At 34.3% G+C, this 55,113-nt stretch overlaps 1 protein-coding gene and 1 pseudogene across 1 annotated transcript in view; one reads left to right on the forward strand and one right to left on the reverse strand.

Annotated features, from left to right (window-relative positions):
• The window catches only part of LOC144253088 (HORMA domain-containing protein 2-like), a 17,833-nt gene extending 10,324 nt beyond the window's left edge, over positions 1-7,509 (reverse strand). Inside the window, exons 1-3 of the mRNA XM_077795003.1 lie at positions 7,495-7,509; positions 6,810-6,836; positions 1,704-1,771 (exon numbers count right to left, since the gene is read on the reverse strand). Of these exons, the coding sequence (XP_077651129.1) occupies positions 1,704-1,771; positions 6,810-6,836; positions 7,495-7,509 (110 nt within the window). The remainder of the gene's footprint in view (positions 1-1,703; positions 1,772-6,809; positions 6,837-7,494) is intronic.
• An 11,763-nt stretch (positions 7,510-19,272) lies between these two features.
• On the forward strand, positions 19,273-25,800 carry LOC144253089 (leucine-rich repeat-containing G-protein coupled receptor 4-like; annotated as a pseudogene).
• The last annotated feature ends 29,313 nt before the right edge of the window (positions 25,801-55,113 follow it).

Consider the following 55,113-nt stretch of genomic DNA (forward strand, 5'->3'; position numbering starts at 1 on the left):
TAAACCCTAATGCAATGTGTCATCTTTTCAAAGAAGTCTTCTCCTATAATCCCCACAGACTCTGCACAGACTTAGGAGAACTGTTTGTCGCTCACTAAGCAGCAAGTGACTGTATCTTTCATCAATATCTTTCATTCAGTGAATATGAATGAACAAGTTGGACTAAATTACCTTCCAATTCTAAACATTTTTCTCTCTGAAATTTTCTTCTCCAATTAGTCTCATATTTGAGTAGTTTTGGGGGAAGAGCTATGATTATTAGTATAATTGCACAGTGTTGAAAAATAATCCTAAGTAATTGAACTATTGAGTTTTCCCCTAACTGATCTTTAGAGGCAGTGTAAATTTATAAAGCAAACCTTTATTAAGCTTTTCTATCAATTTCAAACAACTTAGCTTTGTCTGCCAGAATTTAACCAATTTAAACACGGTAACCTGAGTGAAGGGCTACAGCCAGGTGGCCCAGGGGATCCTCCAGGATTCATCAGTAAAATCATTCAAAACTCTGATGTAAACAAATACTACTTTTTGGCTTCTAGGAAATTCTAATATGTATTATTTTCTTGCCTCCCTAATATCTGCAAGATTTGGCCATTTTTTATTTTACTGCTTACCTCTTGGCATATGTGTCTTTATAACCAAAGAGATTAATCTGGTTGCCAGGGATACTTATATTTGAGTTTTAGAGAGTAAAAACAACAGCTTTATGTGAGAAAATATGTGTAAATGTGAATATAATCTGTAAAGTGCTATACAAACGTTAGCTAGTGATAATTAAAATTTTAACTCTCATTTTTGGAACTTTGTTCTCACATTTGAATATTGCCTAAAAGTTTTATAAATGATAGAATAATTAAGGAAGTGAGTATTAGAGAGAAATCATCAAGCCCCAGAGAGCTAATAATAGAGAAAAGGGAGAATTCTGCCACATTTCTCTTAAATTCATTCCTGTCAGAGATATCCACCTCTCTTACTTGGAGCACTCTACTACCTGGGGCTTTTCACTATCATTTTCATCTTCCACTTCGATTGTATCAGTAAATCTTTAGCTCTATCTACCTCCTGGATAATCTGAAGCCAAAAAACTACTGAAAGAAGAATAAATATTTCTCCTCAACAAACATCTTCATCTGCATTGGGCCCTTCTGAACTACTATTTAATCCACTAGTGTGCTATTTAATGCACTAAATGTGTTTAAAACTTGGAGTTTTAGATTTGCTAGGACAATAAGGTGTTTTCCAGTCTTTTACATACAGAGAAGCACATAGAAAATGCTATTTGTCCATCATGGTGGGGTAGGCAGATGACAAAAGTTATGCAGGTAGGCAAACAGTCCAGGGTTTTTTATCTAACCCTGGCCCCAACTGACTATATAGAATGTGTAAAAGATCAATATCTCAATATAGCAGTTGAGAAACATTGGGTTAGTAGCTAGACAGGGCCTTATGGAGTTCTTCAATCAACATTTTGCAGACAGCCTTGTTAATATAATGGTGATGCTTATCATGTCCTCTACTCTCATCAATTAAATCCATGGATTTCAGAAATTTAATTATTATAGTTCATTTTTATAATAGTGAAGTTTTATGGGAGTTATGGAAAAATGATAAAAAAAGTATAAAACTTTTTTCTGGCTTATAAAAATTTATGTTTATCTCACTTCTATATACTTTATCAGGTTCATTAAATAATTAGATTCTACCTGTCAAAATCCATAGTGGCTCCTTCTTTTGTATATTTGAATTTGAACTGGTATATCTCAGTCACTTTCTAGAAAAACCAAAGGTTATAAAGAAATTAATTTAAAAAAGAAATCCAGAATTTTACCTGATAATAAGGCACATTTTCATTGTATACCTACCATGCTTCCTATATACCTGTTTATTCCACAGTATTATATTATTTAGGAGTAATATTTCCAGATATTAAGATACTTTTTCTCCAAAAGTGAGTTAGATGATAAATGCTTCCATTATAATTGAAGTTGGAAAAACTAAGGCACAGTCAAGTATCTCACCCATTAGGTTCTGACAGGGGAATCAGTTGAGAAACTATTCTTCACATAATACGTATTTTAGTGAATGTCTGTTTTGTATCAAGCATTGGAGTCACAGTGATGAACAATATTTTGGTCCCTGTTGTTCTTGAATTTACAGTCTGCTCAGGAGATAATCAATAAATAATTTCACATAGTACAATTGCTGTGAACAATATGAAGCAGATGCTGTGATGGAAAGAAGATGAAGGGAGAAAAGTGCTGATTTGGCTTGAAAGGGCCAAGGAAAGCAACCCCAAAGAGGTGATATTTGAGTTGAACCTCAAGATTGAGGATATTACTGCTATCTGCTCTTCTGTTAAGAAAGCTAGAAATACCAAGGGACAGATTTCAGAACACACAGAAGTGCCCCTCATTCATCTGGTTGAATATTTAATCCTTGATAATGTGGGGATGAAAATGTTAGATTGATCAGAAAAAGTCTCAGTGCTTCTATTACTTTTCTCTACTCTGAAGTTTAGTCTTCTGGTTCTGCAGATCTTACTCCTTAATATACACCTTAATCACAGGTGACCATGTACTGGGAAAACTTTCTCATGTTGGTTAAACTCTAAAGTGAGAGATTTATCATGGAGTTAATTTCAATACAAGTATTTTTTTCTAACTAGACAACCTACTAGAGAAATGAAAGTTCAGAAGGCTGCTTATGGCAACATTAGGAGAGATGGGTGAGATTAGAAGCATCTACAGCTGCCTAACAGCAACAGGTTCACTCTGGACAGGCTAGATACACACAGTATCTTCTCTTAACCAATGCTGGATGTAATTGCCCTGTCAAACAATGCCTACAGCCTGCCTGCCCATGTTTCTGAGTCAACTATAGCTATTTAACGTTGTGAGCTTTTATTTTTTAAATGAAAGAAATCTTTCAGTAGCTGATAATTTTACTTGCATTTTATTATTTGATCACTGAACCAATAAGTTTTACATTTATAATTGTTTTATAGAAGATGCTAATTCTTTTAACTTGAAACTAATTTATCAAAGAAGGTATATTATAACTCACAAAATGTTCTCCCACTTTTCAGGCTGTATTGCCTGACAAAGGTGATATTTAAATTGATCATCAATTGTTTCTATCAATCATGCTGATCACATTCATATAGACCAAAGCAACAGCAACACATGAAGCCTCTTCTCCCTCCACTTTCCAATCCATTGGTAAGACTTTTCAGGACTATCTTCAAAGTGAATTGCAAGACCATCTAATATTCATTCTTTATTCTATAGCCCAAAAGATCATGCAATACCGTTGTGTAAACCCCTCTAACTAATGGCATCCCATTGCCCTGACAACATTTAATTTATGAATTATTTTGGTCAATAAGACATTACTCATCTGTCCCCTACCTATTTCTCCTGCACTTTCCCTCCCATTCACTAAGTGATAGGATCATGGCACCTTTTTTTTTTTCATAAACATCCAAGATTCCTTCCCATCTTAGGGCCTTTGTATAGTTATGCTCTGGGACATGCTATCTCCGGTTAATGATAATATTTGGCCACTGCCCAAAATGCTGTAGCCATGAAGTAGATTTCAGTAGCCCTCCCTACTCTGAAGTACATATTATTATTCTCATTACTGAAGAAGCTGGTTAAGTGGTAGAGCTGAGATTTGACTCTAGTACCTGTAATGTTAATTAGCATATTATTCTACCTGTTATATTCCATTACCTCTCATAGACCTGCAAAGGCTGACTCCTTCTGGTCATTCATTCTCAGCTAAAATAGTGGTCTGGCAGAAAGGCTTTCTATGAACTGCCAATCTAAAAAATCGATTCAATTCTTCCTTTTCCATCTCTACCTCAGCATTCTTTAGTAAACTACATTTAAAATCTTTTTTTCATACACAGTATTATGACTATCTGAAAGTTTTTGCTAAATTTTGCTTACTTATTCATTATTTATCCCCCACATAAGAATGTAAAGCTTCAAGAGGGCAGGGACCTTATTTATTCCATTTACTTTCATGTTTTTGTAGCTTGAATAATGCTAAGCACATAAAATGAGCCTAATTCATATATAATATGTATATATCCTCTCTCTCTCTCTCTCTCTCTCTCTCTCTCTCTCTCTCACACACACACACACACACACACACACACACACAACAAACACACACACACATTTGGCACTTAATCATTGAGTCACATCCCCAGCCTTTTTTACATTTTTTTTTATTTTGAGACAGGGTCTTGGTAAGTTCCTGATGCTGGCTTTTAATTTGTGATCCTTCTGCCTTAACCACCCAAGCTGCTGGGATCACAGGTATGTTCCACCATGTCCAGCCCCAATTTATGTTTGCTGAGTGAATAAATATTTAGCCCAGAGTTCATGCTCAGTTAGGGTTTCATCTTATAAACATTTTATAAAAAAACAAAATTTCTGAGAGCATAATGTGGTTAGAAACAGGGACCACCTATAGTTCAGTTCCTGAAGGAGACTATTATAATTGGACATTGACTACCTCTAATAAGCACAGAGGAATAGATAATAATATCATAATATCTGTATTCTTACAATATTCATATATACTAATTCTTTATGTCATAAATTAAAACTTTATTTAACATATTTACATACAGCTTACATATCTTATTAATACCCACCATACTTTTTGTAGTATGTGTCTATGAAAAGCTATCATTCTTTACTATTTCAGCTGCCTTTGTCAATTTCTCTTTCAAAAGACAGAGCAAGCAGAACAAAACTTAATGTGCAGAAATGCCAGAACTTTGTGCAGTACCCCAAACTTTGTTGGCCTTTGAACTAGGGAAGCACAATTTGTCTTAAGTCAAAGTCTTTCACTGTTGTATCATAACATACTTGTCATAAGAGTCCTGCAAATTTAAATTGATGTGTAAAGTATATTTTTGCTGCTTTAGTTAAATATTAACATTGTTATTGTTTCTGATATTTTGTCTAGGGAAGGATATATTTCTAGGGATATGACTCAAATGTTTGGCACAATATAAGATAAATGCCAAAGACTGTGTAAGTGAGAATGTTGTTTTGTGAGTACATAAAAGAATATGATCACGGAACTAAACAGTAGTATCAGTGACATAATGCTAAACAGCAAGTAAAACAATGTAATCTTGTGGAGGAATGCTTTTAGGCACTATGAATATTGTTATGCTATAGTAGTAGTTATACTATAATTATTGCTGACTCTGTTATTCTTTTGAGTTTTTTTTAATATCCTCAAGGAACCATCAAATCTTTTAGTAATCAGAAGGGTGCCTTGAACATCTAGTAGTTAGGGATCATCACTATAGGGAATAATTTACAAATATTCAAGATATTTTCTTGGGTCATAAGTGATAGCTTAGAACTCTCCATATAATAAGTTTTTGTTTTATATCCTCATTGTTGTATGTGCTAGCATTGAAACGTATTTAACCGTTTTTTTTTCCATTCTGTAAGATTTTTCTGTATTTAAGGGTAAGTTAGTCAGCATTTCACTACTCACCAAATTACGGATTTATCACTAGGAGTTTTACATTCATAAGAAAATATGATAAATGCTGTACCAAGAAAATAACCAATTAACAATTTATCAGAAAGTTGTAGTTTAGAAAACTTCTGTTTAAACCTAAGAAAAAAGGACAACAAGAGACAAAGGCAGATAGGGTTGTAGCTCAGTGGCAGAGAACTTTCTTAGCATGTGTGAGACACTGGGTTTCATACTTAGCACCACAAAAAAATAAATAAAATAAAGGCATTCTGTTCATCTACAACTTCAAAAAAAAAAAAAAGAAGGAAAGATAAAACTAGTTTGGACATTGAGAAATGGTGATCCATTTGTATTCAAAGTTTGCTTCCCCTTTGCTTACATAATTATTCATAATTTGCAGAGAGAATTTTAAGAGTTAAAAACAATTTTGTCTTGAATATGAGCAGTTAGACAAAATACATTGGCTAAGATAAGAAAAACTGAAAGCAAGGAAAAAGTAAAGAAAGCTAGGAAGTAGATGAAGAGAACAGAAAAAAAGGAGAGAACAGAGGGCTTCTCCTTCCAACTCACTACTACAGCCACAGAAGCCAAAGGGGCAAAAGTAACTATTACGTGTCTAGGACTATAATATTCACTATGGAAGATAGAAAACAAGACAATAACCTTGTTCTCAAGAATTCACTGTCTGCTTGGGAAAATAATCTGCATGAGTCAATTGAGAGTGTTAAATTGTGGGGTTCTTCTGGAAAATAAATTTACAGAAGAAGTTAGTTTAGACAATCTAGCCAAAGAGGCTTTTATGAAAGATTTGAATTTAAGTTGGCCTTGAGGGTAAGTAGCAATCACTAAGGAAAAGAAAGAAACAGATAGAGAAGTAAAGAGGTAAAAATTCTGAAACTCTGTAAAGGTCAAAATGGGAGAATTTTGTTGGCAAAAATAGTTTAGAATTATGCCATGACTGGTTTATTTTACTAAAAGACCATAAGCAATTTTAAGAATCAGTTAAAATAAATAAAATGTGTTTTTTATATATTTATATATCAAGAGAGTCTTTTAGTGTTAATATGTTATAGAAGAGGCCCAGTTCTACTCAATGCCTTTAAAAAAAATACCCCTAGGTAATATTTGAAAATCTCATACTAAAGTATTGGTCACATTTATAAGAAAAAATGTTGAAAGAGCTCACTCTTACTGTTCAAATAGTAGTGGAGCAACATAGTCTATAGTCTCAACTCAGGTAAACATACTTAAATACAATACACATATACTATCCACCTATACATTTGTCTTCTTACCTCAGGTTTCTTTGGATTTGTGTAAAGCTTTTAAAGGAAAAATAAACAGCATATAATTTCTGAAATTTACTAGATTACTCCTCACAGAATACATTTTTTACATAAAGAGGACAATTTGTACTCTATTGAGTACTGTATTGATACATATTTCAAGCTGGAGATAGGATAAGCTCTTGTTTTGTGAATATGGATCCATTACAATACTTTATGAACACTGACTATTAAGGAAATTCCATAAAAGTAATATAAGGTATTTATACCTACTGTTAATGAGCTACAATAAATTTTAAATAATTGGCATGTTTTAAATGTTTAAACAAATTATATATCTAAGAATCTTAATGGCATATTCTCATTTTTTTAAACTACATATGCCATGTGATAATCAGGAGTATATAAAACTTCAAAAGAGTCTATAAAATTTCAAAAACAAAAAACTTTGAGCCTGTAAAGTAACTTTAAAACTATAAAAATCCTGATAGCCAACAGATGAAGAAGATAGTATATCCCATATGTTTCCTCATGTCTATAATCTACAAAATATATAATAAATGTTTTAATAAAACTTCTGATGAACTATTTTTTAAAATTCCAAAATGTAATAATATGGATAAAAAAAGGAAGAGGGAGAATACAAAAGTCAAGGAAGTAGAGACAGAGGTTTAGTCTTTAAGTGTGTACTTACTCTAAGTACTGCCATATGTAGCTTCAAGAAAAAAAAAACTTTGTTAGAATATAATTATATCTATATCATTGTTATTTTCAACAAAAGCTAATTAAAATATTATTTTAGAGAAAGTAAAGGAAAGGATCCAAGGGGAGGTAAAAGGAGATGGAAAGGGGAAATATTGAGGAATGATATTGGCCAAGTTAATATTGTTGTGTTATATGTATGTATAACATACATTTATGTTCAACTATAATGCACAAATAAAAATATGGAAAAGATAGCATTTCAGTCATATTACAAATATTTAGGTAGAAAAAAATTATTCAAAATTCAGATAAAGGAGTACTAATTATTCATTCATTCAAATAGTACCTATTACATACCCACGACTGCTGGAAAGAAAAGGGATACAAAAAAAAAAATGGTAACAATCCTACTCTCAAGAAGTTACACTTGAATTTTGGAGGCAATAAATGCATAAATGCATCAAGAAATATGAAATAATTCCTTGTTTCTAAAAATTAAAGACACCCCAAGTATCTTTTTAAAAAAAAGGATCTCTTTTGAAACTTATCTCCTAGAATAAAAATCTAAGGCTGATGTCTATAAAACTCTTGCCTCTCTATATATACACACTACTATTAAGAGATTCTCTCTGATTTATAGAATAGAATATATAGACATAGATAGAAATAATCAAGCTTTTTTTTTTTTTTTTTTTTTTTTTTTTTTTTGTTAAGCCTAGAATTCAAATCGGAAAATTTTAGGAGTGCAAATAACTAAAACTTTAGTGACACCCTGTGGTTATTTTGGTTACTGCATATAATTGATTGGCATGTATTAGAATCTTTGTGTTGCTTGAAAATGGAAATTAGAGCAATGCTTTGGGAAGGCAGATAGGTATAATACAGGTCTTGCAGGTCATGTGAAGGACTCTGAGCTTTATTTTAAAAGCCCTGGATATTGTTTAGGTAAAAGAATTACATAATCAGATTCAGGTTTCTGAAAGAATGTAATGGGGACAGGGATTTGCAATGGTTGGGAACTGAGAATGGGAGTAAAGAGATAAATATATAATATTTTTTATAATAATTATATAAAAATTTACATAATTACATGAATAATTCAAGCACAGTATACATACAGCACAAGGAAAACAATGTAAAAAGCACCCAATATTTCATAATTGTAAATAATCATCTACTAGCACATATTCTAGGAATCTCTAGGTAATCCAACTTGACTTTACTTAAACTACTTTAAAAATCTTTTTTCCTACAAGCACAAAAATCACCTGAGAGAAGTTATAAAATATCAACAACTGAAAAATAATGTGAATACTATTTATCTAAGAGCTTAAGTCAATTTCTGAAACAATTTGCATCAGTTATACACATAACCATTTAGTATAACAAATGCATCAAACTAGTTAAGATATTTTTGTACATTACGTGTTATTTTAGTACATAGAATGTTAGATTTATCTTACTTAAGGAGTAACTCACTAGTACACTGTGACCCCCCCTGGAGAGGAGGAATCACATCTTCATCTCATTTGTATATCATCTCATTTGTATCCAGTGTCTAGGCACAATGTCTGGTACAGATTAAACAGTCAAGGATAAAGAGTGAAGGCATAAATGGTCAACATCTACATAGAGTATATTATGTGCCAGGCATTGTTCTAAATATTTCAGATCAGTGTTCCTCAAAGTATGTTCCTAGAGCAGCAGTGAGAGCATCACCTCAAATTTGTCTAAAATACAAATTCTCACATCAGAAATTTGGGGATGGGGCTTGGCAATCTGTGTTTTAACAAGCCCTCCAGATGATTCAGATATGAACTAAAGTTTGAGAACTATTGTTTTCAATTATTAACTCACTGAATTCTTAGTTCTTAGATAACCCTAAAAAGTAGGTTCTATTATTATTCCCATTATATATGTAGTACTAAGAGGCAGGTTACTAGACCAAAGTCACACAGGTATTAAGTGATAAAACTGGGATTCACTTAAGACTGTTTGATTCTGAAATTCTAGTTCTTAAATATATTGTATGGCCCTTTAATGATGAACACCCAGAAGATGTTGCTAAATGAATAGATGAAGGAGAATGCTCTTTAGTATGCCAGTGATGACCTCCTTTTTTAAACCTGTCCAAAAACTCAGGGTCTCAAAAGTTCAAAAGTCTTTCAAAATTTCCCCTTATGTCCTTATGGAGTACAACATTTCCTTTTCAATTCCTCATACTGCAGCTGATTAGTAGCTCTCCTTTGACATCTATCACTTTTTTTTCTTTTCAATATTGGACTGAACTTAGGGATGCTCTGCAACTGAGCTACATTACAAGCCCTTTTTTAATTTTGGGACAGGATCTTAATAAGTTGTTCAGGCTGGCCTTCCAACTTGTGATCTTCCTATCTCAGTCTCCCAAGTAGCTGGGATTACAGGCATGTACCATCACACCCAACTTGGCACTCATCATTTTCTTTTTTCTTTTCTTTTTTTAAAATTTTTAATTGTAGATTGACACAATATTTTTATTTATTTATTTTTATGTGGTGCTGAGGATTGAGCCCAGTGCCTCACATGTTAGGCAAGCACTCTACCACCAAGCCACAACCCCAGTCCCACCATGCATAATTTTCTGAGTCTTATAATTACTTATACTTGTTATACGGGTGATAGTCAAAAAATCGATATATATATATATATATCCATATTTTTAAATAAAAATATAAAACTGATATGAAAAAAAATCAATATTTGAAGTCCAATATGACACAAGAATTGACCAATCAGAAGGGATGCTGACTTAGTCTAGAGCTGGACTTGTAGACACAACTTTTGGACTACAGATGTTAATCCTTAGTTGCTGGATTTGAGAAAAGTCTAGACAGAAAAAAAATGGTGGGGCAACAGGAAGGAAGTTGGTGAAGGTTCACATGGGGCCTAGGAAAAGCAGAGATTTATCATAAAATACAGAGTACAACCAACATTTTCTCAGCAGGTAGAGCTGGGCCAGTATGTAACCATTGATCATTAGCCCTGCATATAAGTAGTGTTCATCTTCTACTGTGGCAATTTGGACCACATGAAAAAAAAAAAGAGTCAAAAATATTGCCAAGTACAGAAGTAGTTTACCCTTTCCCTGCTTTTAAATATTTTGAATTGATAACCATTATACCTTTCCTATTTAATTATTTTTAAATCTCCCAACATCTTTTAAATGCTTTTAGAACTTTAAGCAATTCTAAGGCAGTGGAACAACTTTTTTTTTCTCTCATAATGTTTATTACACTGAGGTACAAATGATAACAAACAAATCTTGATGTTTTTCTTAATACAAGTTTATTTTCTTTTGAAAACAAATCAGTATTTTAAAATAATCTTAAAGTATTATTGAAGAATACAACAAATTTCTAGAAAAAAAAATTTAAAGAAAGAAATGGTTTTAAGGAAATGATAATACTAAATCAAATCTAATGGGCAATTTCAGCTATTATAAAAATTTGTTCAATTTTTGAAATTTCAGTTACCATTTGATAATGTGCAGTGACCCAGGACATTTTTGTCTTCTCAAAAAATTTTTAAACTGAGATCTATAAAAATGGAAACAGTCTATTTTCATCTTCTGAGTACAGTACTGAGAATTTCCATGCTAGGATTTTTCCATTATTTTAGTTAAATAACTTATTTAATTTTATGGCCTATAAAACATTTTGAATCTCCAAATATCATTTTAAAAATAAATCCTATTTTGATAATTATATTAGTCCCAATTTGATGACAGTTTAGCAGTCTTTCATGTTTTCAACACAGAAAAACTAGATTGCAAAATTAATTTGTTACTTCTTCTTTTCAATTTTAAGTAATCATAGTATTGAGATTAACTCTATTTACTAATTTAAAACATACACCTCAATCTCATTTCTCTCCATCTCACTTAATAAAAAATGAAAAATATTTGCATGGATTATTCTCAAGATTCTTTTCTTCCCTAAATACTTGGGTTTCAGATGGAAATAATGTTTGGTAATAAAGCAAGTGTTTAGGGAAGAAAATAAATATCATATTAAAAGTGTCTTGATTAAGATCAGTCAAAAGTCAATCACTGATTTGTTATAATTTTGTATGAGTCAATTACCTTTTCATATTGTTTTCCTACCCTAAAATAGACATCATCTCTTCTTCAATTGAAGGATATGAAAATCATTCCAGGTTGGCATAACATTTAAAAATTATTAGAAAGAAAATGACATAGGAGAATTGAGCATTTTAATAATGTGGGTTACTTTAAGTACAAATGGTGAGAAGGAGACAAAATTTCTACTATAACTGTCAAAGGAATGGTTTTACCCCCATGTCTAGGATAGTGACTGACATATAGTAAGTGCTTAATTACCTAAAATATGTCCTTCACAATTCCATATTATAAATACGAGGAGAAACAGTAATGAGATGCTATATATAAACATTCACTACTACAGATTTATATACCATATTTTTTAAAAAAATATCATATAATACAAGTTATCATGATCACAATATCATGCTGATATTTTTACAGTACATCTGCATTTCACTGATGCTTCCATAGAGAATTGAATACTACTTAAAAATTCAATTGGGATGAGGCTAAGTTATGCCATAAAATATGAATGTGAGAGAGTTAAATTTAGATTTAAAAAATAACCTCTTAACAAGGAAACTTGTGGCTCTATTAATTTTCCAAATGACAGTTCCCATTTTAATAACAAACCAAAAAAGATTCAAATTCCAGCTTTTAAAAAAAAGACACTAATATTTTGAAAAACTGAAGAATCCCAGGTACATTTTTTTTAATATGAAGGAAAGAAAGGAGCCAGAAATAGCTTATGATACAAGGCAATCAGGTGATATGTTTAAGGGCACAAGAAACAAAAGGAGTGAAATTGGCAATTGAGAAAAAGACAGAACTAGTAAGAATAGTAATTTGTCTAAATATCCTTAATAATCAACAAATAGATTTGCCCTTTTCCCCCAGCATAGTTATATATGTTAATAGGGAAGAGAGTTTTTCACCTGATTCCTTTGAACTTTCTCAAAGAACAAATTCAAATAAAGTGAAGACTAAAGTGAATCTTTAGCATTCAGATTTTGTTCTGGCTATTATTTTACAGGTATAGCTTAGAAATACTACTACACTTGTCCATACAGATTTATTTTTTTCATTTGTGACTTGTCAGAAATTAATGTTTCTTTTAAGAAAAACCACTAAAATAGTGAAATTAAAATGGAAAATGGATTAGCAACTTAGTCTTGTAGACTCATGAGTTGCAATTAGTACATTGTGAGAAATGAATTTACTCCTGCTAAATTGAGAAAATGGCTATAACAACCAAAGCAACTATTTTAATTAAATTTTACCATCCAAATGGCTTTCTCCATAAGAACTCTCTGGGAACAGGCCCCTTAGGTATCTTATGCATGAGCTAGAAGTAGCAAAATGTTTCTTCACCGTTATCAGTGTCTCATGCTCATTAGTAATTTGGGATGGAAAAATTGTTTCCTAGAAAAAAAAATAACGTGAAAAAAATTAGTATTTTTAAATATATTCATCCCACCAACCATACTATTATCATAGCTAGGATAGAAAGTTATTTTATTTCAAGTTTGATACATTTAGAGGTAATAAAATGGAAAAAGGGCTTTATATTGCATTATATTATGTAGTCAGTGCTAGAGCACTTGCCTAACTTGGGAGGTTCAATCCCCAACATCTCAAAAGAGGGAAAAAGGAGCTGGGGCGTGGTCAGCAGAGGTGCACTTTTCTGGCACATGTGAGGCACTATGTTCGATTCTTGTTATTAGTAGGTTGCACATTTGTGTACTTTATTAGTCACTACAATTTATTTGTAAATCCAGAACCAACAATTTTTCATTTTTGCAATCATTTACAGATATGCATAGGGCAGCAACAAATTTGTCATCTGAAGCTCATGTTTCCATGTTTACAGTATGATAGCTGAAATAAATCCACTCTCTTTCTTCTCAGTTCAGCTATCATACTGTAAACATGTGTACTTTTCTTACTCTACTTAGTGTCGAATCATTTAACCCTTTTGGGCTTCCTTTTATGATTTTGCTATTTAAAATGGCCCCATGCATAAGGAAATGCTGATTGATTCCTACGTTCCTGTGATATCCCTTAGAGAAAAAAAATGCATTTGTTAGATAACTTTCTTTTAGGCATGAATAAGTGTGTGTGTGTGTGTGTGTGTGTGTGTGTATATATATATATATATATATATATATATATATATATTCACAGATAATTGTACACATTTGTAACAGCAAGGAAAAAGGTGTAGAAATAAGCAGGTGAAGTTCTTAACAGCATTTCACCAATTTTCCTTTAAGGTCCTGTTTCTGTCTGGGAGCTTGGGTTGCATTTATTCATGATGACTCCTTACTCTCTTCAAATTGGTGGCAATGCCTCGGTCTCTCCTAGTCTTTTATGACCATGACCCTTTAGAAAGTTGCTGGTCATATGTTTTGCACAAAGTCTCTCCTTTTGGGTTTGGTGTTTACTTATGACTGGGCAGAGTTATGGGTTTTATAGGGAGATGTCACAGAGGTGAAAGGTCATTATGGAATTATTTGGTGGGAAGAGGGACACATCAGCATGACTGGTTAGGAGTGATATTAATTTCAATTATTTGATTAATGTGATGCTTTTTGTATTTCTTACTATGAGCTTACTATTTCTTTCTTTGTAATTAATAAATATATTTTGGGAGATACCTTGAGAATATATTATTTCTCCCTCAATTTTTACTCACTTAGAGGATGTGGCTCAGTGCTAGAAAACTGGCCTGTCATGGGTGAGGCCCTGGGTTAAATTCCCAGTACTAGAGGGAAAAAAATAACTTTGCTTTTGCTCACTTAAATTTTGGCATTTATTCACAGATCTTACCAATAACAATTATTATTATGGTCTCCTAAAAGTTATTTTGTTTTTATTTTTCTCATCATTTCTTTATTTATGAACTGTAATTTTCTTTAAGGAAACAACTTGCTCTTTCTCTATTCTTTCATTTCCTATTTTTTACTATTCATATGGGCTATGGTTATATGTTTAATTCTATAATTTATAATCAAATACTACCATTATGTATTTGCTCAAACTGTTCTAACTTGGCTGTTGGGAACTCTTTCAGATTGTTTCCTGAATCCTTTCAATAAGTCCCTGTCAAATTGACCAAGTTATGCTGCATGCATTCCAAATATGTCACAATAAATCCTCCTGGTATATGTAATTATAATGTACCATTTTAAAAAAATCAATCCCCTATTCCTTATTAAGCATCTCTCTATTTTCTGCCACCACAAGGATTTCCAGGATTATTTTACATTTTCCCTGCTCCAGTTCTGGGATCAAGCATTTCTTAAAGAGCCCTGGTCTCTATTATTGGAGAATGGTATTTAGAAGCCAGATCTGGGTGGAGATCTGTCCTGCTCATTGCTATGGAAAAAAAAAGTTCTAAGTCCTCTTAGTGTTCAGAATTTGGAACTATGTTAAACCTATAAATGCATCCATACACATACATCTCTTTTTCTTTGTTTTCTTTTTCCTTTCTTCAAAAATCTTTAGTTCATATTTTTACTACTAATTTCAATTCATCACCACAGTGTTCATCCTAACGCCATCTTTTTTCTTTTCCTTTTTCTTTTTTTGTACTGAGGATTGAACTCAGGGGTACTCTACCACTGGGCTACAACCCCAACCCTTTTTATTTCATTTTGCAACAGGGTCTCAGTAAGTTGCTGAAACTGGTCACAGACTTTCCATCCTGCTGCCTCAGCTTCCTGAGTAATTGGAATCACAGGCCTGCACTACTGCACCCACCAAATGTCCTCTTTCCTTACTTGTAACTGTGGAATTTGTTTTTCCTTTTCTTTTTTTTAATTAAAAGGCTGGTGCTTACGTATTCCTAAATTGTGAAAAAATGTTCCTCGATTGTGCATGACACAAGAACACAAGATAGGTTGGTAGATATTGTTGTAAGAAGCTACATAAAAGAGAAGCCAACTGATTTAATGGTCCTTCTTCATGCAAAAAGAACTAATCACACTCTTTATGCTTTATTGGCAGTGGAGTGCAGAAGGGTAAGCCCAGGCTGTGGAATGTAAGCTTGTTGTTCCAGCCAAATGAGACAGATGATATGGGATTGAAAATTTATTTAAGCAGTTGTTTGTGAACATAGTTCTGAAAAAAAAAGTTATTTCTTGCTCCAGCCCTCTGGGGAAAATTTCCACTCTGAGGTCCTCTCATTTTGGCCACTGGCCTGCCTGGAGACAACCTGCCTCTTGGGCCACCTCTTTATCTCTTCATTGATTTCTGGTCTCTTCTTTTTTTTTTTTTTTTTTTTGAGAGAGAGAGAGAGAGAGAGAGAGAGAGAGAGAGAATTTTTAATATTTATTTTTAGTTCTCGGCGGACACAACATCATGTTGGTATGTGGTGCTGAGGATCGGATCTCAGCAAACACCACTCAATCAAATTGGGTCTTCAGAATATTTTTAATCAGAAAGCCAAATTTACATTTTTCTTTATTTTGTGGCTTGAGCTTTGGTTTCCCTCATAGGTTGCCTGTTCTGATGACATTTGGGGTGTGGGAAAATTAACTCTTTTCCTGTCCTTTTATAATAGCCCAGACTTGTTCAACAGGCAACCTCAACTGGAATGCCTCACCAAAACCCCAATTTGGCCTACTGTGCTTCAGATATCTGAAAAATGAGGAAGGAAGGGAAACAAGATTAGATCACTCTGAGGGCCGATGGAGTATTATTATTCCCAACTGAAATCCCCATTCTTTGAGTTCCTTCTAGTAAGAATGAAAATAAGCTTGGTGCAAGTATTATTCCTTTTAGAGTTATCAATGATTCCAGAAGTCCACAGGACTGTTTGACTGCCACCCTGACCCTCCTGCAGGGAGAGGTAGGGGTCACCTCCACAGTGGCCTGGGCTGACCATAAATGAATTGGAAACACCCATAGTGGGGAGAAGGTCAGTGAAAGTGGGAGCCTAAGGAGAACCTATGTTTTCTTAGCCATATCCAAAGAGCCTGAATGGAACTGTTTAGCAGCCACACACTTCCTGAGAATGCACTGGGCAGCTTCCTGGAGGTACCAGGGAGATAATTCATGATTGGGACACTGAACCATCACAAGAATGTGAAGAACTCATTTTTGAGGATTCTGAGAATACTATACATTCTAGGAAGGAATGTTTAGCACAGCCACTTAGACTTGGTGGGATGTATGAGTGATAATATTAATGACAATGTCTTTAGGGGCATGCTGAGTAGGGATAATACCAGTGGTTTAATAAGAAGATGCTCATAACAACCAATGTGGTTGGAATTTAGTTCATGTCTCCCTTATGAACAGGCAAGACACTTAAGTTTTCATCTTAATAAATTCTTACAACCGTGAGGCAGGTACTCCCATTAGTCCATTTTACATCTGACAACTGAGATTCACAAAGGTGGAGAATTGTACAGTGGTTGCAAAACTACAAGAAAACAAAGGCCTTTCATAAATATTTTACTGTGTGTTCTTGTTGGAAGGATCAGTCTTGTGGGTTGCAGCGATTTGATTTAGCCAAGGTAAGCATTCATGTGGCCATCGCTGGTGCTTTAGCACAGTGTCCCCAATGCTACTTACATGACTCAGAGAAAAGAAACTGAGACCCAACTGCAATCTAATGATAGAGGTGCTCAGTGAGCCAGTAAAGGAATGTGCTGATGGGGGCAGTCATAGCACCAGGGATTGGGCCACCCAACCCCGTATTCAATGACCTGGCTGAGGTTCAGAAACAAGGTGGTGAGAATTGAAGTAGGGCACGCCAGACAGACATGGCAGCAGGAGCCAAAGCACTGTGCAGTAAGTAGCATGGCAGAGAGAAAACTGGAAGAGAAGCAGGGGCCTTAAATGAATCAGCCAAGGCATTGGGCCCTAGATAGATAAAAGCCTGGATCTGGAGTCCAATTGAGCCATGTACTAACTATTTTGACCCTGCACCACATCTTTAGAGGTTTTCTAAGCTTTGTTTTACATAACTGGAAGCATAGTGATGGATAATAATCTACATGTTAAACTGACAGCTTGGGTACCTGCTCTGGATTCACAGAGTTGATGAATGGATTTGTCAAGAAGAATATCTAATATCTACTACATGTGATGAATGGATTTTCCAAGAAGCATATCTACTTTCTATTACATGTAAAGCTTTATTATTCATCAATTGCTTCTATATTCTTACTTACTTTTGCATATTTCCGGTAATTTACCCTCTTAGTAGTGTGATTTTTCTGGCTCTGGGCTTGTCCTCTCAGTCTAGGTAGCCCTCAAGTGTAGACACCATATTTTAATCTACCATCACAAGATGTAGCCATGCAGGAATCTCAGCCTTGCTAGACCATTAGAATCACTTGGGAGTACCAGAAAGCTGCACAGGTCTGTTCCCCATCCCAGATGTATTAAACTAGGACCTTCAGGACTTTGGCTTAAGCTTTTACTCTTGACCAGCTGGGCAGAAAAATGTTTGAATCAATGAGTAAACAATCATACTGTATGTACAGTTGTCCCTCAGTATCCTTGAGAGTCTGGTTTCAGAACCTCTCCTGGACTCCCAAATCCATGGATGTTCAACACTTTATACAAAGTGGCGTAATATTTGTATAACCTATAAATATTTTGGTACATTTTGAATCACCTCTAAATTACTTATAAACATAGTACAATGTAAATTCTATGAAAATAGTTGTTATAATGTATTGTTTAGGAAATAATGACAAGAAGAAATGTCTATACATGTTCAGTAAAAATGCAGTTTTTAAAATATTTTTAGTTACATATGGACACAATACCTTTATTTTATTTGTTTGTTTTATCTGTTTTTTTAAATGTGGGACTGAGGATCATACCCAGTGCATCACATATGCTAGGCAAGTGCTCTACCACTGAGCCACCACCCTATCCCATAAATTCAGTTTTTAAAAAATATTTTTACTTTCATTTTTGTAGTTGTCAATGAAGAGCATGCCTTTATTTTATTTGTTTATTTTTATGCAATGAAAGGATCCAATCCTGTGCCTCACACATGCTAGGCAAGCACTCTGCCACTGAGCTATAGCCCCAGCCATCAAAGCATTTTTTTAAAGAAAGTTTTTGATCCTCAACTGGTTGAACTATGGATATAGGAGGCTAGCTAAATCAGTCAGGATAGACTAGAACAAGCTATGATAGTTATTAACCCCCAAATATCAATGGCTTAAAATCAAAAAGATCTGTGTTTTGCTCACATTTTGCAACCATGATAGTTTGGTTGAGGGCTCTGCTCAATGGAGAAAACACCTTAAAGGGCATTATTGTTTGTCCTATCAGAGAGACATATTTTAGGCTTGTCTCTCACTAGCATTAAATGCTCCACCCAGACATGGCACAAACTCCTTCCATGCACACTCTTTGGTCAGGACTAGTCATGTGATCTGGAAGTGCAATCCTGCACGTTCCCAGAAGATGAAAAGCCAGAAGTCATTGGTGAGCAGTGCAAATCACTACCAGACTACAAAATTGGCACCATCAACTTTATTTCTCAGCAATACTTACAAGGTGTGTTCAAGGCCAAGTGTAAAATATGGAGTGGTATTTGAATTTTTTTTTTTTTTTGGTTTGGCTCAGGGCCCTATTTTGTTGTTGTTGTTGTTTTTGTTTTGCTTTTTTTAATTTAATGAGGCTAGATGGTATATGGCATTAAACTTGGTGGTTAAAAGCCTGAATGTCCAAACCTTAAGCTCTGCCATTTACCAGATGTGTGAGCTGGGCAAGTAAAAGACAATTTATACCCATCAAAGAGATAATCAAAGGATGTGAGAAGCCAAGGAAGGAGGTTCTTTGTTAAATTGAGTGCTTAGAACCAGACAGCATTTACCTGAGTAGGACTGATGGGGAGAGGGCTACTTTAGGAGGTTTCACAGGAATTGGGGTGGCTCCAGATGGCAGGGAGGACGCATGTTTATCCCCCATAAATTGCTGCCTTCCTGCCTGATCCAGTGTGAATGTTTGGGCTGAAGAATCAGAGAAGCCAACTGGAGTTGGTTTAACCACATGAATTAGCTAAGGAAAGGGGATGTACAGGCTTCCTGCAGATTCTCTCTCTCTCTCTCTCTCTCTCTCTCTCTCTCTATATATATATATATATATATATATATATATATATATATATATATTCATTTTGCAGTATGGGGATTGAACAAGGGTCTTGCATGTGCACTCTACCACTAAGCTACATCTCCAGCCCTTTTGAAAAGCATTTATATTGAGATATGGTCTCACTAAGTTGTATAGGCTAACTTTAAACTTGCCATCATCCTAGCCTTGTCTTCCAAGTAGCTGGGAATTCAGGCATGTGCCACCTCATCTTCCCGGGGCTCTCTCTTAAAGCAGATAAAGTTTCTTGTACCACTGTCTCTAGCAAGTTTCCCCAAAATATCCTGGGCTCTAATGGGCTTTGGCTTATGAGAGGCCAGTGTTTTTGGGTAGAAATACTAGCTGCTTTAAGTAGAAAGGGTATTGCACAAGAGGATGTCAGGCACCCCATAGAACCATTGGTAGGGCTGGAGAAAACATTGACCAAAAAAACTGTTTTATATATGACAGTTTGGATTATAGGCCTGTGCCATTGCACCTGGCAACAGTTTTACTTTAAATTACAGTATTATTATGAAACTTTATATATACTTGATTTGCATCCACCTTTCTTAAGAGACACCTCATAGAAAGGGAGAAACTTTGTGGTGTATCTTTATGATCATTTTTTATGAGCTTTACCAGAGTGTTTAACATAGATAAGGTTCCTAGAGGATAAATGGTCAAGACTAAAGTATATGATACTTAGACTTTTCTGACTCACAGGTTGGGGTTTTCAAAGATTAAAATGCTTTTTACAAAACAAAATTATGTCTATGAAGTTGCTACTCAGGGTGTATTTTACAATTTTTTCTCCAGGTCTTTATCAGTACCATATGCTTCTCAGTGCTGTGCATTTTGGGGCTATGAATCTTATGCAAATTTAAACATAGAAGATAACAGGCTTCAAGACCATAGTGTGACAAAGGAGAAAGGCAAGTACATGAACCTTTAGAAACAGAACACTCCCTAAGACATTAATCAAAATGAAGGGTCAATATGAAGTCTGTGAGAAAAATGGCCTTTCCTCTGTTACTGGCATTTTTAATGTATTATCAAGCCACATTTGTATACACTGAACTTTAACATCATGCAGGGGAGAGAAAATTGTGGGAACATTTGGTTCTTTTGAACTGCCCACTTTTAATTCAACATACTTTGTTGTATATTCGGGTACCACTGATGCAGCAAATGTCACCAGCACTGCTGAAAATGAAGAGCGTAGTCAAATAATTATCCATTGTACACCCCCAACAGGTAATGCTCAACCCATTTGGCTGTAATATTTTACTTTAAGTAAACATTGGGCAAATATATCTAATCTTCCTGGCGATGGATGTTATTTCTATTTTATAAGGGTGGGACTAGATGATCCTGTAAGGCCTTCTGATTCATAGTGTGGTCAGTGTACCAGCATTTCTTGCAGAATTTCAGGCTCATACCACTGAATCAGAATCTGCATATTAACAGCTCTTGCTCTTTTATATTATTCTTTATTTATTGTAGTGCCAGGGATTGAACCCAGGGCCTCCAGAATGCAAAGCTTCTGCTTTATTAATGAGTTTTGTCCCCAGTCTTCTTCTTCTTCTTCTTCTTCTTCTTCTTCTTCTTCTTCTTCTTCTTCTTCTTCTTCTTCTTCTTCTTCTTCTTCATTATTATTATTATTATTATTATTATTTTATTTCATTTTATTTTTTGGTATTGATTGAATCCAGGATTGCTTAACCACTGAGCCACATCACCAACCTGTTTTACTTTTTCATTTTGAGGCAGCGTCTTATTAAGTTGCTTTGGGCCTCACTAAGTTGCTGAAGCTAGTTTTGAACTTGTGATCATCCTGCCTTAGCCTCTTGTGCCCCTGGGATTATAAGCATGAACCTATAATTGTTTTTTAAATGCAATCTTGTCTACTCTTTCTGATTTACTTCATTGAAGTTGTAGTTTTAGGAAAGTTATTAAATGATGCCAATATTTACTTGATTGTAATGTCATATTCTGTCTGCCTACCAGAGAACTTGGATTTATACTTTTACTATAAAGGCAAGGTTTTAAATATTTTTTGTTAAATCAGGTGCTACCAAAGAGATTCCTATTAGTATGATGTCACAGGATGAACTGGCCATTAATTTTGGGGGTAGGGAGGGTGACGGGGTAACAGGGATTCAACTCAGGGGCACTCGGCCACTGAGCCACATCCCCAGCCCTATTTTATATTTTATTTAGAGACAGGGTCTCACTGAGTTGCTTATCTCCTCAGTGTTGCTGAGGCTGGCTTTGAATTCACGATCCTCTGGTCTCAGCTTCCTGAGCCACTGGGATTGCAGGTGTGTGCCACCATGCCTGGGTTGGCAATTAATTTTATAACTTAGAATCATCAGTGCTGTGAATTTACTAATAACTGATGCTGAATTGTGAGCTTCTTAAGGGCCTATGTATGTATGCTTTGAATATTTAACCCATTTCCTTGTGTGGAGAATGAGAACAAACTTAATTTTAACAGATGAGTAAGTGCAACTAGCAAGAATCATTTATGTAATTTATTTTATTGTGCAGATATTAATTTTTGACAGTTAGGAGTGCAGTTGACTCTCTTCCCCATGAAGGATTCAGGTGTTGGAGATTGTACACAGAACTGATGATCAGTGAGAAGTAAACATCATACTTTTTGGAGGAGACGGTGGTACTGGGGATTGAACCCACGGGTGCTTAACCATTGAGCCACAGTCTCAGCCCTTTTTATATATTATTTATAGAGGCAGGGTCCCACTGAGTTGCTTAAGGCCTTGCTAAGTTGCTGAGGCTCGCTTTAAACCCATGATCCTCCTGCCTCAGCCTCCAGAGCCTCTGGGATTATAGGTGTGTGCCACGTCACCTGGCAGGAAACAGCATTCTTTTGCAGTACTGGACACACCTATAATCGGATCCATTCTGGAGGCTGAGGCAGGAGTACTGCAAGTGCAGGGTCAGTGTCAGCAACTTAATGAGACCCTCACCAATTTAAAGAGATCCTGTCTCCAAATAAAAAATAAAGAAGGCTGGATATATACTTTAGTGGTAGAACACCCCTGGGTTTTGTCCCTGTACTACCCTCCTCGAAAATAAAATGTGAGAAAGAACTTCCATTTTAGCACTTCCTGAGGGTTCAGAGTGAAAATAAATTTGATTAAAAAATTGTGTTCATTGAAAATCAGATAAATGGTGCAGAACTGGAGTTCCACTGTATATGTCAAATTTCATGACAGTTCAGAAAGTTAAAACATCCTTTAGGCAATCATAGTTTTCTTGTTCTTTATAGTCAAACATTTTCACTCCTTAATTATAAATGAAATATTTTTCATTTGTGAGATTACTAGCATGTCAAAGTCAGTTATTAGAACCAGCAATTCAGCTACTAAGTGCATTCTTGCGATCCTATATATATATAGGGGTTTTACTATTATAGAGGGGTTTTGTTTTGTGCCAAGCTTTGTATGAATAGTTAACATTGATTATCAACCATAACCAACTTCAGCAGGTTGCTGTGAAATGCCATAAGAAATTGGGTTTAAAATGTTACAAATCTGTGTATATACATACATATCAGTTATAAAATATATAGAGAGCTGGGGTTATGGCTCAGTGGTAAATGGTAAAGCTTTTGCCATGTTTGAGGCACTGGGTTAGATTCTCAGCACCACATATAAACAAACAAACAAACAAATAAATGTTCATAAACAACTAATACAAATATTTTTTTAAAAAATAAAATACATAGGGAAAAGGAAGGAAGAAAAAAAAAGCTAATATTTACTAAAGTTCCACTATGTGCCCAGCAGCCTGCATAAGTACTTATGTATGCAAATTTACTTAAGCCATCAACTGAATTAAGTAGGCATTATTATCTACATATCAGAAAATGCAACTTATTAGGCTTAAGTGGCTTTTTTAAGGTAAGAATAGCAAGTTATAAACCATCTGATTACAGACCCTCAATATTTTAAGTACCTTTTATATGCTAAATTCTGTGCTTTGTATATTTGGTATAAGAAAAAGTAGAGGGCTGGGGTTATAGCTCAGTGGTTGAGTGTTTGCCTGGCATGCGTGAGGCACTGGGTTCAATCCTCAGTACCACATAAAAAATAAAGATATTGTGTCCATCTACAACTAAAAAAAAATATTTAAAAAAAGAATAAAGAAAAAGAAAAAGTAGAAATTTTCTTGGAAATATCTCTATATGCCCTTACCAAATAATAAAAGAAACTAATCCTGGTTATGTTTTGTTTCAGTACTAGAGAGTGAACCCTGGGGAGCTTTACTACTGAGTACCCTCCCTTGAGGCCTTTTTATGTTTTTAGTTTGAGACAGGATCTTGCTTAGTTGATGAGGCTGGCCTTGAAATTGCCATCCCCTCCTGCTTCAACCTCTTGAGTCCCTGGGATTATAGGTGTGTGCTAGCTACACCCAGATATTAAGCTGCTTAATTTTTAAAGTAGCCTAGTCTGTGACTGAAATATCTTAAAAGCAATATTTTTTTTTCAGTTTGGTTCTATTCAATTAGGTAACTCATTTATTCTAGAATCAACCATCAATAGTCATTCTATCAAGCATATTAAATGAAATATGGTATTTTCTAAAATGTCTTTCATGTTTCTGTTTTTTTTCATGTTAGGTGCTATTAAGCCCTGTGGGAAGCTGGATGACATGTCTCACCATGTGGCTCATTTTCTTGGTTGCATTGTTTTTCAACCTGCTAGTCATTTTAACAACATTCACATCTTGTACATCACTGCCTTCCTCCAAGTTGTTCATAGGCTTGATTTCTGTGTCTAACTTATTCATGAGAATCTATACTGGCATCTTAACTTTTCTTGATGCCGTATCCTGGGGCAGATTTGCTGAATTTGGCATTTGGTGGGACACTGGCAATGGCTGCAAAGCAGCTGAGTTCCTTGCAGGTTTTTCCTCAGAAAGTGCAATATTTTATTAATGTTTAGCAGCTGTTGAAAGAAGCTTATCTGCAAAAAATATCATGAAAAATGGGAAAGCAATCATCTCAAGCAGTTCTGGATTGTAGCCCTTTTTGCTTTTCTGGGTGCTGCAGTAGCAGGCTGTTTCCTCCTTTTCCATAGAGGGGAATATTCTGCATCACCTTTGTGCTTGCCATTTCCCACAGGAGAGAAGCCATCATTAGGATTTACCATGACTTTAGTGCTGTTAAACTCACTAGCATTTTTATTAATGGCCATCATCTACACTAAACTTTACTGCAACTTGGAAAAAGAAGACCTCTCAGAAAACTCACAATCTAGCATGATTAAGCATGTTACTTGGCTAATTTTCACCAACTGCATCTTTTTTTTGCCCTGTTGCATTTTTCTCATTTGCACCATTGATCACTGCAATCTCTATCAGTCCTGAAATAATGAAGTCTGTTACTCTGATATTTTTCCCATTGCCTGCTTGCCTAAATCTGGTCCTGTATGTTTTCTTCAATCAAAAATTTAAAGAAGACTGGAAGTTACTGAAGTGACACATTACCAAGAAAAGTGGATCAGTTTCAGTTTCCATCAGTAGCCAAGGTGGTTGTGTGGAACAGGATTTCTACTATGACTGTGGCATGTACTCACACTTGTAGGGTAACCTGACTGTATGTGACTGCTGCGAATCTTTTCTTTTGACAAAGCCAGTATCATGCAAACACTTAATAAAATCACACAGCTGTCCTGCATTGGCAGTGGCTTCTTGCCAAAGACCAGAGGGATATTGGTCTGATTGTGGCACAGTCAGCCCACTCTGATTAGGCAGATGAAGAAGACTCCTTTGTCTCAGACAGTTCTGACCAAGTGCAGGCATGGTAGAGCCTGCTTCTATCAGAGTCAAGGATTCCCTTTGGTGTGCGACGCTTACAATCTACCAAGAGTTAAAGACCGAATTACTGTGTTTGTAACTATTTCCCCCATCAACCAAATTCACAGTGTTTATAGAGTGAACCATATTCTATTCTTTCATCTGGGAAGCACTTCTGTAATCACTGCCTGGTGTCACATAGAAGGGGAAGGTGGAAGTTTATTTTTCAAACCTGATATTTTTCAAAGAACAGGTGCCTAAATTATTAATTGGTGAAAAATGCAATTTCCAAGGAATGTGTGGTCTATTTGAAACAGAACTTGAAAAGGATTTGAGGTGTGGTATAGCAATATAACTTTTAGGTTTTTTCAGATTCATAAGGAGCAAATTTATACCTATTTCTGAATTAAGCACAAGATAAAGGACAGCTGTTAATATTTTTAAAAAGGTAGTTCAAATGTGACTTTATATAACTGACAAAAGAGTCTTGCTAATTTTACCTAATATTTGATCATTAATCTCAGGACAACTTACTACAGGGCCAAAAAAGGGCTTGTCTTGATTGTCTCCCAACTAGAACTGTGAGAGTACACATAGGTATCATTGTTTTCTATTTCCACTTTTACATGAGAATCATAGATTTTGTTAAATTGCTTTATAAATCTATATAAACCTGAAGATGTTTTAAAAACCATATTAACAGCTGATAGAATAAAAATATCAGTACATTTGTTTGGGGTCATTTTACATTGCTTTGTTATGCTCACCATGATTTTCAGTGTTTTGCAATTATATTACTAGTACAAAATAAATGGCTAATTGATGTGTGAGTTGAAGTAGTTTTGGCTACACTACATACTAATGAGATTTTAATAGTACCTAAGGGATTTGATGGCTCCATGTAATGTTACCATTAATAAATGCTTCTTAATATCATTGGTTCTACTGATATTTTCCAGTTTTGTTGGTATGTCATCTATTTACAGTATGGATTACACAAAAAGTAAACTGGGGTCATTTTTTAATTGGAGGAAGCTGAAAATAAATATGACACAAAGCACATAATTTATTTCTTAGTGAACTGGATTCTCCTAAACTTATGTTATTACTTGTATGCTTCTATAAAAATTTCCCATACCATGACTTACAAAAAAACCTATTCAATAGTTCATATGCTGAGTTCTGGTTAAACTAGACAGACATATCATTAAGGGGGTGGGGGAGAAAGGATAAGGTTTAATCCTATGTCTTTGAAAATTAAAAATTTTACCTGATTCTCATCTAGGGTCTTCTGCCATGTTTTTTTTGTAGAGTCTTAAAGTTATGATTGCCCAATAAGTTTTTTGAACAATGTACTAAATAGCAAACCTACTGCCATATTATTATACTGGATATACTAAAAAAATTAAGCTAGATTACAGTTTAATAATTAAACTGTACATACTGAGCATATAAAGAATTTTTATCTTATGTAAATTATTTTTACAACACAAGTAGGGAAACATGGCTTCTGTTCAGTTCGTTTAATTAAAGCTACCTCCTATAGTGACTGCCAGTAGCAGAATGTTAAATTGTGGTTTATAGACTTTTTTCATTGTAAATAATCTCGGTTGTACATTGTCAGTGTAAAAACAGAATCTTTGTATATCAAAATCATGTAGTTTGTATAAAATGTGGGAGGGATTTATTTACAGTGTATTGTAATTTTGTAAGGCCAACTATTTATAAGTTTTAAAATTTGCTATCACGGTTTGTATATTTACACATCTGATAAATATTAAATCATAACTTGGTAATAATCTTAATTAAACTTGTTTTCTCAAAATTCAAGTTATTGAAAACTTCATTCATTTAAAAATAGAATAGCAGATATACAAAATCTTTGGTAAACTGTGCTATATATTGGATGAAATACAATATTGTACTCTATGTTTCAAATTATTAAAGTTTCTAGAAAGCAATATATTTTGCCTTAATTTGTAACTAAGTATGTTAAAGCATTTACTATCTATTATGGAGACAAATTTAAAAAGTTTTAAATAGAAAAGACATTATTAGAAAAAATGTTGGAAGTAACCATTAGAAAATATTGTTTGATAGTTATCTGTCAATATTTAAGAACACTTAAACTTAAAACTTTTATCCTGTCTTAAATCTGAACTATATTGTGGAAAACATATTTTGAAATATAAGTGAATATCACCAATTTAATCTTTATTTAAAAGCAAATGATTAAAAATATCTACATGATATTAATTGTAGTCAGTTGCCTAGAAATGTAGTATTACAATCTCCAAGCTCTCTTTGGACAAATGAGAAAACAAAGGGTTTAATAAAATTTAAGTGAATGCCTGAACCACAGCAAATTAGATCCCAATCAAAACTTAGTTCCTCTTAATTTTGGCTATATTTTGTAGGTGTTAGTAAATGTGTATGCCTCTTCCTGTTTTAAAATTTATATGTGTTTGAAATTTTCACAATAAAAAGAATGGTTTAGGTACCCCTCTCCCTCTCCCCTTCCCATGCCCACCACCAAAACCACAACACACAATAAACCTTGTTTCATCTTTACCTTATTCACTAGCCCCTCAATCCTTCTGCCTCTTAGATTATTTGAAGCAATCCAAGACATATTGTTTCATCTGTAAATTTCTAGGAATAATTATTTTTAAAACTAACTAAAATTGGCATGATTTTTGTTACAATGTCATACAGGAATTTGTAAGGAAAAGTCATTCTTCACTTACAGGTTACAGAACCAGTAAAAAAAATCTCAAATATACCATGAAAGTGAAAATAAATGAGTAGTAAGAAAAGACATTAGTAAGTAAAACATATGGGAAAAAATCTTTTAATGCTTTTTATACCCTTCTTTATGACTTCTTGGCCCCAATAATGTAAAGGCAGTATAAGAGACCCCAAGACTTGACTACATTCAAATATGTGTACACACAGCATGGAATTGCCCCATAGTCTTTGGGTCTCCAGTATTGTTAACATATAATGTAATTGTCATAATGATGACCCTGAAGCATGAAGGAAAGGGCTTTCTTTTATAAAGCATTTTTTAAAAAATAAAACATCTAAAGGAGGAAGGGAAGTATATGACATCTTAGATTCCCATACCAAAAAGTTACAGTGCAAAAGCTTTGGCATTCAAGTGATACAATTTACTCTTAAATCTGTCAGATCCTGAACTAGAAATTTTGAGGATTAATTAGATAATATGACTGTGATGTAGATTATTTCCTTAATATTATAGAGGAATAAATTAGGATCAGAAAGGTCAACAGCTTATTTATGGAAATTTATTAAGAGAAAAACCATTGATTAAAATTCTTTTTCTTTCATAGATAAAACCTGTGAGTTTTCCACTATGCTTGCATTAGGTTATGTCTGTTGGGAAATTTCTCCTAAAGCTTTCTTCCTTATGAAGTCCTAAAACAGTTTAGGGTCTTTTGATATTACTGATTCTCAAAATGTTCTAATGAAAGGTTTTAGCCAGACATGCCAATATTGAATTATTGGGGTAGAGAATGAAAAAAACTCTACTAAATAAATTTTATTCTTTGATCAATTTATTACTCACTTGGATTGCTCTGATTTTCTTCATTTCACTGTTGTTACTAAAATTTAAAAATATTCCATTTAAGAAGTTTTAAGCATACATATTTATTTTTTTGTGGTAGGGGAATCAAACTCAGGGTCTCCCATGCTCTGTGCCTCTAGCTGGCATATCATATTTTATTATAGCTTCTGCTTCCAGAATTGTCTTTGATTGTTAATATTTTTATCATATATCAATGTCCTGTGTCAAATTTTGTAGATCTAAACTTCATCAAGGATGGTGTATTACTCTTTGATCAGTAACAACTTTATGTGCTATTTTTAGTCATTGTCTGTTTTCACATGATACTTCTACCAGTTATACAAATTATGAACTAGACAGAGCTAAATTTACACCAGTATAAATAAAGCATCCAGCTTTATAATGTCTGTCATCTTTCTTGCTACCTTTATCCCCATCTCCAATCTCCGAGTTCCCACAAAATATTCTTTCCTCATAAAATACACATAACAGCATATTTTAATTACATTTGTCACCACAAAAAGATGAGGAATTTAGAGTAACAGCAGTTTTTATCCCAGTGCTTAGCAAAGGTTAGAGGCTTAGCACATAATAGAGGCTTAAAAAAGTAAAAACAATTCGCAGGTGTAGACAGACTAGATGCCTTAAGACGCCAGGCAAACAAGATGTATCAAAACACTAAAAGATTGTCCTAAACCTGCATTATTTTTTGGTAGCAGGGATGGAACCCAGGACCCCATGCATGCTAGGCAAGCACTTTACCACTGAGCTACTTCCCCAGGCCACCTAAACCTGCTTTCGTGGATACACTTGTAAAGTTAAATTAAATCAGCCTCAAAAAAAGCATGACCTGTTCAAGGAAATCAAGACTGGTGCATATAATCCTGACCTTATGTGTGTGTTGGGGTGGGGGGGGTGTGGTGGAGGGGTGGATGTTAGTCCTTAATTCTGCCTCTTTCCCTTTAAGAGGAGTTGCTTTATTTAGTCATAACGTTATTTCAAATACCAAATGGTCTGCAACAACACCTCAAAAAAAGCCCAGGCCCCCGGAAGGTGTCAGCTGGAAGAGACACAGAATTGAATAAGTTCACAAGCAACAGGCACCTTCCAGACACAGGAAGAAGGGCAGACAGAGAGAAAGCCAAGTTCTACAGGCCCAGACACAGCCCTCGCGTCCTCTTTGCGTCACCATGGCAACGCGGCACCCGGGTGGCCCGGATTGGCCGGGCCCAGCACGCGCGGGGCCTGCTGGGAGATCATGTCCCAGCTGCAGCTTGGCGGGTTTGAACTTGGCGGGCCAGATGTGGGCCAGATGCGGGCTGTGTGGCGGTGGAGTGTTGCTTCTTCCCCTCCCGGCATCCTGTTCTCTGCGGACTGCAGTTCTGAGTCTGAGGCCTCCGTGGCCTCCTTCTCCGTCCTCATGACGGGTGCGCGGGGACAGAGGCTGGGGGCGACGTCTATCTGTTGGTCGCCGCTGCCTCAGGGCTGCAGTAATTCCACCATGTCACTGTTGTCTCCCCTCGGCCACCAGAGCTTCTCGTTTGACGATGAACATGGTGACAGAGAGGATGAGGAAGATGTGGACGAAGATGCCCATGACGTAGAGGCCGAGGTGTTGAGCCTGAGAGGAACGGAGTTACTGGGTCGCGCCAGGTAAACCTGAGGCTGCCCGACCGATAAACCGGTCCCAAGGTTCCTTGGACCCTTCCAAGTACCTTCAGCAAACCAAAACAATCTCCTGTCTTCCACCTTAGAGGCTGAGCAGGCGCCTGCATCCTTAAATGCAGCCCTTTCTGCAGAGAGTCCTGGGCCATTTCTTAAAGATGATATGTTTTCTGATTCTTAGCCCTTAAATTGCTGCTATCTCAGTTTCCTTAAAAAGGACCCGTATATAGTCTCGAACACACAAAACTGCTTCTATTTCAGGAGTTTTACGAATCCTCAGAAATCCAGATGGTGAACTGAAGAACTCTTGTCCATAATCTTAGTTCCAAAATGTGTTTTATGTAGTAGGTTGTAATAGTGTAAAGAGCTGAAGCATAGAAATTAGTCCACGACAGCCGCATAAGGACACAAGTGCAAAATACTGTCTAAGAACCAGAAAGTCTTTTCCAGAAACTGAGTCTGCTGACATCTTGCTCTTCGACTTCCCAGCCTCCAGAACTATAAGAAATAAATTCCTATTGTTTTATAAGCCATTCCGCTTATGGTATTTTATTATAGCAGTCTGAACATTCTAAAACAGGCACAAAATCATAAAATTTCTATTATGGAAAAGAGTAGGGTAGGGAAAAATTAAAGGTATGGGAAAATTCATATTACATACTACAGATCAAGAATCAAAATGCCAACACCACACCCTAGAGATCCAGGGGAAAGGCCTACCCCACATATGCACCGAGAGCCACCCTTTGCTGGGGTTTCCTATTCACCAAAGTGTGGTTCCACAGCCCAACATCAGGGTACTTATAGGCTTGAGGCTGCCACCACCACAAAACTTGGATATCGCCACTACTATCAAGGGACAACAATAAGGACCTGGCATCACCAAGGTCCCTGTGGCCTGGCTGCACCACAAATTTCTCTATTGGGGTGCTAACAGTTATCCTGCTACTGAGTTAACAGGGAATTTTGCATGGGGTTGCCTATCTCTTATTTCTCCTACTAACATCCAACTTATTATTATCCTCACTAATCATATAATCTAATACCTCCATATTCTCACATCCTACCTCATAAACATCTCAGCCAACCTCTAAGTCCCCCCTTTTACCACTAGAAACTGTAAACCTCTATGCAAACCTATTTACTATATGGTAGAAGATAACTGAATTCATCATTTCTGATTATAGTGACAAATGTGTAAATGTAAAAATAGAAACTAACTGATATATGGCTGCATATTGGATACATTAAATGCTGTAATATTGATCTCTTCCTTTAAAGTGAGGTATTGGTAACTTATAGCGACACTATAAGACAATAGGGCAGAAGCTGCAATACTTTGGATCCACACTGTGAGAGAGGAAGACACATAGACATCATGAAATTAACTAAAATGATTTGGAAATTAAAGAACAACCTAAGTGAGCATATATAGGTAAAAATTGATCACTCTGACAAAGAGAGAACAGAACAAATACAGGTTGCAAGAGATAACTTCAAGAAAGACATAGAGATACTGAAAAAAAAAAACTAGAAATCCTTGAAATGAAAGAAACAATAAGCCAATTAAAAACTCAATAGATAGTATCACCAACAGACTAGATCACTTGGAAGACAGGACCTCAGACAATGAAGACAAAATATACAATCTTGAAAATAAAGTTGACCTCACTTGAAGATGGTAAGAAACTATAAATGGAATATCTAAGAATTATGGGATACCATCAAAAGACCAAATTTAAGATTTATTGGTATAGAGGAAGGTTCAGAGACTCAAACCAAAGGAATACACAATCTCTTCAATGAAACAGTATCAGAAAATTTCCCAAGCATGAAGAATGAACTAGAAAGTCAAATATAAGAGGCCTATAGGACACCAAATGTACAAAATTATAATAAATATATACCAAGACACATTATAATTAAAATGCCTAGCATACAAAATAAGGATATAATTTTAAAGGCCACAAGAGAGGAAAATCAGATTTCATATAAGGGAATACCAATTCAGATCTCAGAAGGTTTTTCAACCCAAAAAGTCAAAGCCAGGAGATCCTAGAACAACATAAACCAAGCTCTAAAAGATAATGGATACCAACCAAGAATCTTATATCCAGCAAAATTAAGCTTCAAATTTGACAATAAAATAAAAACCTTCCATAATAAACAAAAGCTAAAAGAATTTACAGCAAGAAAGCCTGCACTATAGAACATTCTTGGCAAAATATTCCAAAAGAACAAAATGAAAAACAACGATTAAAATCTACAAAGGGAAGAACCACAACAAAGGAAAAGCCAACCAAAGGAGAAATCATGTTAAGCTAAATACCAAAAATAAACAAAAATGGCCAGTAATACATATAATTCATGTCTCTTTTAACACTTTTTTTTCCTTTGTGCAGGGGATTGAACCCAAGGACTTGTGCATGCTAGGCAAGCACTCTACCAACTAAGTCATATCCCCAGAACTTTCAACCCTTTTTGATAAATTTTTACACATAAAAATTTTAACTACAATATCATCTAATTATTTAGGTTTTTTATATTTTTTGTTTTCCATTTCTCTTCACAATGTTATACAAATATTTTCTTTAAAATTTTTAGCATTTTATACATTATATTTTAATATATAATTAATCTGGTGTGTATATACATTGCCTGAGATATGGGATGAGGTATATTTTACTTTCTTATAATTAAAAAAAACATTATTCAAGATTCAAGGATGAAAAATATCAATTAGGGTAAAAATTATTTAATAAAGTATTTGTAAAGGTAAGGACAAGTTTGAGGGAAGCCAACAAATTTTGTGAAGTACCTGTCCTTCCATAGACTTGGAGAGGTAAGAGGTGAAAGAAGAGAGAGCCATTAAGAAAACCTTGTAGGAGAAGGCAACCTAATTGAAGTTATTCCCACCAAAAGCATGAAGAAACCAATTCACAGTCTAATAAATCTTGTGGGGAGGAATAAAGCATCTTGCTCTACTCTTATATTCTAAATTCATCTTTTTGGTGTTCCTTTCTGATGTAACTCAACAAGAAACCACATAATAAGGAGATTTATCATGCAGCCTACAGCATATATCTCACCAAAAGGTGAAAGATGGAAAAAGGAGCTAATATGGCAGCCATTGGTTACATGAAGCTACTGAGTACTTGAAATGTGTCTAGCCTGAATTGAGGTGCGCTACATGTTAAATAGATATTGGATTCCAAAGAATTACTAGGACAAACAAAAGGAACATGAAATAGCTTAACAACAATTATTTTCTTTGCAAATTTTGTTGGTAATCCATGGGTTAAATGAAAATATATTAAAATTAATTTCTCTAGTTGTTTAAAAAAAGAAGTTAAAAAAACAAGGTAACATATTCTATATCTTGATTGTAGTACTATATATAATACTATATATATATATATATATATATATATTTATATATTTATATATATATATAAATATATAAATATATATATATATATATATATATATATATATATTGCCATTTTTTATATTTATGTTGTCAAAAATCATGTAAGTATAAAACTAAATGCGGACTGCAGTTCTGAGTCTGAGGCCTCCGTGGCCTCCTTCTCCGTCCTCATGACGGGTGCGCGGGGACAGAGGCTGGGGGCGACGTCTATCTGTTGGTCGCCGCTGCCTCAGGGCTGCAGTAATTCCACCATGTCACTGTTGTCTCCCCTCGGCCACCAGAGCTTCTCGTTTGACGATGAACATGGTGACAGAGAGGATGAGGAAGATGTGGACGAAGATGCCCATGACGTAGAGGCCGAGGTGTTGAGCCTGAGAGGAACGGAGTTACTGGGTCGCGCCAGGTAAACCTGAGGCTGCCCGACCGATAAACCGGTCCCAAGGTTCCTTGGACCCTTCCAAGTACCTTCAGCAAACCAAAACAATCTCCTGTCTTCCACCTTAGAGGCTGAGCAGGCGCCTGCATCCTTAAATGCAGCCCTTTCTGCAGAGAGTCCTGGGCCATTTCTTAAAGATGATATGTTTTCTGATTCTTAGCCCTTAAATTGCTGCTATCTCAGTTTCCTTAAAAAGGACCCGTATATAGTCTCGAACACACAAAACTGCTTCTATTTCAGGAGTTTTACGAATCCTCAGAAATCCAGATGGTGAACTGAAGAACTCTTGTCCATAATCTTAGTTCCAAAATGTGTTTTATGTAGTAGGTTGTAATAGTGTAAAGAGCTGAAGCATAGAAATTAGTCCACGACAGCCGCATAAGGACACAAGTGCAAAATACTGTCTAAGAACCAGAAAGTCTTTTCCAGAAACTGAGTCTGCTGACATCTTGCTCTTCGACTTCCCAGCCTCCAGAACTATAAGAAATAAATTCCTATTGTTTTATAAGCCATTCCGCTTATGGTATTTTATTATAGCAGTCTGAACATTCTAAAACAGGCACAAAATCATAAAATTTCTATTATGGAAAAGAGTAGGGTAGGGAAAAATTAAAGGTATGGGAAAATTCATATTACATACTACAGATCAAGAATCAAAATGCCAACACCACACCCTAGAGATCCAGGGGAAAGGCCTACCCCACATATGCACCGAGAGCCACCCTTTGCTGGGGTTTCCTATTCACCAAAGTGTGGTTCCACAGCCCAACATCAGGGTACTTATAGGCTTGAGGCTGCCACCACCACAAAACTTGGATATCGCCACTACTATCAAGGGACAACAATAAGGACCTGGCATCACCAAGGTCCCTGTGGCCTGGCTGCACCACAAATTTCTCTATTGGGGTGCTAACAGTTATCCTGCTACTGAGTTAACAGGGAATTTTGCATGGGGTTGCCTATCTCTTATTTCTCCTACTAACATCCAACTTATTATTATCCTCACTAATCATATAATCTAATACCTCCATATTCTCACATCCTACCTCATAAACATCTCAGCCAACCTCTAAGTCCCCCCTTTTACCACTAGAAACTGTAAACCTCTATGCAAACCTATTTACTATATGGTAGAAGATAACTGAATTCATCATTTCTGATTATAGTGACAAATGTGTAAATGTAAAAATAGAAACTAACTGATATATGGCTGCATATTGGATACATTAAATGCTGTAATATTGATCTCTTCCTTTAAAGTGAGGTATTGGTAACTTATAGCGACACTATAAGACAATAGGGCAGAAGCTGCAATACTTTGGATCCACACTGTGAGAGAGGAAGACACATAGACATCATGAAATTAACTAAAATGATTTGGAAATTAAAGAACAACCTAAGTGAGCATATATAGGTAAAAATTGATCACTCTGACAAAGAGAGAACAGAACAAATACAGGTTGCAAGAGATAACTTCAAGAAAGACATAGAGATACTGAAAAAAAAAAACTAGAAATCCTTGAAATGAAAGAAACAATAAGCCAATTAAAAACTCAATAGATAGTATCACCAACAGACTAGATCACTTGGAAGACAGGACCTCAGACAATGAAGACAAAATATACAATCTTGAAAATAAAGTTGACCTCACTTGAAGATGGTAAGAAACTATAAATGGAATATCTAAGAATTATGGGATACCATCAAAAGACCAAATTTAAGATTTATTGGTATAGAGGAAGGTTCAGAGACTCAAACCAAAGGAATACACAATCTCTTCAATGAAACAGTATCAGAAAATTTCCCAAGCATGAAGAATGAACTAGAAAGTCAAATATAAGAGGCCTATAGGACACCAAATGTACAAAATTATAATAAATATATACCAAGACACATTATAATTAAAATGCCTAGCATACAAAATAAGGATATAATTTTAAAGGCCACAAGAGAGGAAAATCAGATTTCATATAAGGGAATACCAATTCAGATCTCAGAAGGTTTTTCAACCCAAAAAGTCAAAGCCAGGAGATCCTAGAACAACATAAACCAAGCTCTAAAAGATAATGGATACCAACCAAGAATCTTATATCCAGCAAAATTAAGCTTCAAATTTGACAATAAAATAAAAACCTTCCATAATAAACAAAAGCTAAAAGAATTTACAGCAAGAAAGCCTGCACTATAGAACATTCTTGGCAAAATATTCCAAAAGAACAAAATGAAAAACAACGATTAAAATCTACAAAGGGAAGAACCACAACAAAGGAAAAGCCAACCAAAGGAGAAATCATGTTAAGCTAAATACCAAAAATAAACAAAAATGGCCAGTAATACATATAATTCATGTCTCTTTTAACACTTTTTTTTCCTTTGTGCAGGGGATTGAACCCAAGGACTTGTGCATGCTAGGCAAGCACTCTACCAACTAAGTCATATCCCCAGAACTTTCAACCCTTTTTGATAAATTTTTACACATAAAAATTTTAACTACAATATCATCTAATTATTTAGGTTTTTTATATTTTTTGTTTTCCATTTCTCTTCACAATGTTATACAAATATTTTCTTTAAAATTTTTAGCATTTTATACATTATATTTTAATATATAATTAATCTGGTGTGTATATACATTGCCTGTGATATGGGATGAGGTATATTTTACTTTCTTATAATTAAAAAAAACATTATTCAAGATTCAAGGATGAAAAATATCAATTAGGGTAAAAATTATTTAATAAAGTATTTGTAAAGGTAAGGACAAGTTTGAGGGAAGCCAACAAATTTTGTGAAGTACCTGTCCTTCCATAGACTTGGAGAGGTAAGAGGTGAAAGAAGAGAGAGCCATTAAGAAAACCTTGTAGGAGAAGGCAACCTAATTGAAGTTATTCCCACCAAAAGCATGAAGAAACCAATTCACAGTCTAATAAATCTTGTGGGGAGGAATAAAGCATCTTGCTCTACTCTTATATTCTAAATTCATCTTTTTGGTGTTCCTTTCTGATGTAACTCAACAAGAAACCACATAATAAGGAGATTTATCATGCAGCCTACAGCATATATCTCACCAAAAGGTGAAAGATGGAAAAAGGAGCTAATATGGCAGCCATTGGTTACATGAAGCTACTGAGTACTTGAAATGTGTCTAGCCTGAATTGAGGTGCGCTACATGTTAAATAGATATTGGATTCCAAAGAATTACTAGGACAAACAAAAGGAACATGAAATAGCTTAACAACAATTATTTTCTTTGCAAATTTTGTTGGTAATCCATGGGTTAAATGAAAATATATTAAAATTAATTTCTCTAGTTGTTTAAAAAAAGAAGTTAAAAAAACAAGGTAACATATTCTATATCTTGATTGTAGTACTATATATAATACTATATATATATATATATATATATATATATATTTATATATTTATATATATATATAAATATATAAATATATATATATATATATATATATATATATATTGCCATTTTTTATATTTATGTTGTCAAAAATCATGTAAGTATAAAACTAAATGCGGACTGCAGTTCTGAGTCTGAGGCCTCCGTGGCCTCCTTCTCCGTCCTCATGACGGGTGCGCGGGGACAGAGGCTGGGGGCGACGTCTATCTGTTGGTCGCCGCTGCCTCAGGGCTGCAGTAATTCCACCATGTCACTGTTGTCTCCCCTCGGCCACCAGAGCTTCTCGTTTGACGATGAACATGGTGACAGAGAGGATGAGGAAGATGTGGACGAAGATGCCCATGACGTAGAGGCCGAGGTGTTGAGCCTGAGAGGAACGGAGTTACTGGGTCGCGCCAGGTAAACCTGAGGCTGCCCGACCGATAAACCGGTCCCAAGGTTCCTTGGACCCTTCCAAGTACCTTCAGCAAACCAAAACAATCTCCTGTCTTCCACCTTAGAGGCTGAGCAGGCGCCTGCATCCTTAAATGCAGCCCTTTCTGCAGAGAGTCCTGGGCCATTTCTTAAAGATGATATGTTTTCTGATTCTTAGCCCTTAAATTGCTGCTATCTCAGTTTCCTTAAAAAGGACCCGTATATAGTCTCGAACACACAAAACTGCTTCTATTTCAGGAGTTTTACGAATCCTCAGAAATCCAGATGGTGAACTGAAGAACTCTTGTCCATAATCTTAGTTCCAAAATGTGTTTTATGTAGTAGGTTGTAATAGTGTAAAGAGCTGAAGCATAGAAATTAGTCCACGACAGCCGCATAAGGACACAAGTGCAAAATACTGTCTAAGAACCAGAAAGTCTTTTCCAGAAACTGAGTCTGCTGACATCTTGCTCTTCGACTTCCCAGCCTCCAGAACTATAAGAAATAAATTCCTATTGTTTTATAAGCCATTCCGCTTATGGTATTTTATTATAGCAGTCTGAACATTCTAAAACAGGCACAAAATCATAAAATTTCTATTATGGAAAAGAGTAGGGTAGGGAAAAATTAAAGGTATGGGAAAATTCATATTACATACTACAGATCAAGAATCAAAATGCCAACACCACACCCTAGAGATCCAGGGGAAAGGCCTACCCCACATATGCACCGAGAGCCACCCTTTGCTGGGGTTTCCTATTCACCAAAGTGTGGTTCCACAGCCCAACATCAGGGTACTTATAGGCTTGAGGCTGCCACCACCACAAAACTTGGATATCGCCACTACTATCAAGGGACAACAATAAGGACCTGGCATCACCAAGGTCCCTGTGGCCTGGCTGCACCACAAATTTCTCTATTGGGGTGCTAACAGTTATCCTGCTACTGAGTTAACAGGGAATTTTGCATGGGGTTGCCTATCTCTTATTTCTCCTACTAACATCCAACTTATTATTATCCTCACTAATCATATAATCTAATACCTCCATATTCTCACATCCTACCTCATAAACATCTCAGCCAACCTCTAAGTCCCCCCTTTTACCACTAGAAACTGTAAACCTCTATGCAAACCTATTTACTATATGGTAGAAGATAACTGAATTCATCATTTCTGATTATAGTGACAAATGTGTAAATGTAAAAATAGAAACTAACTGATATATGGCTGCATATTGGATACATTAAATGCTGTAATATTGATCTCTTCCTTTAAAGTGAGGTATTGGTAACTTATAGCGACACTATAAGACAATAGGGCAGAAGCTGCAATACTTTGGATCCACACTGTGAGAGAGGAAGACACATAGACATCATGAAATTAACTAAAATGATTTGGAAATTAAAGAACAACCTAAGTGAGCATATATAGGTAAAAATTGATCACTCTGACAAAGAGAGAACAGAACAAATACAGGTTGCAAGAGATAACTTCAAGAAAGACATAGAGATACTGAAAAAAAAAAACTAGAAATCCTTGAAATGAAAGAAACAATAAGCCAATTAAAAACTCAATAGATAGTATCACCAACAGACTAGATCACTTGGAAGACAGGACCTCAGACAATGAAGACAAAATATACAATCTTGAAAATAAAGTTGACCTCACTTGAAGATGGTAAGAAACTATAAATGGAATATCTAAGAATTATGGGATACCATCAAAAGACCAAATTTAAGATTTATTGGTATAGAGGAAGGTTCAGAGACTCAAACCAAAGGAATACACAATCTCTTCAATGAAACAGTATCAGAAAATTTCCCAAGCATGAAGAATGAACTAGAAAGTCAAATATAAGAGGCCTATAGGACACCAAATGTACAAAATTATAATAAATATATACCAAGACACATTATAATTAAAATGCCTAGCATACAAAATAAGGATATAATTTTAAAGGCCACAAGAGAGGAAAATCAGATTTCATATAAGGGAATACCAATTCAGATCTCAGAAGGTTTTTCAACCCAAAAAGTCAAAGCCAGGAGATCCTAGAACAACATAAACCAAGCTCTAAAAGATAATGGATACCAACCAAGAATCTTATATCCAGCAAAATTAAGCTTCAAATTTGACAATAAAATAAAAACCTTCCATAATAAACAAAAGCTAAAAGAATTTACAGCAAGAAAGCCTGCACTATAGAACATTCTTGGCAAAATATTCCAAAAGAACAAAATGAAAAACAACGATTAAAATCTGCAAAGGGAAGAACCACAACAAAGGAAAAGCCAACCAAAGGAGAAATCATGTTAAGCTAAATACCAAAAATAAACAAAAATGGCCAGTAATACATATAATTCATGTCTCTTTTAACACTTTTTTTTCCTTTGTGCAGGGGATTGAACCCAAGGACTTGTGCATGCTAGGCAAGCACTCTACCAACTAAGTCATATCCCCAGAACTTTCAACCCTTTTTGATAAATTTTTACACATAAAAATTTTAACTACAATATCATCTAATTATTTAGGTTTTTTATATTTTTTGTTTTCCATTTCTCTTCACAATGTTATACAAATATTTTCTTTAAAATTTTTAGCATTTTATACATTATATTTTAATATATAATTAATCTGGTGTGTATATACATTGCCTGTGATATGGGATGAGGTATATTTTACTTTCTTATAATTAAAAAAAACATTATTCAAGATTCAAGGATGAAAAATATCAATTAGGGTAAAAATTATTTAATAAAGTATTTGTAAAGGTAAGGACAAGTTTGAGGGAAGCCAACAAATTTTGTGAAGTACCTGTCCTTCCATAGACTTGGAGAGGTAAGAGGTGAAAGAAGAGAGAGCCATTAAGAAAACCTTGTAGGAGAAGGCAACCTAATTGAAGTTATTCCCACCAAAAGCATGAAGAAACCAATTCACAGTCTAATAAATCTTGTGGGGAGGAATAAAGCATCTTGCTCTACTCTTATATTCTAAATTCATCTTTTTGGTGTTCCTTTCTGATGTAACTCAACAAGAAACCACATAATAAGGAGATTTATCATGCAGCCTACAGCATATATCTCACCAAAAGGTGAAAGATGGAAAAAGGAGCTAATATGGCAGCCATTGGTTACATGAAGCTACTGAGTACTTGAAATGTGTCTAGCCTGAATTGAGGTGCGCTACATGTTAAATAGATATTGGATTCCAAAGAATTACTAGGACAAACAAAAGGAACATGAAATAGCTTAACAACAATTATTTTCTTTGCAAATTTTGTTGGTAATCCATGGGTTAAATGAAAATATATTAAAATTAATTTCTCTAGTTGTTTAAAAAAAGAAGTTAAAAAAACAAGGTAACATATTCTATATCTTGATTGTAGTACTATATATAATACTATATATATATATATATATATATATATATATATATATATATTTATATATTTATATATATATATATATATATTGCCATTTTTTATATTTATGTTGTCAAAAATCATGTAAGTATAAAACTAAATAGGGCAAATTGTACCATATATAAATTATATCTCAACAAACAGGACTCTAAAAGAAAATCTAGCTCATAAAGTGATTTAACGGTATTTGGCACACACTAACTACCTGATAAATATTGGCTATCATTATGATTCATTAAAACAACCAGCATCAGGTTGATTCACAGTGGAGTAGAAAAGGGGAGCATAGGAGGAACAGACAAACTCTAAGAGGGGAAGGGAGGAGGCATGGGGTTAGAAATGATGGTGGAGTGAAATGGAAATCATTATACAAAATACATGTATGGTGTGAATGCATTTTTGTATACAACCAGATATATGAAAAATTATGCTCTACATGTGTAATATGAATTGTAATACATTCCACTGTCACATATGACAAATCAGAATTTTAAAAAAGATTTCATTAGCAGAGAAAAACCATTTTGAGTTAAGCTAATAGCTATAGAGGATTTTGAGTACTCAATCAGATCAAAGGTAAATGATGTCATCCACCAAAAACTGTAACTGTGGTTTTATGAGAGCAAAACATGGCATTTTCTGGCTATGCAAAAAGGACATAGGTTGTGAAAATAGGACTGACATAAATATAGCATAGTGGTCAGGAGTAAGGGCTCTGGAGAGGGAAGATCTGGGTTCTACTACTTGCTAGCTAGGTGACCTCAGGAAAATTAATTTCCCTTTCAGATTCTCACTGTAAGCTTGGGTCATATTTTCTACCTTGTTGCTCTGCAGACTGAATGCAAATTAAAATACACATTCATGTTTTTGGCACAGAGTTCTAAAAACTGGCAGATACTATTGTGAATTATTTTTATCAAAGGGAATGTGTGTCTTTCTAGGTCCTGGAGTAGAGCACATACAGATGGCTTGTGCAAAAGTGTGCCAGATCATTAAGGAAATACTACAAAATAAATAAAGAGGAATCAGAACCTTTAAAAAAAAAAACAAGAATCAAAATGCCATCAGACTTGTCTACATTAACACTGGGAGCTAAAACATTTCCCAGAAATTTCTTCAGACTTCTGAGTAGAAATTACTTCCAAAGAATAATCTATATCCAGCCAAACTATCAATCAAGTATGAGGATAAAATATATCTTCAGCTATTTAAAGTCTCAAAAATTATTTTCCATGTACCCTATTTCAGAGAGCTACTAGAAGATTTACTCTACCCAAACAAGAATATAAACCAAAAAATGAAAAGCAAGAAATCCAGGAATCAGGGGATTCGACTTAAGAAATAGATCCACTTATGTGAAGTAGTGGTAGATTGTAAAACACTTGGCAGGTGCGAATATATATATATATATATATATATATATATATATATATATATATATATATTTTTTTTTTTTTTACAGACCCTACAATTGCAAACTGTGATTAGTTAATTGCTTCTTGAAGGAAACTGTTAACAAAGATAAAACCTAGTTTGCTGTGTATTTACAGACCAGAGAGTCAAAATACAGATATTAAGATTTTGAACGCTCCATTGTCTTCCCCAAATCCTTTATTTCAGACAATTCAAACACGCTTTTGACACACAAGCATTTGAAGGTTTTCTTTTCTTTCTTTCTTTCTTTTTTTTTTTTTTTGCTTTTGTTCTGTTTTGTTACCATTCTGGGGATTGAACCCAGAGATACTTTACCACTGAGCTATATACGAGCCCTCCTTATTTTTTATTGAGATAAGGTCTCAGCTCAGGCTGACCTTGAAATTGAGATCCTCCTGCCTCAGCCTCCCAAGTAGTCAGGACTACAGGTTTGTATAACTTGCCTGACTTAAAAATTATCAGTCAAGAAGTACCACAAAAAATTTTAGCACTGTTGGTAAACAGCATAAAATGTAGGTTAAAGTTATTTTGCACATATTATCATTTGAAATTACAGTCTCAATATTCTTCTTTAAGAAGAAGATACATTTTTAGAATTGTATTTAGAAAAGCCTCTTTCCTTATCCCTTCCCACAAACAAATGTGCACATATGATTGTTAGTTTGCTCCTTATGGTGTTCCTCATTTGGAAGTCTTTTTTTATAAATAAGATTGTTTCTCTACAGCCCACCAGTCCATTTATTGAAGCATAATTTTATAACAGAAGAGTAGCTTCTCTGAATAGACTTTCTAAGATAGGCTTAAGACAAAGGTGACATCTTCCTCCTGAGCACAATGTCGATGTGCTTTGCAGAAAGGAACAAATCTGTTGGTGCTAACAGAAGTAGGTGTTTTTCTTTTAAAGGTAGTTAGTTGTAGAATTCTAACACGTGGCAGTCTTGTATTTTTAAATGCAGTAGAAAATGTGGGACTTCATCCCCTAGCATTTAGTTTTGGTAGTTGTCTTTGCTTTTTGTTGTTGAATTTTTTTTAAGTTCTTCAGTAGAATCTTCATCACCTTGGTAGGGATGAATTATAAGTGGTTCTATTCAGCAGCATAGGAAAGTTAAATTATCTCAGAATTCTGTTAACAAATAACTCCCAATAATCCTACAGTACAATATCAGTGCATGTAATCAAGATCCTGAGTGCCACTTGGGCACAGTAGTGTATGTCTGTAATCTCAGCTACTGCAGAGACTGAGGCAGGAGGATCCTAAATCCAAAGCCGGCTTTGGCAACTTAGTGAGACCCTTTCTCAAAATACAACAAAAAGGGTTGGGGATGTAGTTTACTGGTGGAGTGCTTGCCTCAAATGTTTAAGGCTCTGTGTTCAATCCCTGGTAATAGCAGTGGGAGGCAGGGGGGGAGATAGTGCCTTCTAAATCATCAAAACTTAATTCACAAAGGTACAAAAACAGGTAAGAAAAAATCAAACAGATATTGTCATTAATTGTTGAACATGACTTTGAATCTTGTAGAGTTTCTTAATAAAACACATCCCCACACTTCTCAATGACAATTGACTAACATGCTTAGTAGATTTGTATAAATGTATGCAACCCCTTAATATTTTTTAAGACTGATGCCAGTGTAACATTATATTTATGTTTGCTAAGCCTCTTTAAAAATATTATTTGGTTTGGTCATCAAATGCCTTTTATGAAGCAGGTGTATTATTTGCATTTTACAGTGAAAGGCACCGAGACACAAGGAGTTTAAGTAATTTGTTCAAGGTCTCACAACTAGTATGAAGAACAGAATTACATAGCTGGTTTTTATGTTTTATGTTTTATTTTTAAAACTACGTATTTGATTGAAATTGTCTGAATTAAAACATTGTGTTAACAATCCTAACTTGAAAACAAATCAGTTAATTTTATTCAGTTTATTTTTAATTTAAATGTGTCCTAGCCACTAACTAGATCTGTTATTAAATAGTTCATATCTATGCATATATCATGTTTATCTTTAGGAAATGACCAGTGATTTCACTAGCACATGGTCTGCTATTCAGTGCTTTGGTTACTAATATGATAATTAAGTAAATTTTTATTGCTTAAATAGTTCCCAATATTACTACTGACTTTTTTTGAAGTAGTGCAGTTAACATATCTGTCACATCTGAGCCCCAGTCCTTTCCTGTGACATTTAGTAGTTTATATTCAGTTTGTCTGTCTCTCAATTATTTTTTAAACTATGCTTCTGTAACATGCGAAATTTTAAAATCTGTAAAATTTAATGTGCTCAGATTTTACATTCCTGTTCTCAATGTGTACATGAATGATCTCCTCTTTCTCATACAAAAACCCAGATGCTTTGTTTTACCCCCTCTAATTTCTGCATACTGTTAGTCCTTTGGGGAATTAATCCTAATTCCTACAGTGTTACATAGGCATTTCAAGAATCCTTAGAGAAAGTTATTTTTCAGTATGTGTTTGTTTAACTCTAGATATTTGTAGAGCAATTGAAATGTTGGAAAAACTACAAAGGAGTGGACAGGTACCACCACAGAAACTTCAGGCTTTACAAAGAGTCCTTCAAAGTGAGTTCTGCAATGCTGTAAGAGAGGTGAGTAAATATGATTAAAAGTTAATACATTTAACTTCACAGAGGAAATCAAACATGATATATTCCAAGATTTAAAATATAACATCTTTTATGTTTTGCAGGTATATGAACATGTCTATGAAACTGTACATATCAGTAGCAGTCCTGAAGTGAGAGCTAATACAACTGCAAAGGTAAATATGTTTATTTGCCAAAAGTGAGAATTCTTCATAAATTAGAGGTTGAAAATATATAATTATTAGATTCATAGTAAGCTTATTTTAGAAGCTAACATAATATCTTTCAAATTATACCAAGCTTCCCAAGTACTAAGAAGTAGAACATTTTTATTACTGTATGTAGTTTGGATAAGGCATTGAAAATGCTCTCACATACATTAATTATATACATATGAAATACATAATTGTGTTATATACAACATATTTACATGTAAAATAGCATCAATTTTATAGTTGAAGAGGAATTTCTCATTGATGAGGAAGTATCAAGATTAGATTATTTGTCTCAAACCACCACACAAATAGTAAATGGAAGAATAGGGTTATTTGATTTATCCTTTACCCTAGCTCTGCAAATATGGTATAATGTCAATAGTAGGCTACCTCTTCAGGGCTGAAGATGGAGTTTGTGTGCTTTTCCATATCAGATTTTCCCTCTTAATACATTATTTCATTGTGTATTACTTGGATAGATATGTTAATTTGAGTAGTAGATGACATACTAGACTTTTAATCATTGCAGATTATTTTTTATTGAGTTCCTGGTTTCCAAAAGGACAGACTGGATTCTCTATTGAATACAAATACTTAAACTTGTGGATATGGTTTATCAGAGTAGAAAATAGAAATTTATTTTTTATACCTGAGTTGTATAACCTTCACAGCTTATTTAGTTTTTGAACCTTAGTTCTGTTAGGTAGGAAATGAGTGCTTTTTTGGGTCTTCAAATAAGTCTTGATTTTCTTCTTACCCCTTGCACCTTTGTTCATGTACCCTGATCCAGCATGAAAAAATGGTACCAGATTCCTTGATTAACTTTAAAAACATAATGAAACAGGAAAATCTTAATTTTGTGTTAGAATTTAAAGAGCATATAGCTCTATTAAATCTTCTGTGTTTTTTTTTTACTTGTAATTATATAGTTTGCTAGAGCAACAAAAAATATTCATGTTGGCTATACATGTGCCTGCTTTTCTTAATATAGAGACAATTCTTGATGTATTATTTATTTTGTGTATGGTACAAAGAGTATACAAAGAATATAGCAGCCAAAATGACTATATATAAGAACAACTCTGTGTGGGTTGTTATAGGTATGGTGTATTTTACACAAATGCCAGGCTATCTGGAGTTGAAGCTCCGGACTGTTAGTGCATTAGGGTAGAATATTCCTGTTTAAATGTTATGTGCCCAGCAAGCCTGCTTGTCAAGCTCTGCACATGGAACTACACAAAAGTTCTAGACAGTGGATGAGAGTGTGCCAAAAAATTCTGTTTTATACATAGTCCTGGAGTGTGTATTCTTTAAGTTATTATTTCTTTTTGGGGGGTTAGGGGTACCAGAGATTAAACTCAGGGGCATTCAACCACTGAGCCACATCCCCAGCCCTTTTTTGTATTTTATTTAGAGCCTTGCTGTTGCTGAGGCTGGCTTTGAACTCGCAATCCTCATGTCTCAGCCTCTGCTTACATTTCTTAAAAACCTCTGCTTAGCCTCTCAGAATGACCAGTGAATTTGTGAATACCCACACATCAAAAATATGCCTTACAATGCAGAATGAATTCTTTAAAAATCATGTTACATGCATTCATAAATATACCACAGGAAATTTCATCTTTATGTATAAATAAAAAGAATCAGTCAAATATAAATGAATGGATTAGCCAAAGAAAGTCAAGGAGATTGGGGAAAAGAGGGGAAAGGGGGGATTATGAACTGAAATTGAATTTCATGCAGCCGTGAGTTTGTCAAGATGAATCCAGCTACTATTTATAACTGTAAAGCTCTGATTAAGTGTGTGTGTGTGTGTATACATGCCTCAAAAGTAGTGAGATAGGTCAGGGATATACCTCAGTGTTAAAGTACATGTTTATTAACATGTATGAGTCCCTGGGTTTAATTCCCAGCACTGCCAAAAAACAAAACAAAAAAGGTATTTTTTTAAAAGGAGATGAAGTAAACAAAGTTCATATATTTTAAATATGTAAAATTTTCTTTCAGGTTACTGTCACTGCATTTGCTACCAGTGAAGGACATTCTCATCCTCGAGTTGTTGAGCTACCCAAAGAGAAGAGAGTCTTGGGTTCAATATTATGGGAAGCAAAGAACAAAACTGTCCAATCTATATATCTAGAAAAATTCCAGGTGGAATAGCTGATAGGCATGGGGGCCTTAAATGAGGAGATCAACTTCTTTCTGTTAATGGAGTGGTGAGGATGAATTTTATTTATATTTGCAGTAATGTTCTGTGACCACTTGGGGGTGCCTGTGGATTGTAGAAACAGAAGATGCTAGTGCAAGGGATTAATAAACTTTGTAGTTTAGGAATGCTTTAAGTGAATGGTAGGCAGTACTATTTAGGACAGTGGTTGTTTTTTTGTTTGTTTCTTTTTTTTAAATGCAGCTCTGGGGATTGAATCGGGAGCTTTGCTCATACTGGTCAAGTGCTTTATCACTGAGCTCTGTCCCCAGCCCAGTGATCTTTTTAAGGCACTCTAAAAGTGGTTTGCATCCCTTCAATGTAAATTACCAGTGCTTAGTGGGATTTTTATTAGATAATTAAACTCTTCAGTAGTTAAAACAGTATACTAAATTAGAAATGTACCATCATATTTACTTTTATAGAATGGCAGTTTCTTGATAAATTCTGACATAGTGCAGTAATAAGACATGTATATTGATATGCTAATTACTTGGAACTTAAAAAATGTTTTCGAGACTGTAAGCACAATTGACGTATCACTGGATTTCATACTGATAAAACAAGATTTAGCATTGAAAGGATTCAGTATCTCTATAGCTATACCACCCTGAATGTGCCAAATCTTGTGTGAATTGAGGCAATAAAGACTCTCTTTACTTAATTTTAAATATTTGTAGTTGTTGTTACTCTCAAAACCTAAGTATCAATTGTGTGTGTGCACTTTTTCCGGAGCACTGAAGGAGAACATTACTAAAAAGCTGTAGAACTGCTGAAAGCAGCCCAAGGAAAGGTTAAATTGGTAGTACGGTATAAACCCAAAGACTTAGAAGAAATGGAGTCATGCTTTGAAAAAATGAGATCTGCAAAACACACGCAACAGACCTAATACATTTAAAACTTTATATTTAATTTTGCTTTTTAGCTAGAGAAGTTTTACTTGTGACCTACTAATGGCCAAAATGCCAATAATTGTAAAAAAACAAAAAAACAAAAAAATACAAACTTCCCTTGAAATCCTCCTTGCCATTTTATAAATGCCTATTTTAACACAGGAACATTTGTTCTTTTTTTAAAAAATTGTGAAAGACATGCTAAACGAAGATGGATTTTAAAAAAAAATAAGAGTTTGGCATAATTATCAATCCTGTGTTTTAAAAAGTGGGCATTGTAATATTCCTTCAGGAAGAATAGAAATTTCTATACATTTTTCTGCATGTTTGTGAGCACTGTGGTCTTAAAAGATTATTCCACTTTTCAGTGATTTCTCAGAATATAAGTCAATCAGCATTGTTATTTATCATTTAGGTATTATTTAGGTATTTAACACTGGATTGCATGGTTGAATGTGTCTGTAGTCCACTAAAAAACATGCTTGTTATTGATAGGATCATGTTGTTAAATTGTATATTTTCAAAATTAATGGGTGTGTTTTTAAATGTTGGGACCAAAGTAGTATAGAAGAATTATGGACTTAATTTAATTGTAAAATTATTAGAGATATTTGTTGTAGAGCTTAATATATTAAAGTATTGGTGTATATAAAAATATTATTGTTATTGTTATGCTTATATTCTTGCATTACAGGGTAAATAAACCCTGAAGAAATCTTATTTTAATATAGCTACAGCTATAGTAGCTTTTAGGATATATCAACATTTCCTTATAAATTATAGCTTCCTGGTGCAATGTCTCAGCTGTATCTGAACTTTCAGCCAAGTTAAATCTTTTTTTGGTGTTGAATCTCAGTAAATTAAGTAATCTGGGTTTTTTTTTCTTTCAAAGTAATTCACAATCTGTTCTTTGTGTGGGTTGGCACCTATTTATAATTCTTAAAATAAAGATAGCATAACGAGCCAAATACAGTAGTTTTGCTTGGTACTGTTGGTACTTTTGAGCATGAGTAGCAGTAGCTTGTTTTCATTAATGCAATTTTTATAGTGTGTCTCAGAATTTTAAATCTTATCATAGAACGGTTCAGTCAATAGCAAAGATACACAAAGTGGTCTAGTATGATGAGGAAATGAAGGAATTTTCATCTTGTAAATGGATGGTTTGTGAATAAAGCTAAACATAAAGTAAGTATATAATCGGTGCTTGATTTGTAAATCACAAATGTTAACCCCCCCCTCCATTTTTTTAAATTTTCTTATTACTTCAAAATGAGTTGACTCAGTGTTTCTGAACCTTAGTTGCATATTAGAAAGCCCTGCAGAGCTCAAAAATTATTAATACTTAGGTCCCCTCCCATACAACTAATTCAGGGTCACTTGTTTATTTAAAAAAAAAAACATACCAGATGGTTCTAAGGGACATCCAGGCTTGAGAACCGCTAATTCTGTTTGCAAGTATCAGAATAGAATACTTCAATTCGTAGCTACATGCTGATTGATTATATTATTTATTTAGGCATAAAACATACTTGGCATTTCTTATTTGGAAAGTAATAATAGTCTACCTTTTTTATTAAAAAAAATAGTAGTTTAAATATAAACTTTTAATGTTTAATCTTTATGCCCCTTTTGCTTTAAAACTTACAAAGATAGTGTTTATTCTTTGAAAAAGCAGCTTAAAATTACAGATGAGAAATGTTGTAATTCATGATTACATACTGTCTTAATATGGTCACTCTATCTTTTACTGTAATGCTAGATTATAGTGGCCTAGTTCTTTAAAAGTTTGATGATTCAGATATGTAGGGAGTTATTTTGTTTTGTTGTCATTTTCCTCCTCTTCTAAATTTTTAGTTTATGTTTTATTTTTTCTTGACAAGTATTTAAATAGTTTGGCTCAAATACTTTGTTTATAATTAAAATGGATATTATAGCATGTATGTAGTAGAAGAAATAGCATGGCTTATCTGGAAAGAATGTCAGCATGACTTGGTATAGACTTAAAAGAATACATGTTGTGAATATTTTATAATGTGGAATGATCATTGAAATATTAAGGACTCTAGTAACTGTATTTCCTGAATAAATGTATGTTTATGAATTTTTTAACTTACAGTTTGTTGTTTCCTCTGCCAGCAGTCTGGTTTTACAGTTTTTATTGTCCAAAATTCATTACTGTTGTTTCTTTAAAGGTTATTATAGTAATAGTTAAATAATGGAGAAAAACAAGTCACTTGCTTTCTCATTGCTTTACAAGAACTTTAGAACTAATTTATATCTGGACATGGTTTTTAAAATACTGGCAAATGATATGCTTCTACTTTTTTAGTTCAAGATAATATTTCTCCAAAATGGATGTAAAATAATACTTTTTCAGCAGATGACTTCATTTATCAATTTAATTCTGATTCTAAAGCTTATTTAAAATAAATTTGTATGTGTTATGACCTTGTTCTTTGGAATTGAAAAAAAAATGATACAATTAGAAATAGTTGTGTTTCTGAACTCTGTTATCAAATAATTTTGCATAAGGTAAAAATACAATTCATGGTGATTGTCTAAATGAAACTTCAAGTTTCTATATTTTGCTTTGTCTTTCATAAAATGTAACTAAAGGAAAATTTCTGCTTTTTCAAGAGAAGCAGTGTGGTGTGCGATTGACAGCACATATTGTGGGCACCAGCTTCGATGATTTTAATCCCAGTTCTGACATTACTGTGAATGTTAGATAAGTTACTAAGTTCTTCAGTCCTTAGTTCCCTCATCTGTCATCTATAATAAGTGTGCCTATAAGTGTTATGCCATTATTGCCATTATCTGTAAAGCCCTTAGAGAGATGCATGTGTTTGCTTTTATCTTCTCCCCCATGTAAAATAGCTTTAGGACCTTATCAGCAAAAAGGAAATAATCATAGTCCAGTAATTAAAATTAGCAAGTTCGTATTTTGAAGTCCAGAAAATGGGATCTTTAAGTTATGCTTAAAATTTTTAGGAAGAATACCATAAAGAAATTACACATTTCTGTCCAAAGAAGCTCATGGAATTCTAATGTTAGTGCAGTTTTTGGGAAGTGGAAGATTTGGACCACACTCGGACTGAAAATCATTGGAAGATAGGTGCAGGTAAGGGATTTGTTAAATAGAAAAGCAGTTTGTAAGAAGATGATCTAGATGGAAATAGTTAACTGCTGGTGTCATGTATTATAAGGCTTAATTCATCATCATGATATATATATATATATATATATATATATATATATATATATATATATAATTTGGCAGTGGGTGGGATTGGATTTAGGGCCTCATGTATGCTAAGCAGGTGCCCTACCACTGAGCTACACCCCCAGCCCCCTGAACTTCTAAAAAGCATGGATGGACAGGGTTAATGCCGGAGGTGTAGTTCAGTGGCATATTATTTGCCTAGCATTGCATAAGGCTAGGTGTATGTTCCATCCCCAGCACTGCAAAAAACAAAAAGACACAAAAATACATGATAATGTACCAGGCAACCATAGTTTAATAAAAGAAAAAAAAAAAAAACATTTGTTAGGCTTTACTTTCTTCAAAATTTCAGTAAATCAGACAATTCCCTAAATCTTTAAATTGTTTTGTCATGTTCAGTATTGTTGATTGCTGTGATTTTAATATAATGAAGTGACCCAGGTTTTTATACATTTATTTCTTCAGTGGCAAATGATCTTCACTTGATGAAATTTTTAAGCTTTATATACAAAGCAAGAGGTAAAACTCATACAGAACCAATTTTTCAGTTTTCTTCCTTGGATTTTTACATTTTAAGAAAGGGACAAACCTAGAGTAATGGTATATGCCTCTAGTCCCAGCTACTTGGAGACTGAGGCAGAAGGATTGCTTGATCCCAGTTTTGAGACTCTCCTGAACAAGGTAGCAGGATACATGCATCTCAATAAACAAATAAGAACAATAAAAAACAGCTGTGCCACATCAGTAACAAAGTATGTGTAAGACCTAATTTTTATCCAGTACAGAAGTGTATTTTGGACACCCATTAAGGAAGATATTGTCCTTCAAAAATTTTTGTAAGGAAAGGAAGTAGAAAATTTTGAATTGAATTTGTTACAGTCTCTAAAGCTGTTCTAACCAATTAGATTTTTTAAAAAATGGCATTGGAAGCACATAAGTTCTAAATATGTGCTAGGGTTTTTGTTTGTTTGTTTTGTTTTAAGTAATTCATCAGAGAGAAAAAAATTCTATACCCAAGTGAAAAATTTTATTTTTTTAAATTTTTAAAAAAAAATTTTAAATTTTTTAAAGAATTTTTTAAATTCTTTTGTAGTTGTACATGATGAGTGTATTTTGACATAAAACATCTGTAACTTCCCATTCTTGTGGTTGTACATTATGTGAAGTTACACTGGTCATGTATTCATATATGAATATAGGAAAGTTACATCTGATTCATTATCCTGCCTTTCCCATCCTTACCCCACTTCCCTTCCCTTCATTCCCCTTTATCTAATTCAATGAACTTCTGTTCTCTCCCCCCCCACATTGTGTGTTATCATGTGCATATCAGAACATTCTGCCTTAGGTTTTTGGGGACTGGCTTATTTCATTTAGCATGATAGTCTCCATTTCTAGTCACTTACTGGCAGATGCCATAGTTTCATTATTCTTCATTGCTTAGTAATATTCTATTGTGTAAACACACCACATTTTCTTTATTCATTCATTTATTTCTGGTATCTCTTCTTTGACAGTCTTGAGCCCTGAATTTAGATGCTACCTAACCTGTAACTGTTTTCAGGTGTTAAAAATGAATGGTCTCCAAAGCATAAAAAGAGAGATTAGAATCCTAATCCCCAGTACCTCATATTATGACCTTATTTGGGGATAGGGTATTTCAAAGGTAATCAAGTTAAAATGAGTTCATTGAAGTAATTCTTTATGGCTGATTAGTACTCCATTGTGTACATATATTACATCCATTCGTCTGTTGAAAGGCACCTAGATTGGTTCCATAGCTTAGCTATTTTGAATTGAGTTGCTATAAAAATTGATGTGATTGTCAGTGTGGTATGCCGATTTTAAATCCTTTGTATATATACTAAGGAATGGGATGACTGGGTCAAATGGTGGTTCTATTCCTAGGTTTTTGTTTTTGTTTTTTGATGAGTCTTCATACTGCTTTTTCAAAGCAGTTGCAGCAATTTGCAGTCCCACCAGCAATATATTAATGTATCTCTTTCCTGACATTCTTGCCAACATTCATTGTTACTTGAATCATTTGACAGTAAATGGACAGATCTGGAGATTATCATGCTAAGTTAAATAAGCCAGTTCCCAAAAGGCAAATGTTTTCTCTGATATGTAGAAGCTAAACTACAATAAGGGGAAAAAGGGTATAGAAGTTCAGCAAATTAGGAATGAAGGGAAGGAAGGCAGGGATAGGAAGGAAAAACAGATGAATCTGATATTATATATATATATATATATATATATATATATATGAAAATATCAGTGAATCCTACCATCATGTACCTTCACAAGAATGGGGTCCTAACTAGAATGAGTTATATTCCATGCTTCTATAATTATATCAAAATAGATTCTATTGTCATGTATAACTAAAAAGAGCCAATAATTTTTTAAAAAATCAAGAGCAAAAGGAAAGATTGCTACATTTGTTTAAGGTGGGGAGGAGAATTATTTAGAGCGAACCCTAATCCAATATGGCTGGTGTCCTTACTAAATAAAGAGAATTTGGACACAGAGATAACATAGAGAGACCATGAAGAATCCTTAAAGATGCTTCTCTACATGTCAAGGGATGCTAAAGCTTGCCAACAAATCACCAGGAAAAAGGGGA

Source organism: Urocitellus parryii, unplaced genomic scaffold (assembly GCF_045843805.1).
Source record: "Urocitellus parryii isolate mUroPar1 unplaced genomic scaffold, mUroPar1.hap1 Scaffold_91, whole genome shotgun sequence".
Taxonomy (NCBI): Eukaryota; Metazoa; Chordata; class Mammalia; order Rodentia; family Sciuridae; genus Urocitellus; species Urocitellus parryii.